Here is a 72,089-nt window from a genome sequence, read left to right as displayed (position 1 = left end):
ACTCCGTTTAAAATCCTCTTCTGAAAAGGGTCAAAAATCACGGAAAAAACAGGAACTGGCACTTGGCACTGAGTTAATAGGTTAGTCCCAAAAAATATATAAAAGGCATACAAAACATCCAAAGTTTGACAAGATAATAGCATGAAACAATAAAAAATTATAGATACATTGGAGACGTATCAACGCTCGATACCTTTAAGGACTGTGCATCCTCCAGACAGTTAATCATCATGTTCTAGAGCATACAACAGTCAATTGTGGATCGCCGGGTGAGTGAGTTTGTGAGGATTTGGAAGTCTGCGTTGAAGACTTATCACGAGTGTTGGGCGAGGTCTGTGTCTCCTTAGCTCAATGAGAATACAGTAAGGACTGTGTCTCCTGGGACTGTGTGTCCTTTGGTTTAAATACCAAGCCACTCCAAACGAGACGTACAACTGTCACATCAGTTGGAACTGGGTCATCAAACCATTGTCTTCATCGAGCACCTGGTTCTATTTCCTTAACCTTTTCATTTCTTCAGCAGTATGTTGATGAAATTGATTGTTATTGTTTGAGGAATTTGACTAAAGACTTTCACAATTCCTCACCCCAAATTCTTCACTTCATCTGTTCTTCACATGCATATCCTGAACACGCTACTTGTGCAAACCGAATGTTTTGTTTCACTCTGAAGACTATGATATTGCTGTTTTGCACACTTGCCTGAGTACTTAATCTGATGTTAGCCATTCGTGATTGAGGAATTTCCTCCCAAGGAATTTCCTCAGTGACGAACTCATAAAAAAGCCTATCCCCCTCTAATCGATATAACACACTTTGAACTTCTCAAACTCTTTGTTGGCGTTGGTATCGGTTTTGGCAAGCTCAACAAGGCCCTCATTGTGGTAATCCCCAAGCGCCCGGATGCGGAAGCCATCCCGGAGTTCCGACCGATCAGCCTACCCCATAGCTTCAGCAAACTTTTTGCCAAGATTCTCGCAAACAGAGCTAGACCACGAATGATAGACATCATGAGTGTGAATCAATCTACGTTCATAGCAGGGAGGAACCTTCACGACAACTTCTTATTGGTCAGACAAATGGCAAGAAAGATCCATCAGGGAAAAACCCTAGGTGTGTTCCTAAACCTCGACATTCAACGCACATTTGATTCCCTCTCCCAGCATTTCCTGATTCAAGTCCGAAGAGCAAAGGGATTCAGAGAAGTTTGGATTAGATGGATCCAAATCCTTATAAGCTCCTCGACCACCCGCGTCATCGTCAATGGCATCCATGGTCACAGCTTCGCTCACACTCAAGAACAGAGATAAGGTGACCCGATCTCTCCAATTCTATTCGTGATCATCCTAGAGGCCCTGACTGTGATGTTCCAATGTGTAGTAAGGGATGGGGTGTTGGGTTCGTTGGTCGGCATCTCTGCTATTCACAAAATTTCTATCTTTGTGGGCCATGTTGCTATCTTGATTAGGCCAACTACACATGATCTCAATCTCGTAAGTATTGTTCTAGATATCTTTGACATGGCGTCCGGTCTCAAGCTGAACTATAGGAAAACCAGCGCGGTCCTTATCTGGGGTACACACCAAGATGGCGAGTGTGTGGTAAATACGCTTAACTGTAATCTGGGCAGTTTTACTTCCAAGTACATGGGCCTCCCCCTCGTGATCAACCAACTATGCAGAGGCGACTGTCAGCCTTTCTTAGACAAGGCTAAAAACTTTCTCCCTTCCTAGCAGAGGGGTTTCATCTAGAGACCGGGGCCTCTAGTCCTGGTCCAATTTATGCTGGCTCCGAGACTAGTCCACCATCTTATGTTGTTGGGTGCACCCGATTGGTTCTTTGATGAACTGAAATCCTTGATGTGGGCATTCTTTTGGAAGGATGAAGATAAAGTAAATGGAACATCATTTGTCGCCTCAAAATTTACGATGTATCAAAAACATCAAACTCCAGGCCCTAGCTCTGCAAGCACGCTGGGAATGGCTTTGTTGTATGGATCCCTCAAGACCATGGCAAGGAATATCTTTCACGACACACAAGGAAGCCGGGGAGGTGTTTAATATCCTGGTTAGCATCACAGCGGGCGATAACAGAGCAGTCTACTTCTGGAAGGACCGGCGGATCCAAGGAAATTCAGTCGCACATATCGCTCCGGCCATCCTGGCCCTTGTCCCGATGAGGATCCGAAACCTTCGTACAGTGTTGTGACATCCTCAGCTTTTGCTATAGTGATCTCTGTAATTAAACTACAGTAATCTTAAGCTAATGATTCCATGTCACCGTGATTACTGTTGTTAAACTCACGTTGGTTCAAACCCCGTTCAAATTCAAATTTAAAATAAAGTCAAATGAATAAAGTTTTCAAATGTCAAAACAAAAATGATCAAAGTGTGGCAATTATTCTCTCGATATTGTCATGTTGAAAACCACATTTTTATAAAGTGTATTAGGTGCCCTATAATAATTAAAACATGAGGAAAATGATTAAACAAATGTCTTTTATATTTTATAAAATACTAGACTATTTTTATTTGGGGTTAAACCTTTTTGTGGCAGTAACATAAATATTAAAACTAAATTAGGAACTTGTTACATATTTTATAAAACAAAATTTATAAGGAACTAAAACAAAACAGAAAATAAATAGTTAGAACAAAAGTTAAAATAAAACAAAATACGAAAGAAAAAGAAAAAAGAAAAAAGGCCCCGGCCCAGCTGGTCGGCCCAACCGGCCGAGCCGGCAGACCCACCCCGCCCCCAGGAGTATTTAACCCCATCCCAAACCCTAGATAACCCTAATCCTCCCTCACTCCCTCCCGCAGCCCCCACGAGCCCCTCTCTCTCGCTCAACCTCCCTCTCCCACTCGATCCAGGAGGGAACGAGCTGGAGAGGCTGAGCCCGCCGTCGATCGCCTCACCCCCGTGCACCACCACCACCATAGGCCGAGCCCCACCGGCCCTCCTCCGACCACCTCGCCGCTGGCTTCCCCCGGTGTTGCCCCCATCTGCCTCCGGCCACTGCACCGCCGCACCACCGCATTGCCTCTCCCCACCGGTTGACGCCCCCGGCCTCCTCGCCTACCTCGTCGGCCTCCTCACCACCGGCTCCCCTCCACCGCCGGCCTCCACGCTGCTCGCCATCATTGTTTCACCCCATCGAGCCCCCCTTGAGCCCACTTTGCATGACTACAGGGCTCGCTGTGAGGCTCCTCCCCTTCTCTCCCCTCCTCCCCCAACTCCGACGACCCCCGAACCACAGCCCCCGCAACTCTGGCAGCCGCTCGCGCCCCCTGCGCCCCCTCGCACATCTTGCGCCTTCCCCCAAACGTGGCCGCACCCATCACCACCGCCCAGGCCGCCGACAGGGCCGGACGCCCCCCTGGTGCCCCCCTGTCTGATCTGTGATGGGGTGGGGATGAGCCCCCTCCCCCACTGACATGTGGGGCCAACCCCCAAAAAACGTTTAGAAAGTTTAAAAAATGAAATGAATAAAAATAATAATATATAATTATTTAATTAATTAACTAGTTAATTAAATCAATTAGTGTAATTAGATAGTTTTAATACCCTCTTAAGTTGATAGGAAAATGACATGTGGGTCCAGCCCAATTAACCATTAATTAAAACTATTAATTTAATTCTATTAATTAATTAACCTAATCAGTATATGACAGATGGGTCCCATGCCACTAATTAACTTGATTAAATAACTATTTAAACCCTAAAGGTAAATGTGCCTATGACACATGGGACCCACTCGTCATAGTTGACCAGTCAAAGTTACTGTTGACTGTTGATGTCACCATGACATCATGCTGATGTCATAATTGAAATATTTGAATTATTTAAATCTGTTTAATTCCTAATATTGTATAAAACTTTAAAAAATAATATTAAATAAACCGTAAGTCAGATGAAAATATTTTGAACATGAAAGTTGATCATGAGAACGAGACGAACCCGGGTACGCTGTCCATTCGTCTCTCGCGCGCCCCTACCATAGCGAACGTGGAACTTTTCCACTATTTTTGTTTGACCGGTAGTAGCCAGAGACCCGGGAAATATCATTTGATATTTTCCTGATCCGTCTATGACGGATGATACTATGTTAGCTCATGCTTAGCACACCATATTGCCATGTCATGCTTAGTGATTGCATGTGTGTTTATATTTATTGTTTCTTCCCCCCTCTTCTTACCGGTAGACCCCGAGACTGACGTTGCTGCCAGGTAAGACTACCCTCCTGACGACCAGCCCTTTGTCGCGGAGCAACAAGGCAAGCAAACACCCTTGATCATTCCTATATCGCCCATTTCTTTCTCCCTCATGCTTGCACTAGAATTTTGCTACTGTTGTAGTTAGCTCCTATATCTGATGGATAGCCTAGTTTTATGAACTGCTACTTTCCAGTACCGTACTTTAAGGTGCTTAGTATAGGTGGCTCAGTCATCCCATTTGCCCCCTTAGTCCAGTTTCCCCCGCTTTATCATCAAGTCTCGACCCCTCACCGACGAGCCAAGACCCTACACAGCACTTACACCCCCTTACTTGTACGACGATGCAGAGTTACCATTGGGTAACGAGGATGACACCTCGCGAAGTACTGATAACCCACAAGTGTAGGTGATCACAACAGTCTTTGCGGGTAAGATAACCCAATTTATTGATTCGACACAAGGGGAGCCAAATAATATTTATAAGCTTTAACAGTTGAGTTGTCAATTCAACCGCACCTGAAAGATACTTGCCCGACAATGAAATATTAGTAGCAACGGTGATATGGAAGTGATGGTGGCAACGGAGATAATAGTGGCAAAGCGACGAAAGTAAAACAACAAAAGTAAAGCAACTTGTGACCAACGGGATTAAAATGGCTAGGGAGATGGATGGTTGGTCATGGATGAGAGATATCATGTATTTACCTTGGGGCAAGGCACACAGAAAAGTAATGATCATCTAGGCAAATATCAAACATTAGGAATGTATCCCAAGGTAGTCGTGCGTGCTTGCAATAAGAACTTGCACGACATCTTTTGTCCTACCATCCCGCTACCAACGGGGCCAAAAGGAACTTATGGAGATTAAGGTGCTCCTGTCAAAGAGCACCAGAACAAAGCATTAACAATCAATGGATACATGGAATCCTCAAACTATAGTCTATCCCCTTTGGTATCCCAAGCTGTCACTATTGGGATCGCTGGTTCCCGTAGAATGCACGTATGGTGAACCGCTATGTTAGGAAGTCGGAGCATAATTGATCTATTGATTGTCATCCATTGTGTTGAGGTCGGGATCGCGCGATGGTTAACACCTAACAACCCTTCCCCTCACAGTATGCGTTTAGCACTTTGTTCCGATTACTAATAAAAAAAATCGCAACAAGTATGTGAGTTCTTCATGACTAATGTGAGTCCATGGTATAGATGCACTTTCACCTTCCACCATTGCTAGCCTCTCTAGTGCCGCGCAATTCTCGCCGGTGCACAAACCCACCATATGCCTTTCCTCGAAACATCCACCATACCTACCTACTATGGCATTTTCATAGCCATTCCGAGATATATTGCCATGCAACTCCCATCGTTTCGTCTCATGACTTGTGCCATCACTCTCATATTGCCATTGCATAATCGTAAGATAGCTAGCGAGATGTTTTAACGTCATACACCATGCTAGATCGTTGCACAGCCCGGTACACTGTCGGAGGCATTTCCTATAGAGTCATAATTATTTTGAGCTGTGAATATATAAAAGTGTGATGATCATCATTATTAGAGCATTGTCCCATGTGAGGAAATAAAAAAAATGGCGAAAGAGCCCAAAAACAAAAAAAGGAGAAAATAAAAGAAAAGAAAAAAAGACGTCTAAGAGCCCAAATAAAAAAAAGAGAAAAAGAGAGAAGGTACAATGCTACTATCTTTTTCCACACTTGTGCTTCATGATAGCACCATGTTCTTCATGATTGAGAGCTTCTTGCTTTGTCACTACCATATGCTAGTGGGAATTTTAATTATATAACTTGGCTTGTATATTCCAATGATGGGCTTCCTCAAAATTGCCCTAGGTCTTCATGAGCAAGAAAGTTGGATGCACACCCACTAGTTCTACTTTTGAGCTTTCACATACTTATAGCTCTATTGCATCTCTTGTATGGCAATCCCTACTCATTCACATTGATATCTATTAATGGGCATCTCCATAGCATTTTTGATACGCCTAGTCAATGTGACCATCTCCTCCTTTTTTGTCTCACAACCACCACCACACTCTATTCCACCTATAGTCCTATATCCATGGCTCGCGCTCATGTATTGTGTGATAGTTATAAAAAGTTTGAGAAAGTAAGAGTGCGAAAACAATTACTTGGCCAATACCGGGGTTATGCATGATTTACATTAGTTGTGTGAGGATGATGGAGCATAGCCAGACTATATGATTTTGTAGGGATAACTTTCTTTGGCCTTGTTATTTTTAAAGTTCATGATTACCTTGCTAGTTTGCTTGAAGTATTATTGTTTTCATGTCAATAGCAAACTATTGTTTCGAATCTTACGGATCTGAACATTCATGTGACGTGAAAGAAGTTGCAAAGGACAACTATGCTAGGTAGCATTCCACATCAAAAATTCATTCTTTATCACTTCCCTACTCGAGGACGAGCAGGAGTTAAGCTTGGGGATGCTTGATACGTCTCCAACGTATCTGTAATTTTTTATGGTTTCATGCTATTATCTTGTCAAACTTTGGATGCTATGCATACCTTTTATATATTTTTTGGGACTAACTTATTAACTCAGTGCCAAGTGCCAGTTCCTGTTTTTTCCATGTTTTTCACCCCTTACAGAGGAGATTTTGAAACAAAGTCCAAACGGAAGAAAATCCCTGAAAAGATTTTTTCTGGAAAATATCAAAAATACCGGAAGAAAAAGATACCGGAGAAGAGTCCCGAGAAAGCCACAAGCCTGTGGGACGCCCCCATCCCCCCTAGCCGCGCCCCAAGGGCTTGTGACTGATGACCCACAAGTATAGGGGATCAATCGTAGTCCTTTCGATAAGTAAGAGTGTCGAACCCAACGAGGAGCAGAAGGCTCTGATAAACGGATTTCAGCAAGGTAATAACTGCAAGCACTGAAAGTAGCGGTAACTGGTGATTGTGTAGCGAGGTGAAACGTGGCAAGCAAAGAGTAACAAGTAATAAGTAATAGCAACGGTGCAGCAAGTGGCCCAATCCCTTTTGTACTAAGGGACAACCCTGAACAAAGTCTTATAGGAGGAAAAACGCTCCCGAGGACACACGGGAATTTTTGTCATGCTAGTTTCATCATGTTCATATGATTCGCGTTCGTTACTTTGATAGTTTGATATGTGGGTTGACCGGCGCTTGGGTACTGCCCTTACTTGGACAAGCATCCCACTTATGATTAACCTCTCTCGCAAGCATCCGCAACTACAAAAGAAGAATTAAGACAAAGTCTAACCATAGCATTAAACTAGTGGATCCAAATCAGCCCCTCACGAAGCAACCCATAGACTGGGGTTTAAGCTTCTGTCACTCCAGCAACCCATCATCTACTTACTACTTCCCAATGCCTTCCTCTAGGCCCAAATATGGTGAAGTGTTATGTAGTCAACGTTCACATAACACCACTAGAGGAAAAACAACATACAACATATCAAAATACCGAACGAATATCAAATGCACAAGTCCAGAATTCCAGCTGCCTGAATTCTCCCTCTTCAAATAATCCTTGCAAAATAAGAGAGAAAAGGCATAAATATGGTACCACAAGTAATATAACAGCCCGAAAAGCAATAAATATCAACATGAAAGCATGATGCAAAATGGACGTATCAACTCCCCCAAGCTTAGACCTCGCTTGTCCTCAAGCGAAAACCAAGTTCCATAAACATGTCCACATGTTGAGGGACGAAGGTGTCGATAAAACATAATACGGACATGAGGGCATCATGATCACACATAGAACAGCAGTACATCATAAAGATTCTTATGGGAAAGTAACAATTCCTTCACAAAGGAAAGCATGAAGCAAAAACCTTACCGAGAAGTAACCAACAATAGCCCATAGTCATTGAAGCAATTGCAATTTATCACAACATCAGAAAGAGTCAAATAAGAGCTTGTAAGGCAAACCCACATACTCAATCATCTCTTTCGTTTTCCACAATTGTTACAACTCACGTGGTACTCATGGTGTCAAAGTTTCAGCTGGACACAGAGGAAGATAGGGGCTTATAGTTTTGCCTCCCAACCATTTACCTCAAGGGTAAAGTCAACAATAATAAAGCATGAGTACTCAACTCCAAGTTGATACATGAATATAGTTCTTTCCCAAGCATGTGACGGTAGCCAAGACAAAGGCAAAAAGGGAATTGGTGATGATCACCATGACTCTTACAAGGGTAAAAAGTAAAGGTACAAGATAGGCCCTTCGCAGAGGGAAGCAGAGGTTGTCATGCGCTTTTGAGGTTTGAATGCGTGTCCTCTTAGTGCGGAGGAACGTCACTTTATATTGCCTCAAGTGATAAAGAACTTTATTATGCAGTCTGTCGCTTTTATGTCTTCCTCGTCACAGGTTCATACAAAGCTTATTTTCCACACACTAATAGATCATACATATTAGAGAGCAATTTTTATTGCTTGCACCGATGACAACTTACTTGAAGGATCTTATTCAATCCATTGGTAGGTATGGTGGACTCTCATGGCAAAACTGGTTGGAGGTTTATGGATGCACAAGTATTATCTCTACTTGGTGCGGGAGTTTTGGCTAATATGAGGTGGAAGCAATCGTCACATGCTAAGGGATCTCTAATCATATAACATTGTTTGGAACCAAGCAAACACAATTTATTATTTTGTCTTCCTTGTCCAACATCTACTCCTAGGCATGTAATAGTTTGGTGAGTGCTCACAATTGTAAAAAGTGTCTAAGATGATATATTTATATGTGAACCTCTCTTTCCTTATTACTTCTTCTTAATTGCAACAATGACTAATGTCTATGTTGATTTATTATCAACAAGTTTCAATCATCATACGTGTCATAAGTGAAGTTATCACTTTCCATAAGATCGTCTCATGATATTTCATGCTATCGTTCTTTTCATACTTTTTGATCATGGCACAAAGCAAAGCACTTGACTAAGACACTCTTTATTATATAGCTCGTAAGCTCGAATACAATGGGGGAGAGACAAAAGCAAAAGACTCAAACTAAAAACTAAAGACTTATTCCTCTAAAAGAAGAAATAAAAACTGAAAAGGAAAGAACTAAAACAAAGGTAAAAGCAAAAGATATAAAGGTGATACGATACCAGGGAAACTCCCCCAAGCTTGGCAAAAGCCAAGGGGATTGCCCATACCAATGCTTAGTTGTCTTCCATTGGTGGTGATGGTGGTGTTGTTGTCGGAGTAGTCCGATCCTCCATCTTCCAAGGCATAGGTGCTCCATCATGGCAGGATGAATGAGTCGCCGGAATCCTCAAATATGCAGCCAACCTTATTGATTTAAATCTGTACTCATACTCACAGTTTTGATTCTGCAGGTCATAGATCTGGCCCTGAAGTTGGTCAACCCTATCGTAGAGCCTGGAGAGGTGTTTCCCAATATCAATGGCATCCATCTTGTGATTGCTAGTGAACTCCGTGATCATCGTGTGGTTGGCGTTGAGTCCACGCTCCACCATCCCTTGGCACTTGAAGACTTGTTGCTCCATTGCTTTGAGCCTCGTCTCCACGCTTCCGGTCTTCTTAGGACCCTCAACATCATGGATGTGCAACATCCCCTCACTCATCTTGATAGATTGAGGGTGTTTCAAAACTTCCGTGAGGTAGGGATTGATGACCTTCTCGAAGATCTTGTCCTTAGGAGCGTTTGGGGAAGCCATGATGATCTAGATCTGCTGCAGAAACAAGCTCGAAACGAAAATAGAGGAAAACTGCACGATACGGAGATCAAAACCTTCGGGCGACTATATATTGATTTTTTCTAGGCCAGAAGGAGTCCTCCGCAAGAAAATGGAGTCCGGGAGGCACACGAGGTGCCCACAAGCTTGCCCACCGCCACCAGGGGGTAGGGGCGGTGGCAGGTCTTGTGGCCCCCTCGTTCGCTCTCCGGACTGCTTTTCATTTTTCTAATTTTCCAAAAAATCCAAAATTGAGGAAATTTCCTATTGGAAAAGCATTGGAGTCCAATTCCTTGCCGAAACAGATACATCTTCGTTTTCAAGGTCTGAAACAGGCTGATAAACATCCCTTATGTACTCCTCTGGAGTTATGACATTGATGATATTGGTCTCAACATTTATGGGAGTACCGGAGATGTAATGCTTGATTCTTTGCCCATTTACCACTCTAGGAAAATTTCCTTCCGTGTTATTGATTTCGATGGCACCGGAACGATATACTTCCTCGACAACATAGGGACCTTCCCATTTAGAGAGAAGCTTGCTTGCAAAGAATCTCAAACGAGAATTGTATAGCAAGACATAATCACCTACATTGAACTCTCGTTTCTCTATTCGTTTTTCGTGCCATCTCTTAACCTTTTCCTTGAACAACTTGGCATTCTCATATGTTTGGGCTCTCCATTCATCTAACGAGCTGATATCAAACAACCGCTTCTCACCGGCAAGTTTGAAATCAAAGTTGATCTCTTTGATTGCCCAATAAGCTTTGTGTTCCAGCTCAAGAGGTAAATGACAGGCCTTACCGTAAACCATTTTATATGGTGACATGCCCATGGGATTCTTATAAGCAGTCCTATAAGCCCATAGTGCATCGTCAAGTTTGCTAGACCAGTTCTTTCGAGATCTATTGACGGTCTTTTGTAAGATCAACTTGATCTCCCTATTAGTCAACTCAACTTGACCACTAGACTGAGGATGATAAGGAGATACAACTCTATGGTTGACATCATACTTATCTAGCATCTTGCGAAAAACACCATGAATGAAGTGTGAACCGCCATCAGTCATCAAGTATCTAGGGACTCCAAATCTTTTGAATATGACTTCTTTAAGCATCTTAATAGAGGTGTGGTGATCAGCATTTTTAGTGGGGATAGCTTCTACCCACTTAGTAACGTAATCCACAGCAACTAAGCTGTGAGTGTACCCATTGGAACTCGGGAAGGGTCCCATATAATCAAAGCCCCAGACATCAAATGGTTCAGTGACAAGTGAATAGTTCATATGCATTTCCTGACGCTTACTGATGTTCCCTATCCTTCGGCATTCGTCACAATACAAGACAAACTTACGGGCATCCTTGAAGAGAGTGGGCCAATAGAAACCTGATTGTAATACCTTATGGGCAGTTCTATCTCCAGCATGGTGTCCTCCGTACGCTTCGGAATGACACTTCTGCAGGATTTGTCCCTATTCATGTTCAGGCACACAAGGTATAATAACACCATCTACTCCTTCCTTATAAAGGTGAGGATCATCCCAAATGTAGTGTCTCAAATCAAAGAAGAATTTCTTCTTTTTGTTGATAGGTGAAACTGGGTTGTATGTATTTGGCTACGATATAGTTTGCATAATCGGCATACCACGGTGCACTAAGTGAAGTGCGGATGACATTTAATTGCTCATCAGGAAAGCTATCATCAATAGGTAGTGGGTCATCAAGGACATTCTCTAGCCTAGACAAGTTATCTGCTACAGGGTCATCAGCACCCTTTCGGTCAACGACGTGCAAATCAAATTCCTGTAGCAGGAGAACCCATCTGATCAGCCTAGGCTTAGCGTCCTTCTTCTGCATGAGGTACTTAATAGCAGCATGATCAGAGTGAATAGTGACTTTGGAGTCAACTATGTAAGATATGAACTTTTCACATGCAAACACGACTGCTAAAAATTCCTTCTCCGTGGTGGCATGGTTTCTTTGGGCACTGTCTAGAGTTTTACTAGCGTAGTGAATGACATTCAACTTCTTGTCAAGTCTTTGTCCTAGAACAGCACCAACATCATAATCACTAGCGTCACACATGATTTCAAAGGACAAGTTCTAGTCTGGTGGTTGAACGATAGGTGCGGTTATCAAAGCCTTCTTAAGTATTTCAAAGGCTTCCTCACAATCCTCATCAAAAACAAAAGGAACATCCTTCTGCAAGAGGTTGGTAAGAGGCCTAGAAATCTTAGAGAAGTCTTCAATGAACCTTCTATAGAAACCAGCATGACCTAAGAAACTTCGTATACCTCTGATATCTGTGGGGCAAGGCATTTTCTCAATTGCATCAACCTTACCCTTATCAACTTCAATGCCTCTCTCAGAGATTTTGTGTCCTAAGACGATACCTTCATTAACCACAAACTGGCACTTCTCCTAATTCAAGATGAGGTTGGTTTCTTCGCATCTCTGTAAGACTCAATCAAGGTTGCTGAGGCAATCATCAAAGGAAGACCTGTAAACGGAGAAGTCATCCATGAAAACCTCGACAATCTTTTCACAAAAGTTAGAGAATATAGCCATCATAGATCTTTGGAAGGTGGCAGGTGCATTACATAAGCCAAAAGGCATACGTCTATAGGCAAAGGTACCGAAAGGGCAGGTGAAAGTGGTTTTCTCTTGATCAGATTGTGCAACAGGTATCTGCGAGAAACATGAATAACCGTCTAGAAAGCAGAAGTGTGTGTGCTTTGATAGCCTTTCTAGCATTTGTTCGATGAACGACAAAGGATAATGATCTTTCCTCGTTGCCTTGTTTAGTTTCCGGAAGTCTATCACCATTCTATAGCCGGTAATAATCCTTTGTGGGATTAGTTCATCCTTATCATTAGGAACGACGGTGATACCTCCCTTCTTAGGTACGCAATGTACTGGACTTACCCAATCACTATGAGCAACAGGATAAATGATTCCTGCTTCCAGAAGCTTTAATATTTCTTTTCTAACAACCTCTTTCATCTTAGGATTTAATCACCTTTGATGATCAGCAACTGGTTTAAAGTCAGGATTGGTTTTAATCTTGTGCTGACATAGAGTAGGACTAATACCCTTAAGATCATCAAGAGTATATCCAATAGCAGCGTGGTGCTTCCTCAGAGTTTTTAGTAACTTCTTCTCTTCGCGCTCTGAGAGGAGAGCACTAATAATGATAGGATATATATCCTTCTCATCAAGATAGGCATACTTAAGAGTATGAGGCAACTGTTTAAGATCGAACACAGGATCACCCTTTGGTGGAGGAGGATTCCCAAGCAGTTCAACAACCAGATTATTCTTGAGAATAGGATATTGTTCTAAGACAATTTTATCTATCTCATCTCTCTCCTCCATATGCATATCATTTTCATGCTCAAGCAGATATTGCTCTAAAGGATCCGTAGGAGGTACGGCAATAGAAGCAAGAGCAATGATTTCATCTCTACCAGACGACTCTCTTTCATGGGTTTGTCTTCCAAACTTGGAGAAGTTAAATTCATGAGACACACCCTCGAAACTAACTGTGACAGTCTTCTTAATGCAATCAATGTGAGCATTGACAGTGTTGAGAAAGGGTCTACCAAATATGATGGGACAAAAGCTATCTTGTGCAGTACCAAGGACGAGGAAATCAGTAGGATACTTCGTCTTACCACACAGGACTTCTACGTCTCTCACAATTCCCAGAGGGAAGATAGTGTCTCTATTAGCTAGCGTAATGGTGACATCAATGGGTTCTAACTCAGCAGGTGCAATCTCATCTTTGATTTCATCATATAGAGAACGGGGTATTGCACTAACACTAGCTCCCATATCACATAAACCATGGTAACAGTGATCTCCTACCTTAACAGAAACAACGGGCAGGCCAACTACAGGTCCATGTTTGTCTTTCGCGTGAGGTTTAGCAATTCTAGCGGAGTCCTCACAGAATTTGATAACATGCACGTCTATGTCTTCGGCTAAGAGATCTTTGATAATAGCAACACTAGGTTCAACTCTAATCTCCTCAGGGGGGTGCAAGTGATCTAATGTAACCCCTACTTATCAGCGTTGGAGCTTTAGAATAATCCTTTATCCTAGCAGGGTATGGTGGTTTCTCAGTGTAAGCACAAGGAATAACAGGATCACTAAAAGCTATGATTTTCTCCTCAACTAGATTGGTTTTGGCTATGTTGCTTTCTACAGGAGGATGATATTTAAACCACTTCTCTTTGGGAAGATCAACATGAGCAGCAAAAGATTCACATACAGAAGCTACTATCTCAGAGTCAAGTCCATACTTAGCGCTAAAATCTCTAGAAGTGTTTGTCTCAACAAAAGATTTAACGCAATCAAACTAGAAATTCATACCTGACTCCTTACCTTCCTCCGGCTCCCAATCTTCAGAGTTGTGTTTGATTCTCACCAATAAATTCCACTTGTGATCAATATCCTTCTTCATACAAGAACCGGCACAAGAACTGTCAAGCATGGTACGATATTCATGAGAAAGCCGAGCATAAAAGTTTTGAGTGATGATTTCTCTTGAGAGCTCATGATTGGGGCATGAATATAGCATGGTACGATATTCATGAGATTTTTTCTGGAAAATATCAAAAATACCGGAAGAAAAAGATACCGGAGAAGAGTCCCGAGAAAGCCACAAGCCTGTGGGACGCCCCCATCCCCCCTAGCCGCGCCCCAAGGGCTTGTGACTGATGACCCACAAGTATAGGGGATCAATCGTAGTCCTTTCGATAAGTAAGAGTGTCGAACCCAACGAGGAGCAGAAGGCTCTGATAAACGGATTTCAGCAAGGTAATAACTGCAAGCACTGAAAGTAGCGGTAACTGGTGATTGTGTAGCGAGGTGAAACGTGGCAAGCAAAGAGTAACAAGTAACAAGTAATAGCAACGGTGCAGCAAGTGTCCCAATCCCTTTTGTACTAAGGGACAACCCTGAACAAAGTCTTATAGGAGGAAAAACGCTCCCGAGGACACACGGGAATTTTTGTCATGCTAGTTTCATCATGTTCATATGATCCGCGTTCGTTACTTTGATAGTTTGATATGTGGGTTGACCGGCGCTTGGGTATTGCCCTTACTTGGACAAGCATCCCACTTATGATTAACCTCTCTCGCAAGCATCCGCAACTACAAAAGAAGAATTAAGACAAAGTCTAACCATAGCATTAAACTAGTGGATCCAAATCAGCCCCTCACGAAGCAACCCATAGACTGGGGTTTAAGCTTCTGTCACTCCAGCAACCCATCATCTACTTACTACTTCCCAATGCCTTCCTCTAGGCCCAAATATGGTGAAGTGTTATGTAGTCGACGTTCACATAACACCACTAGAGGAAAAACAACATACAACATATCAAAATACCGAACGAATATCAAATTCACATGACTATTATTAACATGACTTATCCCATGTCCTCAGGAACAAAAGTAACTACTCACAAGACATAACCATAATCATGATTAGAGGTGTAATGAATAGCATCAAGGATCTGAACATAAACTCTTCCACCAAGTAATCCAACTAGCATCAACTACAAAGAGTAATCAACACTACTAGCAACCTTACAAGTACCAATCGGAGTCGCGAGACGAAGATTGGTTACAAGAGATGAACTAGGGATTGGAGAGGAGATGGTGCTGATGAACATGCCTCCCCTCCGACGATAGGAGTGTTGGTGATGACGATGGCGATGATTCCCCCCTCTCGGAGGGAAGTTTCCCTGGCAGGATCGTCCTGCCGGACCTCTAGATTGGATCTGCTCAAGTTCTGGCTCGTGACGGCGGCGAAACCACGAAAAAGCTCCCGATTGATTTTTTTTTCCAGACCAGGACGCTTCATATAGCAAAAGAGGGCGGCTAGTGGGCCTTCAGGCAGCCCACAAGCTTGCCCACTGCCACCAGGGGGGTGGTGGCGGAGTGGGGGCTTGTGGGGCCCTGGTGGCCCCCTCCGGTAGTTCTTTCTGTTGGGGAACGTCGCATGGGAAACAAAAAATTTCCTACGCGCACGAAGACCTATCATGGTGATGTCCATCTACGAGAGGGGATGAGTGATCTACGCACCCTTGTAGATCGTACAGCAGAAGCTTAGTGAACGCGGTTGATGTAGTGGAACGTCCTCACGTCCCTCGATCCGCCCCGCGAACAATCCCGCGATCAGTCCCACGATCTAGTACCGAACGGACGGCACCTCCGCGTTCAGCACACGTACAGCTCGACGATGATCTCGGCCTTCTTGAGCCAGCAAGAGAGACGGAGAGGTAGAAGAGTTCTCCGGCAGCGTGACGGCGCTCCGGAGGTTGGTGATGACCTTGTCTCAGCAGGGCTCCGCCCGAGCTCCGCAGAAACGCGATCTAGAGGAAAAACTGTGGAGGTATGTGGTCGGGCTGCCGTGGAAAAGTCGTCTCAAATCAGCCCTAAAACCTCCGTATATATAGGTGGGAGGGAGGGGACCTTGCCTTGGGGCGCAAGGAGCCCCAAGGGGGTCGGCCGAGTCCAAGGGGGGAGGACTCCCCCCCCCCCCAAACTGAGTTGGACTTGGTTTGGTGGGAGGGAGTCCCCCTTCCTTCCACCACCTCCTTTTTTTTCTCTTGATTTTTTCTTCTTGGCGCATAGGGCCCTTTTGGGCTGTCCCACCAGCCCACTAAGGGCTGGTGTGCCACCCTCAAGGCCTATGGGCTTCCCCGGGGTGGGTTGCCCCCCCCCCCCCGGTGAACTCCCGGAACCCATTCGTCATTCCCGGTACATTCCCGGTAACTCCGAAAACCTTCCGGTAATCAAATGAGGTCATCCTATATATCAATCTTCGTTTCCGGACCATTCCGGAAACCCTCGTGACGTCCGTGATCTCATCTGGGACTCCGAACAACATTCGGTAACCAACCATATAACTCAAATACGCATAAAACAACGTCGAACCTTAAGTGTGCAGACCCTGCGGGTTAGAGAACTATGTAGACATGACCCGAGAGACTGCTCGGTCAATATCCAATAGCGGGACCTGGATGCCCATATTGGATCCTACATATTCTACGAAGATCTTATCATTTGAACCTCAGTGCCAAGGATTCATATAATCCCGTATGTCATTCCCTTTGTCCTTCGGTATGTTACTTACCCGAGATTCGATCGTCGGTATCCGTATACCTATTTCAATCTCGTTTACCGGCAAGTCTCTTTACTCGTTCTGTAATACAAGATCCCGCAACTTACACTAAGTTACATTGCTTGCAAGGCTTGTGTGTGATGTTGTATTACCGAGTGGGCCCCGAGATACCTCTCCGTCACACGGAGTGACAAATCCCAGTCTCGATCCATACTAACTCAACTAACACCTTCGGAGATACCTGTAGAGCATCTTTATAGTCACCCAGTTACGTTGCGACGTTTGATACACACAAAGCATTCCTCCGGTGTCAGTGAGTTATATGATCTCATGGTCATAGGAATAAATACTTGACACGCAGAAAATAGTAGCAACAAAATGACACGATCAACATGCTACGTCTATTAGTTTGGGTCTAGTCCATCACGTGATTCTCCTAATGACGTGATCCAGTTATCAAGAAACAACACCTTGTTCATAATCAGAAGACACTGACTATCTTTGATCAACTGGCTAGCCAACTAGAGGCTTGCTAGGGACGGTGTTTTGTCTATGTATCCACACATGTAAATGAGTCTTCATTCAATACAATTATAGCATGGATAATAAACGATTATCTTGATACAGGAATTATAATAATAACTATATTTATTATTGCCTCTAGTGCATAATTCCAACAGTCTCCCACTTGCACTAGAGTCAATAATCTAGCCCTCACATCACCATGTGAATTACATTGTAATAAATCTAACTCCCATACAGTTCTGGTGTTGATCATGTTTTGGCCGTGGAAGAGGTTTAGTCAGCGGGTCTGCTACATTCAGATCCTTGTGCACTTTGCATATATTCACGTCCTCTCCCTCGACGTAGTCGCGGATGAGGTTGAAGCGTCGTTTGATGTGTCTGGTCTTCTTGTGAAACCGTGGTTCCTTTGCTAAGGCAATGGCACCAGTGTTGTCACAGAACAAGGTTATTGGATTCAGTGTGCTTGGCACCACTCCAAGATCCGTCATGAACTGCTTCATCCAGACACCCTCCTTAGCCGCCTCCGAGGCAGCCATTTACTCCGCTTCACATGTAGAATCTGCTACGACGCTTTGCTTGGAACTGCACCAGCTTACCGCACCCCCATTAAGAATTAATACGTATCCGGTTTGCGACTTAGAGTCGTCCGGATCAGTGTCAAAGCTTGCATCGACATAACCTTTTACGGCGAGCTCTTCGTCACCTCCATACACGAGAAACATCTCCTTAGTCCTTTTCAGGTACTTCAAGATATTCTTGACCGCTGTCCAGTGATCCACTCCTGGATTACTCTGGAACCTACCTGCCATACTTATGGCCAGGCTAACATCCGGTCTAGTGCACAGCATCGCATACATGATAGAACCTATGGCTGAAGCATAGGAGACGGAGCGCATATGCTCTTTATCTTCATCAGTTGCTGGGCACTGAGTCTTACTCAATCTCGTACCTTGTAGAACTGGCAAGAACCCTTTCTTGGACTGTTCCATTTTGAACCTCTTCAAAACTTTATCAAGGTATGTGCTTTGTGAAAGTCCTATCAGGCGTTTTGATCTATCCCTATAGATCTTAATGCCTAGAATGTAAGCAGCTTCTCCTAGGTCCTTCATAGAGAAACTTTTATTCAAGTAATCCTTTATGCTCTCTAAAAACTCTACGTTGTTTCCAATCAGTAATATGTCATCCACATATAATATTAGAAACGCCACAGAGCTCCCACTCACTTTCTTGTAAATACAAGATTCTCCAACCACTTGTATAAACCCAAATGCTTTGATCACCTCATCAAAGCATTTGTTCCAACTCCGAGATGCTTGCACCAGTCCATAAATGGATCGCTGGAGCTTGCACACCTTGTTAGCATTCTTAGGATCGACAAAACCTTCGGGTTGTATCATATACAACTCTTCCTTAAGGAAACCGTTAAGGAACGCCGTTTTGACATCCATTTGCCAGATTTGATAATCGAAAAATGCAGCTATTGCTAACATGATTCTGACGGACTTAAGCATCGCTATGGGTGAGAAAGTCTCATCGTAGTCAACTCCTTGAACTTGTGAAAAACCCTTTGCCACAAGTCGAGCTTTATAAACGGTCACATTACCGTCAGCGTCCGTCTTCCTCTTAAAGATCCATTTGTTCTGAATGGCCTTGCGGCCCTCAGGCAGTACTTCCAAAGTCCACACTTTGTTCTCATACATGGATCCTATCTCGGACTTCATGGCTTCCAGCCATTTGTTGGAATCTGGGCCCACCATTGCTTCTTCATAATTCGCAGGTTCATTGTTGTCTAACAACATGATTGATAAGACGGGATTACCGTACCACTCTGGAGCAGCACGTGGTCTCGTCGACCTGCGTGGTTCGACAGAAACTTGAACTGAAGTTTCATGATCATCATCATTAACTTCCTCCTCAACCGGCGTTGCAATGACAGAGGTTTCCCCTTGCCCTGCACCACCATCCAGAGGGATGAGAGGTACGACAACCTCGTCAAGTTCTATCTTCCTCCCACTCAATTCTCTCGAGAGAAACTCCTTCTCGAGAAAAGCTCCGTTTTTAGCAACAAACACTTTGCCCTCGGATTTGAGATAGAAGGTGTACCCAACTGTCTCTTTTGGGTAACCTATGAAGACGCACTTTTCCGCTTTGGGTTCCAGCTTTTCAGGCTGAAGCTTTTTGACATAAGCATCACATCCCCAAACTTTAAGAAACGACAACTTTGGTCTTTTGCCATACCACAGTTCGTATGGTGTCGTCTCAACAGATTTTGATGGTGCCCTATTTAAAGTGAATGCAGCTGTTTCTAATGCATAGCCCCAAAATGATAACGGCAAATCAGTAAGAGACATCATAGATCGCACCATCTCTAATAGAGTACGATTACGACGTTCGGACACACCATTACGCTGTGGTGTTCCAGGCGGTGTTAACTGTGAAACAATTCCACATTGTCTTAAGTGAGCACCAAACTCGAAACTCAGATATTCACCCCCACGATCAGACCGCAGGAACTTGATCTTCTTATTACGATGAATTTCCACTTCACTCTGAAATTGCTTGAACTTTTCAAATGCTTCAGACTTGTGCTTCATCAAGTAGACATAACCATATCTACTTAAATCGTCAGTGAAGGTGAGAAAATAACGATATCCGTCGCGTGCCTCCACGCTCATCGGACCACACACATCGGTATGTATGATTTCCAACAAGTCACTTGCACGCTCCATTGTTCCTGAGAACGGAGTCTTAGTCATCTTGCCCATGAGGCATGGTTCGCACGTGTCAAGTGAATCAAAGTCAAGTGACTCCAAAAGTCCATCAGCATAGAGTTTCTTCATGCGCTTTACACCAATATGACCTAAGCGGCAGTGCCACAAAAATATGGCGCTATCATTGTTAACTCTAACTCTTTTGGTCTCAATGTTATGTATATGCGTATCGCTATCAAGATTCAATATGAACAATCCTCTCACATTCGGTGCTTGACCATAAAAGATGTTACTCATAGAAATAGAACAACCATTATTCTCTGACTTAAAAGAGTAACCGTCTCGCAATAAACAAGATCCAGATATAATGTTCATGCTCAACGCAGGCACTAAATAACAATGATTTAAGTTCATCACTAATCCTGACTGAAGTGACACTGTGCCGACGGCGATTGCATCAACCTTGGAACCATTTCCCACGCGCATCGTCACTTCATCTTTCGCCAGCCTTCGCCTATTCCGCAGTTCCTGTTTCGAGTTGCAAATATGAGCAAAAGAACTGGTATCGAATACCCAGGAACTACTACGAGAGCCGGTTAAGTACACATCAATAACATGTATATCAAATATACCTGATTTTTCTTTGCCCGCCTTCTTATCTGCCAGATACTTGGGGCAATTGCGCTTCCAGTGACCCATACCCTTGCAATAGTAACACTCCGTTTCCGGCTTAGGTCCAGCTTTGGGTTTCTTCGTCGGATTGGCAACAGGCTTGCCGCTCTTCTTCGAATTGCCCTTCTTGCTTTGCCGTTTCTCTTGAAACTAGTGGTCTTATTCACCATCAACACTTGATGCTCTTTACGGAGTTCAGACTCTGCGACTTTCAGCATCGCAAACAACTCGCCGGGAGACTTGTTCATCCCTTGCATGTTGTAGTTCAACACAAAGCCTTTATAGCTTGGCGGCAGTGATTGAAGGATTCTGTCAGTGATAGCTTCTTGCGGGAGTTCAATCCCCAGCTCAGCTAGACGGTTTGAGTACCCAGACATTTTGAGCACATGTTCACTGACAGATGAGTTTTCCTCCATCTTGCAAGCATAGAATTTATCGGAGGTCACATACCTCTCGATCCGGGCGTTCTTCTGAAAGATAAACTCCAACTCCTGGAACATCTCAAATGCTCCATGACGCTCAAAGCGACGTTGAAGTCCCGGTTCTAAGCCATACAAGACTGCACATTGAACTATTGAGTAGTCCTCCTTACGTGCTAACCAAGCGTTCTTAACATCCTGATCAGCCGTAGCGGGTGGTTCATCTCCTAACGCAGCATTAAGGACATAATCCTTCTTCCCAGCTTGTAAGATTAGCTTAAGATTACGTGCCCGGTCTACAAAGTTGCTTCTATCATCTTTCAACTTAGCTTTCTCTAGGAACGTATTAAAATTCAGGATGACTGTCGCGTGAGCCATGATCTACAACACAAATATATTCAAAGTGGACTTAGACTATGTTCAAGATAATTAGAGTTTAACTTAATCAAATTATTCACTAAACTCCCACTCAAAAAGTACATCTCTCTAGTCATTTGAGTGGTTCATGATCCACTTACACTAGCTCAAGTCCGATCATCACGTGAGTTGAGTATAGTTTTAGTGGTAAGCATCCCTATGCTAATCATATCATCTATATGATTCATGATCGACCTTTCGGTCTCATGTGTTCCGAGGCCATGTCTGCACATGCTAGGCTCGTCAAGCTTAACCCGAGTGTTCCGCGTGCGCTACTGTTTTGCACCCGTTGTATGTGAACGTTGAGTCTATCACACCCGATCATCACGTGGTGTCTCGAAACGACGAACTGTAGCAACGGTGCACAGTCGGGGAGAACACAATTTCGTCTTGAAATTTTAGTGAGAGATCACCTCATAATGCTACCGTCGTTCTAAGCAAAATAAGGTGCATAAAAGGATTAACATCACATGCAATTCATAAGTGACATGATATGGCCATCATCACGTGCTTCTTGATCTCCATCACTAAAGCACCGGCACGATCTTCTTGTCACCGGCGCCACACCATGATCTCCATCAACGTGTTGCCATCGGGGTTGTCGTGCTACTCATGCTATTACTACTAAAGCTACATCCTAGCAAAATAGTAAACGCATCTGCAAGCACACACGTTAGTATAAAGACAACCCTATGGCTCCTGCCGGTTGTCGTACCATCGACGTGCAAGTCGATATTTCTATTACAACATGATCATCTCATACATCCAATATATACCATCACATCATTGGCCATATCACATCACAAGCATACCCTGCAAAAACAAGTTAGACGTCCTCTAATTTTGTTGTTGCATGTTTTACGTGGTGACCATGGGTATCTAGTAGGATCGCATCTTACTTATGCAAACACCACAACGGAGATATATGAGTTTCTATTTAACCTCATCCAAGGACCTCCTTGGTCAAATCCGATTCAACTAAAGTTGGAGAAACCGACACTTGCCAGTCATCTTTGAGCAACGGAGTTACTCGTAACGATGAAACCAGTCTCTCGTAAGCGTACGAGTAATGTCGGTCCAAGCCGCTTCAATCCAACAATACCGCGGAATCAAGAAAAGACTAAGGAGGGCAGCAAAACGCACATCACCGCCCACAAAAACTTTTGTGTTCTACTCGAGAAGACATCTACGCATGAACCTATCTCATGATGCCACTGTTGGGGAACGTCGCATGGGAAACAAAAATTTTCCTACGCGCACGAAGACCTATCATGGTGATGTCCATCTACGAGAGTGGATGAGTGATCTACGTACCCTTGTAGATCGTACAGCAGAAGCGTTAGTGAACGCGGTTGATGTAGTGGAACGTCCTCACGTCCCTCGATCCGCCCCGCGAACAATCCCGCGATCAGTCCCACGATCTAGTACCGAACGGACGGCACCTCCGCGTTCAGCACACGTACAGCTCGACGATGATCTCGGCCTTCTTGATCCAGCAAGAGAGACGGAGAGGTAGAGGAGTTCTCCAGCAGCATGACGGCGCTCCGGAGGTTGGTGATGACCTTGTCTCAGCAGGGCTCCGCCCGAGCTCCGCAGAAACGCGATCTAGAGGAAAAACTGTGGAGGTATGTGGTCGGGCTGCCGTGGAAAAGTCGTCTCAAATCAGCCCTAAAACCTCCGTATATATAGGTGGGAGGGAGGGGACCTTGCCTTGGGGCTCAAGGAGCCCCAAGGGGGTCGGCCGAGTCCAAGGGGGGAGGACTCCCCCCCCAAACCGAGTTGGACTTGGTTTGGTGGGAGGGAGTCCCCCTTCCTTCCCACCTCCTCCTTTTTTTTCTTTTCTCTTGATTTTTTCTTCTTGGCGCATAGGGCCCTTTTGGGCTGTCCCACCAGCCCACTAAGGGCTGGTGTGCCACCCTCAAGGCCTATGGGCTTCCCCGGGGTGGGTTGCCCCCCCCCCCCGGTGAACTCCCGGAACCCATTCGTCATTCCCGGTACATTCCCGGTAACTCCGAAAACCTTCCGGTAATCAAATGAGGTCATCCTATATATCAATCTTCGTTTCCGGACCATTCCGGAAACCCTCGTGACGTCCGTGATCTCATCCGGGACTCCGAACAACATTCGGTAACCAACCATATAACTCAAATACGCATAAAACAACGTCGAACCTTAAGTGTGCAGACCCTGCGGGTTCGAGAACTATGTAGACATGACCCGAGAGACTCCTCGGTCAATATCCAATAGCGGGACCTGGATGCCCATATTGGATCCTACATATTCTACGAAGATCTTATCGTTTGAACCTCAGTGCCAAGGATTCATATAATCCCGTATGTCATTCCCTTTGTCCTTCGGTATGTTACTTGCCCGAGATTCGATCGTCGGTATCCGTATACCTATTTCAATCTCGTTTACCGGCAAGTCTCTTTACTCGTTCCGTAATACAAGATCCCGCAACTTACACTAAGTTACATTGCTTGCAAGGCTTGTGTGTGATGTTGTATTACCGAGTGGGCCCCGAGATACCTCTCCGTCACACGGAGTGACAAATCCCAGTCTCGATCCATACTAACTCAACTAACACCTTCGGAGATACCTGTAGAGCATCTTTATAGTCACCCAGTTACGTTGCGACGTTTGATACACACAAAGCATTCCTCCGGTGTCAGTGAGTTATATGATCTCATGGTCATAGGAATAAATACTTGACACGCAGAAAACAGTAGCAACAAAAATGACACGATCAACATGCTACGTCTATTAGTTTGGGTCTAGTCCATCACGTGATTCTCCTAATGACGTGATCAAGTTATCAAGCAACAACACCTTGTTCATAATCAGAAGACACTGGCTATCTTTGATCAACTGGCTAGCCAACTAGAGGCTTGCTAGGGACGGTGTTTTGTCTATGTATCCACACATGTAAATGAGTCTTCATTCAATACAATTATAGCATGGATAATAAACGATTATCTTGATACAGGAATTATAATAATAACTATATTTATTATTCCCTCTAGTGCATAATTCCAACACTTTCGCCCAGTATTTTTAATATATTCCAGAAAAAATCCACGTAAATTTTCACGGCATTTGGAGATGTGCGGAATAGTGGACTAGGATTTGCTCCTTTTTCACTCCAGAATTCCAGCTGCCTGAATTCTCCCTCTTCAAATAATCCTTGCAAAATAAGAGAGAAAAGGCATAAATATGGTACCACAAGTAATATAACAGCCCAAAAAGCAATAAATATCAACATGAAAGCATGATGCAAAGTATCAGTGACTCCCTCGTGGGTCCCCCTGACTTGTTCTCGACGCCATCTGGTCTTATAAATACGGAAACTTCCAGAAAGAAACCTAGATCAGGAGTTCCACCATCGTAAGCCTGTGTAGCCACCAAAAACCAATCTGGAGCCCATTCCAGCACCCTGCCGGGGGGGAATCCATCTCCGGTGGCCATCTTCATCATCCCGACAATCTCCATGACGAGGAGGGAGTAGTTCTCCCTCGGGGCTGAGGGTATGTACCAGTAGCTATGTGTTTGATCTCTCTCTCTCTCGTGTTCTTGAGATATCTTGATCTCGATGTACCGTGGGCTTTGCTACTATAGTTGGATCTTATGATGTTCTTCCCCCTCTGCCTTCTTGTAATGAATTGAATTTCCCCTTTGAAGTTATCTTATCGGATTGAGTCTTTGAGAACACTTGATGTATGTCCTGCACGTGTCTATCTGCTGTGATCAACTTGCGGGTTTGTGACAATTGGGAACCTATGCATATGGGTTGGCACACGTGGATTCATGTGAGTACTCGATGTATGTTTTGGTGATCAACTTGCAGGTTCGTAACATTGGGAACCTGTGCATAGGGGTTGGCACATGTTTTGACTCTCCGGTAGAAACTTTGGGGCACTCTTTGAAGTTCTATGTGTTGGTTGAATAGATGATTCTGAGATTATGTGATGCATATCGTATAATCATGCCCACGGATACTTGACGTGACAATGGAGTATCTCGGTGACATTAGGGTCTTGGTTGATATGTATCTTAAGGTGTTATTCTAGTACGAACTCTTGAATAGATCGATCAGAAAGAATAACTTTGTGGTGGTTTCGTACCCGACAATAGTCTCTTCGTTTGTTCTCCGCTATTAGTGACTTCGGAGTGACTCTTTGTTGCATGTTGAGGGCTAGTTATATGATCCAATTATGTTATCATTGTTGAGAGAACTTCACTAGTGAAAGTATGAACCCTAGGCCTTGTTTCCACGCATTGCAATACTGTTCGTGCTCACTTTTACCATTTTTTACCTTGCTGTTTTTGTAATTTCAGATTACAAAAACGTATATCTACCATCCATATTGCACTTGTTTCACCATCTCTTCGCCGAACTAGTGAACCTATACAACTTACCATTGTATTGGGTGTGTTGGGGACACAAGAGACTCTTTGTTATTTGGTTGCAGGGTTGCTTGAGAGAGACCATCTTCATCCTACGCCTCCCGCGGATTGATAAACCTTAGGTCACCCACTAGAGGGAAAATTGCTACTGTCCCACAAACCTCTGCACTTGGAGGCCCAACAACGTGTACAAGGAGAAGGTTGCGTAGTATACATCAGTGCCCTCATCACTCGCCGGAGGAGAAGGAGGAGGAGGCGTCCAGTTTGGAAGCTTGATGAACTCCTTCTGCCATAGACATGTAATCCTCAGAGCACGAACCAGCTGATTATCCCCTTCATCTGTAGGGTGGTCAAGCTCGAGCTCCTCAAATCTCTCCATTACTTGATCCACCATCACAACAGCATAGCCATGTGGATTAGAAGGCGGTGAAAAGTTCCGTTAGGTTCAGGAGGTGCAACAGAACAGGCAGTCGCCTTGAAAGTGAGGTTCAGACATTTCATCATAAGCTCGCAATGTTGAGCCTCCGTGATAGTATCCACGGCGTAGCTAGGAGCCGTGAAGTCATGCTGAATGGGCTCAGTGGAAGCCACACTGCTTCCCCGCTGAGATAGCGGGGTGCCTTCTCGGGTAGCTTCATGACGCTGTGATGGTTGGCCGGCAGCTGGCTGGCTCTCAAGTTCATCAAGCTTTTGTAGTCTTGCTTGGATCCGTTGCATGTAGCTCAGCTCCCTTTCCTCTTTCTCTCCCGGCTTTTGTAACCACCTGCATCGGGAAACCCGACCTTCCACGGAACGGAGCCTGGTGTGCCTCGTGTTCGTCCAGGGTACTCAGCATTCCCTAAGGCCTCAGTCAGCTCGTCCTTTTCTCTGTCGGGAATGAACGTCCCTTCCTGCGCTGCGGTGATATACTTCTGAAGCTTGTTGATGGGTATTGCAAGTTGCTCGTCTATCCAACGACACTTCCCTGTTTCAGGGTCCAAAGTTCCCCCAACCCCGAAGAACCAAGTCCTTCAACAGTCTGGCCAGTTCAATGTCTGTGGTTCGGCCCCTATAGCAATCAGGTCATTCTCAGCTTTGTCCCAGAACGGTCGGGCTTTGAGGTAGCCACCTGACCCCGTGTGATGGTGATACTGCTTCTTTACGGCATTGTTCTTGTTTGTCTCTGACATTTTCTTACTCTTGTCTGATGTCTTGTAGGCCACAAATGCGGGCTAGTGATCTCTTATCTTCTCAAATCGGCCGACGAATTCTGGAGTCTTCCCTTTGTCGACAAACATTGATTTCAAATCATTCTTCCACTTCCTGAATAGATGTGCCATCTTCTTAAGAGCACACGCCTTGACGAGTGGCTCTATAACTGGCTTATTCGGATCCTCCTCTGCCGGTAGGGTGAAATTTGCCTTCAACACGGTCTAAAGATCATCTTTCTGCATATCGGTGACATAATCACCTTCAGGGACGTCGTCGCCCTTAGGCTTATTCCATTGCTTGATGCTGATCGGAATGTTGTCCCTAACAATAGCTCTGCACTGAGCAGAAAATGCGTCCTTGGTCCGCTTGGGTTCAATCGGTAGGCCATCGTCCGCGAGTGTTGTGATCGTGAACTTTTCATCCATGCGCAACCTTCTCTTCGGGCATCATCTCTTTACAGAAGTTTGTCTCGATCCGGAGGGCTATAAAAGAAGAAAGAAGAGTTAATATATGTACATACCTTCGGGCTTAATTAATATATATACCTCGCCAGACTTTGCAACAGCTCCATCCTCCGTTCGGTCACTGGAGTGGTCATCCTTGTCTCCTTCTTCCTCTGGCATTCGGTAACCGGAGCCATCATGATCATGTCCTTCCTCCTCCATTTTTCGATCACCCGAGCCGTCATCCTCTCCTTCCAGAAATATTTCATTGTTGAGATATGACAAGATATCACCTCCGCCAAGGATTATCTCCCCCAACAACTGGTATTGTTCCAAGTCTCTTTGATCCGTAGTTTCTGCAAATATTTCAGCTCCTTGTATGAATAACCGAATTACACGAACTTCTATGTTTTAAACATGCACAAACTTTTTTATATTTCATTTCCAAATGTTGAATAGTTCATAGACGTACGTTATGATATATAACGCAATAGATCTCAAGAGGCAAAAATGTTTTCTTTCAGTTACAACCAATAATCAACTTAATACATCTCGAATTTTATCGAATATAATCTCGAATACAAGGAGCAACTGATCATCCACGGAGCTGTCGTTGTACTGAGGCACGGGCGATGGAAACCCATAGAGAAGGAACCATAACAGGATCATAGCTCGGGTGAGATCCCTCGAGAACCTCCCAGGTATTGGAGAACCTGGCATCCAACGCAACCAAGTAGCGATGGATATGCTCGTCCTCCTCCCTCACACGGCGAAGTACCTCCTCCTCGGGGGTCGGCTGCCTCCGCACCGAAAGTGGCCCACGCGACAGTCACCAAAGAAGCTCCGAGACTACGACGGGATCCTGATTCCTCGCCAAGATGCGCACCCCAGAAGGTAGCACCTCCCAGTGCCAGCCCGTCGGAGCCCACTCCCGCACATGTTGGCACCTATCAAGCAGGTGGTCGCCATCGAGTCGACAACGAGGATGCGGGATGGGCATCGTCGACGTCGAGAACAATTTCTACAACTATTTAAAGACCTACTATTTAAAGAATAAATCTTGAATTAATATATTTAAAGCCCCCATCTTTTACCGAGGAAAAAAGAAATTTAAAACTAAACCTAAAATACATCTAAAACTAAATTTGCAAAAGCTTTGACTCATCCAATTTAATATGAAATCTAAAACTAAAATACATCTAAAATTCATCTTTGACTCACCGAGGTCGATGGGCTCGGGGCGGCGACGACGACGGGCTCGGGAGGTGGCAACGACGACGACGGGCTCAAGGCGACGACGACGGGCTCGGGAGGTGGCAACGACGACGACGGGCTCAAGGCGACGACGACGGGCTCAAGGCGACGGCGACGGGCTTGGGGCGACGTCGACAGGCTCGGGGGCGACGATGATGGGCTCGGGGCGACGACGATGGGCTTGGGGCGGCGACGACGACGTGCTCGGGGGTGGCGACGACGATGGGCTCAGGGACGGCGGCGACGACGAGGAGGGCTAGATCGGGGGCAGTGATGACGACGGGCTTGGGGGCGATGACTACGGGCTCGGGGGCGGCGACGGCGACGTGCTCGGGGGCGGCGACGGCGACGTGCTCGGGGGCGGCGACGACGACGGGCTCAGGGACGGCGGCAACGACGAGGAGGACTGGATCGAGGGCGGCGATGGCGACGGCTCGGGGGCGGCGGCGACGACGAGGAGGTGGGTGGGCTCGGGGAGGCGACGACGACAAGGAGGACGACGGGCTCGGGACGGCGGCGACGGCGAGGAGGACGGGCTCAGGGGGAAAATGGGAGAGTTTGCGGGAAATTTCGACAACTCCCGCCTATATGCGAAAACCCGTGGTCCCGGTTCGAGGCACAAACCTGGACCAATGCACCCCTTTCATCCCGGTTGGTTCCTCAAACCGGGACTAAATGCCAATTTCCAGCAGGCCAAAGGGCGGGAAGAAGATACATTTAGTCCCGGTTGGTACCAATAACTAACACGAAAGGGCGTATTTCCTGTCGGTTGATGGCACAATCCGGGACTAAAGGCCTGTGCCTGCCACACCTGCGGTGCGGTTGGATGTTTAGTCCCACCTCGCTAACAGAGAGAGCCCGAGAGTGGTTTATAAGCGCTCGTACGCAGACCCTGTTGAGCTCCTCTCAACGGTAGGCTTCCAGGCCTAATTTGTCACTGCCTGCGGGCCTACTCGGCGTGAATCCTGGCCCTACTCTCTCGTTGGGTTTCTAGTCGTATTCAGGCAGTGGTGGCCGAGTAGGTGGTATTTTTTAAAAATATATTTTTTTTTCATTTTTTACTTTATTTATTTTATTTTTTGAATAAATTTACTAAAAAAAGATTTTTGAGTGATTCTTTTTCCTGCTATTTAATAGTATTGTGTTTTTTCATTATATTCAATTTGGTAGGTTTTAGGTTATTTTAAATGACTGTTTTAATCAAAAACAGATCTGTTACAAAAGGGATTTCATTTTTTTAACTTATTTGAACTCAAGACTTTTTTGTGTTCAAAATGCACCATTCAAGTCCAAATCATCAATTTTCACCACTTTCTGAGTTCATTTGGTATTTTTCATGCATTTACTGATTTGTTTGAGCTAAATGACCCAGAAATAGAAAAGCACTACAAGTGAACTCTGAATAGGTTGAAAGTTGGTATGGTATCATCATTTCACCCACATAGCTTGTGCTAATAAGTTGTGAGGGTTGTGGCAAAAACTGGATGCACTTCATGTACAAATCGGACAATCTCTTTCGAAGTATAACGGTTTCTTACGAAAACTCATCTGTTACAAAAGGGATTTCATTTTTTTGAAGTTATTTGAACTCAAGACTTTTTGTGTGTTCAAAATGCACCATTCAAGGGCACATCATCAAATTTCAACACTTTCTGAGTTCATTTGGTATTTTTCATGCATTTACTGATTTTTATGAGCTAAATGGCCCAGAAATTGAAAAGCACTACAAATGAACTCTGAATAGGTTGAAAGTTGGCATGGTATCATCATTTCACCCACATAGCATGTGCTAAAAAGTTGAGAGGGTTGCAGCAAAAACTGGATGCACTTCATGTACAAATCGGACAATCTCTTTCGAATCACGATTTCTTACGAAAACTCATGTGTTACAAAAGGGATTTCATTTTTTTGACTTATTTGAACTCAAGACTTTTTGTGTGTTCAAAATGCACCATTCAAGGGCACATCATCAATTTTCAACACTTTCTGAGTTCATTTGGTATTTTTCATGCATTTACTTTTTTTAGCTAAATGGCCGAGAAATTGAAAAGCACTACAAATAAACTTTGAATAGGTTGAAAGTTGGCATGTTATCATCATTTCACCCACATAGCATGTGCTAAAAAGTTGAGAGGGTTCCTGCAAAAATTGGATCTACTTCGTGTACAAATCGAACAATTTCTTTCGAAGTATCAGGGTTTCTTACGAAAACTCATCTGTTACAAAAGCGATTTCATTTTTTGAACTTATTTGAACTCAAGACTTTTTGTGTGTTCAAAATGCACCATTCAAGGCCACATCATCAATTTTCAATACTTTCTGAGTTCATTTGGTATTTTTCATGCATCTACTGATTTGTTTTGAGCTAAATGACCCAGAAATTGAAATTTACCTTTCGTCCCGGTTGGTGCCTCGAACCGGGACTAAAGGACGTATTTCGTGTCTTGTTTTTAGGGCAGGAAGAAGAGACCTTTACTCCCGGTTGGTACCACCAACCGGCACGAAAGGTCATATTTCGTGTCGGTTGGTGGCACAAACCAGGAATAAAGGCATGTGCCTGCCACAGCCGCGGTGTGGTTGAATGTTTAGTCCCACCTCACTAGCCGAGAGAGCTCGAGAGTTGTTTATAAGCGCTGGTGCGCTAAACCTCTCGAGCTCCTCTCAACTGCAGGCTTCCGGGCCTAATTTTTCACTTCCTGTGGGCCTATTGGGGCCTTCTACGGGTCTGTATCATGGCCCAACTCTTTGGTTGGGTTTCTAGTCGTATTCACGCAGTGGTGGCCCGGTAGGTGGCATTTAAAAAAAACTATTTTTTTGTTTCGTTTTTCACTTTATTTATTTTATTTTATGAATAACTTTACTTAAAAAATAGTTGTTTGAGTGATTATTTTTCCTGCTATTTAATATTACTGTGTTTTTATCATTATATTCAATTTGGTAGGTTTTAGGTTATTTTCAATGACTGTTTTAATCAACAAAATATCTGTTACAGAAGGGATTTCATTTTTGTGAACTTATTTGAACTCAAAACTGTTTGTATATATATGTGGTCGAAATGCATGATACCATGAAGTTACAAAGGGCTAAACCATTCAAAAGTAGCAAATGAAGTTAGAAAGGGCCAAACCTTTCAAATTTGGAAACTATAATGGCACAAATAGAAACTAGACATATATAAATTGGTCCAAACAGTACATAATAATACTAGTACAAACAATACATAATAATATCTAGCATAGATATATATACAAGTGTTCGCCGTTGTGAACCCTACTCGTCTGAATCGTTTGAATCAGAATGTCCACCTGGTCTAAGGTGACGCTAGCCATAGTTGACGACTCGAATCTTGCGGTACAACTCGTATGAAACGTATGCATCTTTTGCTGCATACTCAATGTTGATAGGGTCAATTGGGGTCCTCTCCCAATGTCTATGCTGAGACCTTGGGAATTTTGTCTTCATATCACCATACTCCTCGTCGATCAAGGCAACTGCCATATGAGTCATCGAAGTCCTGTCATGTCGAAGCTTGAATTTCTGTTCGAGATCAATGAGGCAATCAGCTAGTATCTCAATACCGAAGTTGTGCCTCATCTTCAGCTTGTCGTTCCTTATGTCAACGATAGCAAAACTTATGCCGCTGCGAAGGAAGTCCATGAGTTCTGGACAATTCTTGTCACTACTGCAACAGCAACAATTAAAATGGAATGAATGTTACTTACTGCTGCAACAAGGAAAATATTTCACTACAACTAAAGAGAAAATTATCTTTAGGATTCAAATGGAACATATTGCTATCCTATGCAATTTTCATATCCTATGGTCAATTGATCAATAAACCGTAAATTAACTATGACATATATATATATATATATATATATTCTCCCACGATTTTGCAAATATGCAACAAGCTAGACATATTGCTATCCAATGGAACCTAGAGAGATCACTAGCTATCCAATGGAACCTAGAGAGATCACTAGCTATATGCAATTTTCATAACTATGACATATCATATTGCTATCCAATGGAACCTAGAGAGATCACTAGCTATATGCAATTTTCATAACCTTGGATCAAATAACGCCGCATAAAATTGTTTCACTACAACTAAAGAGAAATTGATCTTTATAGGATTCCAAAATGGAACATGTTGCTATCGATCCTATGCAATTTTCATATCCTATGAATTGATCAAGAAACCCTCAATTAACTATCCAATGGAACATATATAGAAACTGCATATTGCTATCCAATGGAACCTAAAGAAATCACTATATATATATATGTGCAATTTTCGTAACCTTGGATCAAAGAAAGCCTCAAAACATACCTCCCCCCATTGGAAGATCAAGACATGGAGTTTGAAACATAGTTGGATGACGGCAACACCTCGTTGATCGTCCGTGTACTCCAAATCAAGCCCCGAGAACTTCTCATGAGCCACCGCGGCGTCAAGACATCCCTTCAATTGTCTAAGAAAGTGTGGCATGTCCCTGTTGTTGTTTGCGTACACGACATCGAGCTTGGTCTTGTCATGTGCGAGCACCTCTACGTAGCGAGTTGGCATGGTGGAAGAAGAGAAGGCAAGAAGAGAGGGGAAGAAGAGAGGAGAGCGAGAGAGGATAAAAACAGAGAAATGGCGACAGACTCTGCTTCGGTTGTGCTTTTGCGAAGCGGGAGGTCAACCGTTTGGGACATTAGTCCCGGTTTGAGCTACCAACCGGGACTAAAGGGTGATACGAACGGTTGCCACCACCACTTCGTCCCGGTTTGATATACTAATCGGGACTAAAGGGGGGATACGAACGGTCCACCTGGTCCCGATTTGACCCACCAACCGGGACTAAAGGTGGATACGAACGGTTTCGGCCTATTGGTCCCGGTGCGGGTCCGGAACCGGGACCAAAGGGTTGACACGAACCGGGACCAATGGCCCATGATGCCCGACTAACGCCCTGGCCTCATGAACCGGGACCAACGACACCATAGGTCCCGGTTCGTGGGTGAACCGGGACTAATGGGATTGCATGCCCTGGACCAAAGACCTCTTTTCTACTAGTGGTTCGACCACCTCTAACGATCCCCCTCGTCACCACTAAAAACAGAAACGGCGAAAAAAAATTGTTGCCATATACGCACACATGACCCATCGGCCCCCAACCTCCTCACTCCGATCAAATCTCCCTCCCCAAAAAACGCCGCCGCATGTGCTCGCTGCCCCAACTCCACGACACACCGCCCCTCGTGATCCACCGCACAGACTCAACGACATGCCGGCCCTCTCGATTCGTCGCCCCTCACGATCGGTTGCACGCCCCTTGTGTATCTAGAGGAGGGATTGCATCCCGCCTTCTCGCTTGCATCGGCCGTGGAAAAGAGATGTATATGAGAAGACCCAGCACCACGACGGGGGGGCCTTCTCCCAGGGGGAGAGCATGCACTCCGGTGCCATCGCATCGGCGATGGATGGGAGGTTGAAGTCATGTTGTGAGCTGTGTGGAAGGAGCGGGGAGACCGCAATGGGGGCGGCACGACATGGCGATGGAGGAGGAGCACCACAACAAGGTACATGCATAGAGAGGTCACCTCACCAGATCCGTGAGTTATTCACAATTGCTCCCTCTAGCTTCATATGCTCCACCATTGATGGCTTCCACTTCTCCCCGGCTGCCTGGTTCACACCAGAAATCAAGGTTTGCTTGCAATCAAGAGCAATATAAAATAATTGATGGTTGTAACTCGCCACAAATGTTGTACGTTACTGTTATGTTTAATTATCTTATTATGTGTTGGGTTTATTGTTTATCTTGCAGACACAAGAAAAATATTTTGTAAGGATTTCTGTTACTCGCACGGATGCCTTTTTGCGAGTAACAGGAACCCTACCAATTCGAAGTCTAGCACTACAGTTTCATTGAATAATTTTTTATACTAACATAAATACTGAATTTGATGTTACAAATTAGAAACCTATTTAGTTCGCCATATATTATCTGCCTTTGGTTTGTCAAGGAAAAAAAATATTATATTCCTTTTTTTGGTATTCTTCTGTATTGTTCTGATCAACATCAACGTTGATATTTAATTGCAAGAGTTGGCTGCTACTTGAGATTAGATGAGCTAGCAAGATGTGTTGCTCTTCTTGGTGGTGGTTGTGATTTTAGATATATTTAGGTACCTTGTACCATAATTTTGTTTTTTATTTCCTAATCTAACTTTTCTCATGTGTGGCATGTCATTGCAGATATATTGTCGTTGAATTTTTCTTCTATCTGGAGAGGAACATGTCTGAAGTACATCTGCTTTATAGAAGAAACAGATCTCTAAGGTATGTAGGTTAACCTGCTGTTGGCAGGTACCATTGTATTCAATTGCTGGCCTTTACCAAATAATAAAATGCACATATTCAGAAGTATTTTTATATCCTTTGTGCATTTGGGGATGGGGGTAACGATAGAAGAATGTTATACATATGGTTGCTCACAGGGAGGGGTCAACAGAAATACGTCCACATTTATTGCTACGAGTGGTGAAGACGTTGACAAGAAATAAAATAAGTGGTGCACACATACTATGCTTGTTTATATTTTTCCAGAATAGTATGAAGGAATGGCGTGTGTCTTCTATAACATGCCCCATTTGTTTGAATGTCCAACTAGGAACAATTCTATCTCATTTGGCAACAAGCATTGCAATAATATATGCTACATCTTAGAAACTACTAATATTTTTGTAATATACATGTAGATTTTTGCTTTTCCAAACTCTTTTTGTGCATTAAATTCAGAAACACTTTGAAAATTGGACCAGTTTCAGAATTCATGCAAATGAATGCTATATTGAGTGGAATCGGCGTTGTATTTTTTTAGTAATGTCGCTTTTGACAATATAAAAATACGATCCACAAACCCTGATTTTAGTATATTTTTTACTAAATCAATGACACTTATTTTTGAACGAAAAGAGTACAAAAGAACGACTGATGTTGTTGTCATGATGAGGCGTACATCCATCACATGGGTTTTGGAGACCGCCAGCAACCACGTGGGTGGCTCGGCCACTGCCGCTTGGAAAGGGGCTCTGGGGCTCTAGATTTGGGGTATTGTAGGCATGTAGGATTTTGTTGGTGAAAATGGTGAGGATATAAATGTGGAGAGAGAGATGATCAGTGGTTGGGATGACTACATTTATATCATGTGTGCATAGTGATTATGAGAGAGGGAGGGCATAGACACGAGTGTTTTGTACCATATAAACATCCGTCTATGTTGCACTTAACTAATGAGCACACAAAGCAAACGCACCGGCAATCATGGAATCGAGATGGAGGGAGTAGTCACCATTTGATTTGTACTTGAGTTTGGTAAAACATCACGGATGTAACATAGTTAGAGGAGCATACAAAAATATGGAGATGCGGGGAATCGAACCCCGTGCCTCTCACATGCGAAGCGAGCGCTCTATATGAGCTACATCCCCTACATGTAAGCAATCAATTTGTCCTTTAATAATTGTCTATAAAGGATGCAAGTAGCATCACATCTTTTCTGTGAACTGGTTGCTTCACGTGCTTCACTTGTCCTAGTCTGAGAAGATGACCCCGTGAATCAGGCCTTTCCTTTTTTTTTGCTGGTCATTTGAATTAACACTAGCTAAACCACCTGGGTTTGCTAGTTCGACAAACTTCACGGTACTGCTCCCTCCGTTCTTAAATATAAATTTTTTTAAAAAAATCACTACGGACTACATACGGATGTATATAGACATATTTTAGAACGTAGATTCACTCATTTTGCTTCATATGTAGTCCGCAAAAAAATCTCTTAAAAGACTTATGTTTAGGAACGGAGGAAATAGTATTTCGAGATTGACGAAATGTAGAGTGCCATGCTCCTTCCGTCCAGAAATATGTGATGCACACAACTCTCAAAATCCGTAATATATCCAATTAAATGTCAATTATCTCTCATACAAAGTCGATGGCATTGAGATGTGACCTTCTCTAATACTATATCTGTATCGCACAATCCTAACATGGTTAGAGCAACTCTAGTAGACCCCTTATATCGCGCTAACCCGTAGAATAACCAACATTTTATAGTTCCGCGCTGGAAAAACGTCCCGAACAAACCCATGTCGGTTGCGAAGTCGTAAAAGAAATACGGGGCGCGGTAAAAGTTCACCCTCAACCTCTAGATTCACGGGGTTGGAAGGGCGACCCAAGCTTGACCCCTATCGGCAGCGAGTTTTGGCGGGAGGGACATTTCTGCGCGGCCGTTCCTGCTTCTACTTCTGTCCGCCTCCATTGATCTCCCTATGGCCGCTCCGGACCACCATCCGTGTCCGCCCGTCGTCGTCATGGAAGCCTTCGAGTCGTCACCCATCACCATCGAGGTCAGCCACACACCAAACCCTCCGCCAGATCTCGTCACCGGCCATGTCGCGCCCATCGTCATTCAACCCTCGTCCGCGCCACCCCGCAAGCGGCAGGGCAGCGTCGTCGTCCAGGGCGGTGCATCTGCAGCCCACGCCGGGAAGGCACGCACGCCCGCCGCCGCCGTTGCCGGCGGTACTACGATTCCGTGAAGACCGGCATCGGCCCGAAAAGGCGAGGTCACGGGTGTGAAACGCAAGACGGTGGGTGCAAGAGCAACCCCGCCAACGCCTCCTCTGATTGCACCAGAGAGAGCAACCCCGAGGATGCCTGCAGACAACTATACTACCGTTGCGTCCAACGTCTTCGACGAAATGGGCGCAAGGTATGGAATTTTCATTTCTTAACTTGTTTCTTTGTTCACCATTACGTTTGTTCGTGAATTATTGATCGTAATTGTAGGGACGGCTTGCACATGCGACTGTCGAATTTGTGCACTTGTTGGATGACAACATCGTCGACATCGATCAGGCCCCATCGGTGATTATGGTTACAATGAAGTTGGATGGTGACGTGCACGATCACGGTGAGGAAGAAGATGGGGTGGAGGAGGTTGACAAGGCGGCGTTCGACAAGAGCAAGCAAAAAACCGTGAAGATCAAAGAACTACACGCATTTGGAAGATCAAATCTTGATCAAGGCGTGGGAAGCTATGTCTCTAGATGCGTCGACCGACACGGAAAAAAAACGCCAAGTGGTATTTGCAAAGGATAGATGATCAATTCTTCCGCATGATGGCGAATTATCCCAATAGAACACCACACACCTTTAGGTCTCTTCAAGGTCGTTGGGACGTCTTCAAGCCGGTTTGTAGCTGTTGGTTTGTTTGCTTGGAGCAAGTCTACAATGCACCACCAAGCTATTTGAGTTCATTTTCAGATTGTATTTAAAATGTTTTCAAGCATGTTTCATATGTTGTCATTGTTTTTGTTTTGTATGAGAAATTTGCGCAAAAAAGGTACAAGGACATGGAAGCTTCATGTGGTGGGTCATTCAACCTAGAGCATTGTTGGAAATTGCTTCAACGTAGCAAAAAGTGTTCCTCGCAAAAAAATATATCAAAAAATGGGAGTTGATTGATAAAGAATCCCCACCGAAGAGAGGCTCGCTCACCGAGATGGATGATGATGATGGCCCAAGAAACAAGAACAAGCCGGATGGAAACAAGAAGGCCAAGGACAAGATCAAGAGGGAATCGGAGGCATCAAGCTTGCGTGATAAGATAGATATCATGGTGCAATCAAATGAGGTGTTGGTGCTTAAGACATTGGAGGTGGGGGAGTTGGCCGAGAAGAAAGCGCAAGAGAAGCAAGAAAAGTGGCTCTTACTCATGGAAGAGGGTTGCGCAAGGCCGCCATTGAGGAGAGGAAAGCCCTTGCCGAGGAGAACAAGACCTTGGTCAAGCTTCTTGCGGAGGAAAACAAGATCATGACTATGAACCGCAATTAAATGGATGACATCACCAAAGAATGGCATGATATGACAAGGAGAAAAATCTCGAAGAGAAGGATGATGGCCGCAAGGTCTGATGGCTTCGGTGCCGGTGGGGAAATGGGTGGCGGTGGTGGAGATTGATGATGTTGACAATGATGGTCACGAAGATGAGGGTGGCTTTTATCTGATGTTCTTTTACGGTTGTGGAAAGCAAGAACGATGGCGAAGATGGTGATTGCTTTTGCATGACGTTCTTTATAAACTATGGTTTAATTTCTGCGTAAACTATGTTTGATTGTTCAAGTTAAGAACTATGGTTTAATTTCTGCGTAAACTATGTTTGATTGTTCAAGTTCATCATCAATCATCGGAATTGATGTCAAATTGTTAAATTTGATTTTTTACAATTTACAGGCCGACACATGCGCAAGTATTTTGTTTTACAGTGCGGGGTCTGTTCTGTCGCGGCCCGCGCCAGTCGCAAATACCCTTTTTCGTGACCTGTAAACACGCGATACAGGTGCACGATATAAAGGGGTATGCTAGAGCTGCTCTTATACACATTGTTGGACAAATAATGCACGATATAAAGGGCTATGCTAGAGCTGCTCTTATACACATTGTTGGCCAAATAAATAAATCAAGAAGTGCTTCTACCATAAATTAATTATGGACAGAAGAAAACAAATGACCGAACCATATATTGAAACAAACAGAGCAAATGATATTTCAGTTAGTTTACATATCACACATCAATGTATGATGATCACATAATTTCAACATTATTTTATAAACCATACAAGTGAGCAACATGAAGAAAAAGTGACAAAAACATCCAAACAAAATAACGGGCAAACATTACATTTTTCACATCGTACAGGCCTAAGACGTACAGCACGGAGTAGCAAGTGCTGATACAGATTTGGCTTCTGAAACTAAAATTGAGTGAAATGCCACTTCAGGAAATCAAATCCAGACCAACAACAGAGCTGAGCTAGTCTATTTGCCAAGATATGAATAACAGGATGCCACACAACTAGGTCATTTGAAGCAACTGGGAGAGTTGCATTCTTCCAATTGGTGGGTGGTTACCTTGCACAACAGTCTACAAATGCAATTGCTGCTATTGTAAATGACTATGATCTGCAGGTACCAGGCCCTAAATCATTTTCCAAAGCTTGTCGCAGATCTTAACTGATGACATTGTCTTCTCAAATTCAAAATTATCTAGCTTCTTTATGTTCTTGTCAACAGTATCTGATAAAAGCTAAGGATTTCACGCAAGTTTTGTTTGCTGCAAGATAAAAGTAATAGTGAAGTCCAAAGAAAAAAAAATACAGAATAGTACTCCCTCCGTCCCATAATATAAGAACGTTTTTGACAGTACACTAGTGTCAAAAACGTTCTTATATTATGGGACGGAGGGAGTAGTTAATTTTGATGTCCATTGGTAGAAACTGATGTCCTTGAATACAAAAAAGAAGAAGTCAGAACAGTAGCATATTAAAGGATACATCCAGAAATCTTCTCCTGATCTTCGAAATTTGGAATTGTTTTTGTAACCGTCACAAACATGGAAAGCATACTTCTGCACAAAAATATAGTCGGTCAATTTAACTGAGAAACAGGATAACCAATAACCCAATATAAGCAACAGTCCTGAAAATCATCTCATGTTGAATTAGGAGGAAACATTCATCTAAATTTCAAACGGTGTTTAGAAAAATCACCAAACTTTGCTCGAGAATCTTCAAGAGTTGTGAAATGAAATGCAATGGCAAAATATCATAGGAAAGATAAGGCAGCAGTAGCATTATCCAAATTCATAATTTAGTAATGAACTAGAAAATATCAATTTCAACTTGAATCCTAGTTCTAATATAATGATGAATATCAAACAGACCACTACATGGAACTTACTATTGGGACGGAGAACATAATAGTGCTGCTAGTTATACAGCCCAGATGAGATTTTCTAGCCAGTCCCATCACTTAAATAGTTTCCCGCTGATGGCATGTGTGCAGTTACGAAAGCAAAATGTACATACAAATCCGAACTTACTGTGCCTTCAGCATGTCTTTCTCCTTCTTCTTCACAGCATCCTTCCTTTCTTCTATAGAAGTCCTTTGATGGTCTAGGTCATCAACTTCATCACTCACCGCTGTGTTGACAACATAAGCTGTATCAGTAATCCAACTTAAGATAGCAACTCAGATGATAATGATACAGATGTTGAAATAAGAAGTTATCTTAAGTCTTGGCGAAGGTGTTGCTTTCCCTGCAGTTTCTCCTCCATCTCATTTTGTACCATATTCAGTTCTTCATCAGTAACTGTTTCAGCTTTTACCTTGTCTAACTTTTCCTTGCAGGAGTTTATTTTTTCCTGATACTCTGTTGCACAAAAGAAGCATGCCACTTTTATTGTCAAACACTCAAAATCAGCACTTCTCTGATTATTTTAAAGGTAACCCACTGTTATTATTTTGTTCTCATAACAGGTGCTTGAATTAATAATGGATGTAAAGTGTTTGTTGAATCCTTTGGTATGCAAGTGTTGGAATGGTAAGTAAATTAGGTATGCTGTTTTTTGCTTCAAAAAATCAGGCCCTTTTAAGCAGGATTTTCAACAACAGGTACTCGAAAATTGCCAGTGGGGTCGGATACATTACTCTACATTTCCCACACTGAACTTGAGCACTCAAATCGACTTCACCACACGAGGAGTTCTAAACACGACATGAATCCAAGTCTCAACAGGGCCGGAGAGAACGGACCTTTGACTTGGCGCTCGAGGTTCTCCGACTTGGAGTGGCTGGCGGAGCGCAGCATCCGTGCAAAGTTGGAGGCCTGCGCGAGGGATTCGACGTCCTTTCTGCCCCGGAGCACCCCGACGAGGTCCTTGCTGAGGGAAAGGAGGTTGGCTATGTCAATCCGGCTACCAGCATCTTCCGCCATCGGAGAGGCGCCGGCAAAACCCTAACGGCCTCTTTCGCTTTCAACGGACCGCGAACAGGCGAAGAGAGATGGATTGGGCTCCGTGGGACACCGGCGTTTAGGCGCCGCCGGTGGCTTCCGGGAGGACGGTGCCGGGGATTTTTGATCGATTTGGGCGGACTACTCTGGGGTACACCTTCACCTTCCCCTGCAGCAGGTAGCACGTCTCCTTGGCCGAGTAGGTCCACGGGAACTTGCTCTTCTCGCACCCCCACCTGCAGCCAGGCGCCATCGCATCACCGTCGATGCCCATGCCCCGACAGGAAAGAAAGAAAGATCTACTAAGCGGAAGAGATCGGGCGGGGCTTACTTGGGCCACTGGCGGACGCCGAGCTCCGAGAGGCGGGACTCGGCCGGGTTGCGCTCCAGCCTCACGCCGAGCTTCTCCGACGCCCTCACCCTCGCCGCCACGAACCGTCCTCTGGGTGCTGGGGAAGGAGGGGCGTATCTGAGGCTGTTGATGCGGATTGGAGCCGCCACCATTGGGCTCGCCATACCTTTGAGATGAGTCCTCTGGGCCGGTGTACTCTAGTGTAGTGCAGATCTTAGGCGGCGAAGGGAAGGTTCTCGGTTCTATAGCCGATCAGTGGCCCAGGTTTTTCTCTACTGATAGAAAAATCCAGGCCCACTCATCTCTTATCTTCTCCACACGCCGGCGCGTACTCCTGAAAAAAGAAATTAGTGAAGGATTTGAGTGTGTTGTCCTTCTTTTTTTTTTTTGAACTGGGAACATTTCATTCCATTAATCAGCACGTCAGCCAGAGTCGGCGGCAACGAGACCTTGGGCAAAGGTAGGAGCAAGACCCGGCCATACGGCTTGGGGTTCAAGCACCATCTTCGACCCATGCATCGCGAGAGCGTCTGCAACCTTATTACAAGCCCGTGGGCAAGGAACTATGTCGAAAAAAATAAAGTTTAAAGAAACAAAAGCTTTAATCTCTTGGAACAAACTGCCATTTGTAGCCAGATCATATCTTGATGTCTTGATCGCCGAGACCAACGTGGAAGCATCTGTTTCCAGCACCACATTGCCGATGCCTAACTCCTGCGCCTTGTAGACAGCACGGATACATGCCTCCGCTTCAGCTTGTAGTGCATCGTAGACATTGTTTAGCCGCCCCGCTGCCGAGACCACGACATCGCCTTCATGGTCCCTGATAATAAACCCCCACCCTCCTGTCGAGGTGTCCCTATTGTAGCTCTCGTCAGAGTTTATTTTCAGAATACCTTCTGCTGGTTTGGTCCATCTAGTGATCCCTCGTTCCTGGCTCTGCTTACTCCCGCCAAATAACTCCATATACTCCTCAGTTGTACGTCGTGTCTGCCAGCCCAGCATTTGTATGTTGATCCGAGTCTGATCCACTCTGAATTTGTTGCGGGCATTCCACCAGCTCCAAAGCAGTGCTATGACGGTTGTCGTCTGTGCAATAGATCCAGCTAGCATCACCCGTATCACCTCCTTCGGATCATGAAGTAATATGCATGCACGCCTCACCTCCTCTACCCCCAGGTTCCGCCACAGCTGTTTTGCGCCCTTGCACTGGAAGAAAAGGTGGCTCCCGTCTTCGTCGCGTCTTTGGCAGACCGGGCATCGGGTATCTACCTCGATGCCCCTTCGCTGTAGGTTGACTCTTACCGGCAGGCTATTAGTGGCGATTCTCCAGAGAAATTGTTGTATCTTCAACGGGCAAGGTGCTCGCCAAATTGCTGTCCAGTTGAAACTGTCATCGCCCATCTCCGCGCTGCCCACCTCTCCTGCAGCAACATCTAGCAATTTCTTGCAGAGTTTGTATGCCGATTTGACCGAGAAGGCGCCTCGGTGGTCAGGGTGCCAAGCCCAGAAGTCCTGCATGTCCTCCTTCACCGGGATCGTCATGATCAGTTGTGCATCGGGGCCCCAGAAGATGGAGGTAACGAGCTGCTCGTCCCATGTGGCTGTGTATGGGTCTATTAGTTCTACTGCAGTTGAGATGATCGTCTGGCCTCGAGGGGTGAAAGGCCGCCTATCCCAGTTGCGTGGGATCCAAGGATCCTCCCATATTTTGACGTTAGTTCCATCGCCAACTCGTTTGATCAGACCTTTCTTGAGCACCTCCACTCCTTTGAGTATACTACGCCATGCATATGATATCCCGTCTTTGGCTTCGGCGTAGAGTATGTCCGTAGCTGGGTAGTACCTTGCTTTCATTACGCGTGCACATAGCGATTCGAGGTTATCTAGCAAGTGCCATGCTTGCTTAGCTAGCATTGCTAAGTTGAAAGCGTGCACGTCCTTAAAGCCCAAGCCTCCCTCTTTCTTCGATCGAGTCAGTTTTTTCGCAGAAATCCAATGGATCTTCTGGTCATCCTCCTGCTGTGCCCAAAAGAACCGACAAATAATTGATGTCATTTGCTCGCATAGACCCTTTGTGAGATCGAAGACCGACATTGCAAAAACCGCGATAGCTTGGGCACAAGCTTTAATCAGGATCTCCTTCCCTGCTTTTGTCAGAAGTTTTTCTAGCCATCCCTGAATACAGTGCCACATTCGGTCCTTGAGATATGCAAACGCTTTGGTCCTCGACTGGCCAACAAACACCGGCAGCCCCAAATATTTTTTCATTCCAAGTTTCTCGTGTTAATCCCAGCATAGCTAGCAGCTTCGTCCGTGTATCCCGCTTGGTATTCTTACTGAACATGATGGCCGACTTATCAACATTTATAGTTTGTCCCGAGCATTCCTCATACAATTTCAGGATGTTTTGCAGATGAAGTATAGCATCTTCTGTAGCCTTCAGAAGAATCAATGAGTCATCTGCAAACAGTAGATGATTAAAGCTCGGGGCATTGCGGCAAATTTTAACTCCCTCCAGTCTTCCTTCTTGTTCGGCGTTGTTGAGCAGAGATGAGAAAGCTTCCGCACAGAACAGAAAATAAGTAAGGTGATATTGGGTCCCCTTGCCTGAGTCCCCTCCCCGGCTCAAGGATGTCCGTAATAGTACGATTGAATTTGAAGGAATACCTTACTGTGGTGCAGCACTTCATAACTAGGCGTACCCATGCATTTGCAAAGCCCATCTTGTGCATCATCGCCTCCAGGAAAGCCCATTCAACTCTATCATATGCCTTGCTCATATCTAGTTTTAGCGCCGCATATCCTCCCACTCCGGATCTTTTATTCTGCATAAAGTGGGTGACCTCATAGGCTAGCAAGATATTATCCGTGATCAAACGCCCTGGGATAAAAGCACTCTGATTTGGAGCTATCACCTCCGGCAGGATTTGTTTTAGCTTGTTTGCAACAACCTTTGAGATCAACTTGTAGATCACGTTACACAAACTGATGGGTCTTAGATCCTTAATCCTCTCAGGATTGGGTACTTTAGGGATCAGCACTACACATGTATCATTCCATTCTTCCGGCATCTCTCCCCCATGCAGCACATTAAGAACTTCCTCCATGACTTTCTGTCCAATTGTCTCCCGGTACTTTTTATAAAAGATCGCCGGCATACCATCAAGGCCAAGTGCTTTTAGATCACCTATGCTCTGTAGTGCAACCCAGACTTCTTCAGCGGTGTAGGGTTTTGTGAGCATCTCGTTCATATCCTGAGTGATTCTTGGCATCACATGCACCAGGAGTTCATCCATCCTGGTAGTGGTCGTCGGGGTGAACAGCTTCTCAAAGTATTCCTTGATCATCACCTCCTTTTCTTCCTCCTCTTCCGCACACCCTCCATCCTCTCTTCTCAGCTTCTTAATTCTGTTCTTCTTTCTCCGAGCCGAAGCTAACCTTTGGAAGTATGCCGTGTTGCGATCACCTTTCTGTAGCCATGTGACATGCGCACGTTGCTTGTAATACATCTCCCTCTGGTTCTCAAGTAGTTCCAATTTGTATCTCAGAATCCTCTCCTTGCTCACAGTGTCCTGTGTGAGAGTACGTTTCCTGCAACTCTCCACCTCTTTTTTCAGCTTTGCAATCCTTCTCTCCATGTCCCCAAGTGATGTGCGACTCCAGTGTTGCAGGTCACCTGCCACCCCTCGTAGTGCCTGAACCACTGTGCCTCCTCTGGCTGTCGTTTCTCTCTTCCAGGCATTCTCAATAACAGCACCGCAGGCCTCCTCCGTCATCCAGCTCACTTCAAATTTAAAGTTAGCCCCTTCCCGCCGGTTCCTTGTCCTATGGCGAAAGGACTCATGATCCATATGCACAATGATCGGCCGGTGATCGGAGTGTCTGGGGTCGCCGTGCACTACCCTGTACTCAGAGAACCGGCTGCACCATTTGGGAGTCGCCACTCTCGGTCCAGCCTCTCACGAATGTAGTGCTGTGCATCATGGCTATTATTACGCCAGGTAAAAGGGTCCCCAACAAACCCAAGGTCATGGAGTTGACAATCTTCTAGGGCCTGTTTAAAACGGTCCATGTAGATTTGAGGTCGTGTCACCCCTCCTTCCTTTTCACGCTGCATTAGAATCTCATTGAAATCACCCACACAGATCCATGGTTTGTCACTGTGATGCTTTATCGTACGCAGTAGACGCCAGGTAGTTTCCCTATCTTCCATTTTGGGTTCTCCATAGATTCCTGTGAAGCGCCAGATGAATCCGTCCTCTTCTGTGATCTCAGTATCAATATGGTATCGTGATTTCATGCCCGGGCTAACCTTCAGTGAGCTTTTCCAGAACATCGCTAAACCCCCTCCCTTCCCTTCACAATCCTTCACCATCATTCCAGTCATTCCCAGCTTCCACTTCCACCACTCAATCCTCCTGACATCCAGCTTTGTCTCCGATAAAAATAGCATGTCGGGGTCCTCCTTCTTCTGGATATCCAGAAGACTACGAATTGCCGGGCCGTTCCCCAACCCCCGGCAGTTCCAGGCAATCAGCTTCATTGGGGGTTGCAGGACTGCTCCGGCAGCCCCGCATACAGTTGGTTGTTTTGGTTCATCTCCATACCCCCCGTAGCCTCCAATATTCTACCCTGCTTCTGCTCTTGTTGCGATCCCGTCTCTATCTCCCCCCAGCTCGCTTCCCAATCATGCTGCCGATTTGATCCTGGACTTCCTTGCTTTGTTCACGTGTTCTTCTTTTAAACTTTCTGCCACTCTTCCCTCCTACAGCAGTCTCAACTTGCATGCCGTCCTTTTCCTTCGTGTCCCTTCCCCTAGGGCATGGCTGTTAGTTCTGCAGCTTATTGTGTTCCTCACAGGGGGGCACAGGTACGGCTTCTTCTACAACCTCCTGTCTGATTTCCCCCTTCTCTTCATCAACAAAGCTTAACTGTTTCGATTTCCCCCTGGATCCACCACCATCATCCTTGGTTGAAACCTTGAGTGGACTAGTAACCTCCCTCTCCCCCTCCTGGCTATACCGCCCGCTACTATGTGAGGTTGTACCATCTTTACGCCATGAGAGGGCTGCACTCCCTTTTCCCACTCCTCCACGTCCCAGCTGATAAGATCGCCTCTCTGGACCACTTTGTTTATATCCCACCGCCCCCATACTGTCTTCACTCGATCTGCTGCTCCCCCCTTTCCTCTACCCCCTCCATATATTTCTTGTTTTCCTCCTCAGCTCTCATCCATGGACCGAATTGCGGTGCTTCATTCTTTGCCGGCTTGAGTTTACACTCCTTCTCCCTGTGTCCAATGATCCCACAGGTATAGCAAAAATCCGGCAGGTGTTCATACTCAAACCGACACCATCTCAGCTTCCTTTTCCTTGCACTATCCTGCTGATTCTCCTCCTCCCCCATCTGTTCATTGTTGCTCTCGCGTTCCAGTACAAAACCCCTCATCAGAGGGGTGTTGATGTTTAGCTTCACCTTAATACGAAGGAATTTTCCTATTGCTTTGCCGTCATATCCCACATCCACATCCAGTGTTTCTATGAAATCTTTGCCGATCCTCTCCCCCATAGATCTGTTCATTGATCCCAGTGGAAGGCCATACACCCTGATCCACATTGGGATGATGCTGAATTCATATTCGTCCATCGTTTTGTCAGGGTCAAAGTCCTCCATCACGAGCAGCTCCTTATCAAACCACCATGGGCCATTCTCCAGTGCACGTCGCCATCCCGAGGCTTGTTTAAACGTGAACAGGAATATGTTCTCTTCCAGCTCGCTACATCGGAGTCCCTTGATTGGACACCAGATCCTCCCCATCGTGTGTCCAATGACACCTGCATGAACTAGTTTCTCGGAGAATAGTTTCCCCACTGCATGCGGATCATCCTGCTCCCACCTCGCGTCTTTCCGTGTCTCCTCCTCTCCTACCTTCAGACCCTTCCTCTCCATCGCCGTCAGCTTCAGCCCCCTTAGCATCCCTTCGACGTCCTCCATGGCCCTTGCCACAGGGAACCCAGAACGGGATCAAGAGGGCCAGACCCGAAAGAAACCTAGGGTGAGAGTGTTTTACGACCGTATGCCCTAGAATCACACGGAAGGCTTTTGTGGAAGGGTTTAGATGGGCAGGGGCAAGACTGTTGTCGTGGACGAGGAGGACTCTCTGGACCAGGGCGGATTGGGATCCGCCGGCGGCAGACTTGGCTCCGGCGAGACAGGCACGAGATCCGATCGCCTCGGGAGTCGCCCCGACAATCACGCTAACCGCCACGTACGAGGCGGACCTAGTACTGTAGTAGTTGGTGTGTTGTCCTTTTTTTGGTGAAAGAGTAATGTTGAAATATTCTTATGACAACAAAAATAATTTTTTTTGAATATATTAGATAACTAGTAAATATGTCTGTGCGTTGCAACGGAAAAAATGTAAAATAAAACTATAAAATCATGTATCAAACCCTAATGAACAAACGTGGAAGATTATTTTTTGCCTATTTAAAATCCTGCATTTTTCTGCTTCTTTTAAATTTAATTACGTCCTATGTCTCGCCTGCCTCGCAAAAAGGGGAGACCTGATGGGCCCGCCCAGCCGTGCGGGATACCGCAGCCTTTTTTCAGTTCTTATTTTTTGCTTTATTTTTGTACTTTTATTTATACTTTTAAATATTCTATATGTTTATGCGAAAAACACTCTTCAAATACACATTTAAAAAAATTTGAAATGTCTTTAAAAATAAATAAGCTTTAAAAATGTTAAATTAGTATTTAGAAAATGGTGAACAAGTTTTTTTTTTGAATAAGTAATAAAAATGTTGAACAAGTATTTGAATTTTTTTGACCTAGTTTCTGAAAAATGTTGATCAAGTATTCAAAATGTTGAAGAACTATTTCAAAATGTTGAACATGTATTTGAAAAATGTTGAACATGTATTTGAAAAATGTTGAATAAGTATAAAAACATTGAAAAAGTATGTGAAATAACTGTTAAAATGTTGAACAAGTATTTAAATATGTTTAAATAGCGTTGGAAAACGTTAAATGTGTATACAAAACATGTTGATCACTTGCTACAAAAAATGTTTTTGGCATGTACGAAAATGTAGAGTGAAAAGGAGGAAAAACATTAGAAAACACAAAATAAAAAAATGGAGAAGAAAAAAGAAACCAAACAACAAATGGAGAAAAAAAGGAAAAATAATCAAACAAATCCAAGAAGTAAGGAAAAAAGGAATGAAAAAGAGAAGACGAAAAACTAAATGAGACAAAAGCAATTAAAAAATGGAGAAGATCGACTCGACCGTCTCTCAAGTTGGGTTTACAGTTCCCCTGATGGGTTCCTCGGTCTATTCAAAATTTGGGATTAGTTAAGCGATGACTATGTCCATCAAAATTCTGGTTCGGTTGTCGGCTCTACCGAACAACACGGAGCTATATACTAAATAACAAATGGAACCACTACCTTCATTATGAATGCACAATAGTAGAGATACTAGAAACATGAGACTCTATACTACTTTATTCGGATGCACGGTGCTTGTAGCTCTTCCAATGCAAAGGTGTTTAGATAAGGTGTGAAGCGTATAAAATAGCTTAGCAACTCAAGTCCTCAATGCGTAGGTGCTTAGCTTGTTGCTGAGCTCATTTTATTTAACGATTTAGCATCTAAACTCTTTCATGCATTGGTCAACTTCTCTCATTTATGTGGTTTTTCTAGGTTCACGTGCTTGGAATTGGTTTTTTCTGGAGTCACCAAAGTGCTCTCTTTCCGTCTTAATTCCTGTGTCATGTCATGTTTTTGCTTATGTGGCATGCTTAACATCTGTCCATGGTGAAGCACTCGGAAGGGCCTAAAGCTACTAGCCTACTACTCCTATTGATTCTCCCGAGCAAAAAATTACTGTGTAATATTAGCGGTGGCAGTGAAAGTATCCTTACGCCCCGAACTCAAATGAGCTCATGTGAACAATAATTTCAGAAAAATTGAAAACAAATCATAAAATTACATTTTCTTGTAATAAACTTTAACAAATGTTCTAATATCCTGTAAATTTTGAAGCATCAGTTTTTTTTTGATAAATTATTTTTGAAGCATCGATCTTGTTTCTTTTGCTGCGACTTCCACAAATGTATTTTCATGATGAAATTTTATAAGCACTTACAAAATTTGTCAATGTTTCTTAAAAAAATTCATTCTTTAAAGAAATATGATTTTACTATTCAAGTGGGCTCATTTGAGCTCGGGCTCAAAATAGTTTCGTACCCAATGGCAGCTCCTTTAGTACTACTACTACATGCGAGAAGTACTACTAGTACTTTGTCTTCTACACAAACTTGAGTACTACTTACTACTCTGGTTGACCTCTACCCGATGCGCCGTATAACTTGTGCACTTAGTGGAAAGAGCATTTGAGTAGTACAACAAGTGGTCGGATCATTGTGTCTACTCAGTTTTCGGTTCATTCACGTACCCGAGGAATTGTAACACCCCAAAAATTTAATCATAATTTTATTAATTAAATTTTTATTAGAAATAGAACTTTTAAATTATATTTGGATCTTTTTTATTTCAGAACCCTCTTTGTCCTCTAGTTTCAAAAATTCTTTCCTTCAAGTAGGAACTTTTGAAAAAAATATTATGGGCTTTGAATGTTTTCTTAAATCATTGCATCTCATTTTTCAAATTCAGTAGTAAATAATTTTTATAATAAAACTTGCCCAATTAAATTCTTTTAATAGGAATTTCAGCTTTTGAAACGTCTGTGTTACACTAGAACCATTTTAAATAAATATTTTAAAATTCCATAAACATTACGAGTGGTCATGTGATGCCTATAGGTCACTTTTATGCAAAAAAAAAACCATCATGATCATTTGGAAATTTTGAGCAAATCGTCTAATTTTCATTTCTTGTCCAGTTGGAGCACTTAACTGTAACCCTAATTTTCTTTACTCAAATAATTCTGAAATTCTTGCACCTTGTATTCCTTCCAAGGGAACACTTAACTCCAGGAAATCAACCTAACTATCATATTTTATGTCCACCAAACAACACTCTGAATTTTGGTGTCAGATTTGAATTCTCGCAAAGCTTACACTCTCAACTTTTCACTCTTCTCAAACCAAATCCACCATCATCTATATCATCTAAAGATACATCATCCTGGAAATTTTGGTCATCAACAAAACTCCCCAGGTGATACGTCCATTTTCCATCATGCTTTTATATCAATATTTATTTCATTATGGGCTGTTAATACACATTATGGTGCAATACTTATGCCTTTTCTCTCTTATTTTACAAGGTTTATGTCGGGACCCCGATCCTAAGCCATAGGAATCCAGCCTGTAACACATCACATCTCTTTGCGGTCTCACGTACGGTTATCCCCACGGCTGCAGCATTACCTTAGCCGGGACCGTTTGCGCCTTTTGACTCGCGTATGTAATCATGTCGTTAGCATTCCTATGTCAAAGAACCCGGATCGACATGTCTAGTTATAAACCCAAGTGGCAGTTCCGTACAGGGACATGCATACATGACCCAGCAAAGCAGGTGTCGGTCAACAACGAGTGTAGACGAGTCATAGCAAGCAACAAGGACGCCATTACATCACGTGACATTTCCCCAAAGGGACAGACACAACAGCTAAGAAGGACACATGCCGGTCAACCAATGTGTCCAGAGCAGTAGCGAACTACCATGGCTCGGTGGAATCACAGAGGGGCATTTCCCCGTAAGGAGTGCTACTAAGGCATACGACTAGATATTCGAACCCCATACATATCAAGTACAACACACGTACGCATGGCATACCGATATGCATAGATACATCGATGGCATCACAACATCACCATAAACATACAAACTTTATTTAGAAGGCTCGGAAGAGCCTCACACATAATATTACACAGATAGGGGTCTCACGACCCATCATCACAAGTCATTCAAACAAGTCTTACAAGCCAGCGGAAGATTAAAACTGTCTAGGTACAAACAGATGGAAAGATAAAGGCACATGGCCTGACTAACTACAGACCCAACCTAGGGCTAGATCATAGCTGGGACATCAGCTACTCGTCGTCGTCAACGTCTAGATAGAACCCTCCATTAGGGTCATTAACAATCTCTGCAAAAATTTATTAAGCAAACGTGAGTACAAAAGTACTCAGCAAGACTTTAGGATAATCTATCTACTCATGCAATGTATCAACAAGGAGTTGTGGGGTTTCATGCAGAAAGCCAGCATTTGACTCTTGGCTAGACAAACTTACATTTACAAATAGCTTTGACAACTTTGTTTTCTCGCACACGAGTCCACTAACACCACAACAATACTCCATCGTGGAATCATTCCGTCTCCCTACGGAAATGCCATCCACGACACTCACACTTATCTTGACATTTTTATGAGTAGCCATTATAGTTGTCTATGAACAACATATGTTTCCAAGTAGTCCATATCCGCGGACGCGGCTATTCGAATAGATCATAACCCTGCAGGGGTGTACTTCTTCACACACGCTCTCGCCACTTATCGCCATGTGCACGTCATGCACCTCGCAACCTTCAAGCGGAGGCCTAGCGAGGGAGTCGGCCACGACCGTTAACCACTCGAATACCTAGTCCAGGTTCATCGCCTATCTGAGGGTAACCCGCACGGAAGTCCGTCCGAGGTTTCCGCCACGGCCCCAAACGATGTGCGCAGGGTTCCCAAGCCCACCATCCGGGTGCCACTTGGTACACCGTGCCACTGCCTACCGCATCATAGCCCACCTCTAAGGTCAGCGCTATGCACGGCCTCCAACATGACTATAAACACCAGAAACTACTTGCAACTCCTGGACCGAATACTAAGCGATTAATAAGTCGAGCGGGGTCATATTTTAGGGCCCATGATGTGGTAGTATCTTGTCTTGGATTACATACACGGAACTCAGTTCCTAAGCACGGTTCCAATGAAACAACCCGCCATGTACTCCTACATAGCCTTTCACCGGTACCTTTACCAAATCAGGTTCAACACACAACCTTTATTAGCTGAACACATTCTCACAATCCCGTTCATCACCCAGATGGCAGACATTACACAACTCTAAGCATAGCATGCATAGAAGGATAAGACACATCATGGCTCAAGCATCTACCAGGTATGCTAGGTTGCAAGGTTTAGCTATTTACTGTGACAAAGACAGGTCATGCAAAGGAATGGGTTCAACTAACGTGGTAAAAGCATTGAAATCATTTTGACCTAATGCAATAAATAAGACCAGGAGTGAGAACATGGGATTTATCGGGATGATCAAAATGGTTGCTTGCCTTGTTGCTCAGCAGAGGGGTGATATCCATCAATCGGATATTCAGTCGAATCCGTAGGGGCGGAGCCTACCGGAATAACAACAACAATCAATAACACTCATATGCAACAATATGATGCATGAACATGGCATGAAAATTAATGTAGCATGATCTAATGTGATTGCCAAATCTTTGGTTTGGTGTTGGTTTGAATTCAAATTCAAATTCCAATTGAAATGATTTATTTATTAACTTCCTTTAATTGATTTGACCTGTTTCCGTTTTATAACTTTGTTTTTCATGCATGAAAGTAGCACCATTGTGTTCATTGAATTTTTCTGATCAATTTACATATATTATTTGTCTGATTTGGAGTTATATTCAATTTTCTATGAATTTCCAAAGTTTTGAACCTATTCTGAATTATATTAAATCCAGAATTAGATTTATTGCATCAGCATGACATCAGCAGGTCAGCTAGCCGTTGAAAGTCAAACCTGACTAGTGGGACCCACTGGTTAGTGACTCTGGCCAGTTTTAATTAAATTTTAACTTAATTAGCTAATTAACAGAGTAGGACCCACCTATCAGTGTTTGTTTAGGTTAATTAAATAAGTTATTTTTATTTTTTATTAAACTTAATCTGTTTGAAGGTGGCCCCACATGTCAGTGACTCAGGGAGGCTCAGATCCACCGGCGGCGAGGTGGAACTCGCCGGCGGTGAGCTCCGGCGACCACAAAGACGGCGGAGGGGCTCGGGTTTTCTATTCCGGTGACCAAACGTCACGCGGAGGGCACCAGAGGAACGAGCACTCAGCCATGGTTCCATTTATGCATAGAACGGGGGCTAAGGTGGCCGGAGTGTTGGGGAACGTCGCATGGGAAACAAAAATTTTCCTACGCGCACGAAGACCTATTATGGTGATGTCCATCTACGAGAGGGGATGAGTGATCTACGTACCCTCGTAGACCATACATCAGAAGCGTTAGAGAACGCGGTTGATGTAGTGGAACGTCCTCACGTCCCTCGATCCACCCTGCGAACAATCCCGCGATCAGTCCCACGATCTAGTACCGAAACGGACGGCACCTCCGCGTTCAGCACACGTACAGCTCGACGATGATCTCGGCCTTCTTGATCCAGCAAGAGAGACGGAGAGGTAGAAGAGTTCTCCGGCAGCGTGATGGCGCTCCGGAGGTTGGTGATGATCTTGTCTCAGCAGGGCTCCGCCCGAGCTCCGCAGAAACGCGATCTAGGGGAAAAACTATGGAGATATGTGGTCGGGCAACCGTGAGAAAGTCGTCTCAAATCTGCCCTAAAAGCTCCATATATATAGGAGGAGGGAGGGGGACCTTGCCTTGGGGTCCAAGGGACCCTCAAGGGGTCGTCCGAGCCAAGGGGGGGAGGACTCCCCCCCCAAACCGAGTTGGACTTGGTTTGGTGGGAGGAGTCCCCCTCCCTTCCCACTTCCTCCCTCTTTTTTTTTCTTTTCCTTTGATTTCCTTTTCTTGGCGCATAGGCCCCCTTGGGGCTGTCCCACCAGCCCACTAAGGGCTGGTGTGTCTCCCCAAAGCCTATGGGCTTCCCCGGGGTGGGTTGCCCCCCCGGTGAACTCCCGGAACCCATTCGTCATTCCCGGTACATTCCCGGTAACTCCGAAAACCTTCCGGTAATCAAATGAGGTCATCCTATATATCAATCTTCGTTTTCGGACCATTCCGGAAACCCTCGTGACGTCCGTGATCTCATCCGGGACTCCGAACAACATTCGGTAACCAACCATATAACTCAAATACACATAAAACAACGTCGAACCTTAAGTGTGCAGACCCTGCGGGTTCGAGAACTATGTAGACATGACCCGAGAGACTCCTCGGTCAATATCCAATAGCGGAACCTGGATGCCCATATTGGATCCTACATATTCTACGAAGATCTTATCGTTTGAACCTCAGTGCCAAGGATTCGTATGATCCCGTATGTCATTCCCTTTGTCCTTCGGCATGTTACTTGCCCGAGATTCGATCGTCGGTATCCGCATACCTATTTCAATCTCGTTTACCGACAAGTCTCTTTACTCGTTCCGTAATACAAGATCCCGCAACTTACACTAAGTTACATTGCTTGCAAGGCTTGTGTGTGATGTTGTATTACCGAGTGGGCCCCGAGATACCTCTCCGTCACACAGAGTGACAAATCCCAGTCTTGATCCATACTAAATCAACTAACACCTTCGGAGATACCTGTAGAGCATCTTTATAGTCACCCAGTTACGTTGCGACGTTTGATACACACAAAGCATTCCTCCGGTGTCAGTGAGTTATATGATCTCATGGTCATAGGAATAAATACTTGACACGTAGAAAACAGTAGCAACAAAATGACACGATCAACATGCTACGTCTATTAGTTTGGGTCTAGTCCATCACGTGATTCTCCCAATGACGTGATCCAGTTATCAAACAACAACACCTTGTTCATAATCAGAAGACACTGACTATCATTGATCAACTGGCTAGCCAACTAGAGGCATGCTAGGGACGGTGTTTTGTCTATGTATCCACACATGTAAATGAGTCTTCATTCAATACAATTATAGCATGGATAATAAACTATTATCTTGATACAGGAATTATAATAATAACTGTACATTTACTATTGCCTCTAGGGCATAATTCCAACAGTCTCCCACTTGCACTAGAGTCGATAATCTAGCCCTCACATCGCCATGTGAATTACATTGTAATAAATCTAACACCCATACAGTTCTGGTGTCGATCATGTTTTGGCCGTGGAAGAGGTTTAGTCAGCGGGTCTGCTACATTCAGATCCGTGTGCACCTTGCATATATTTACGTCCTCCTCCTCGACGTAGTCGCGGATGAGGTTGAAGCGTCGTTTGATGTGTCTGGTCTTCTTGTGAAACCTTGGTTCCTTTGCTAAGGCAATGGCACCAGTGTTGTGACAGAACAAGGTTATTGGAACCAGTGCACTTGGCACCGCTCCAAGATCCGTCATGAACTGCTTCATCCAGACACCCTCCTTAGCCGCCTCCGAGGCAGCCATGTACTCCGCTTCACATGTAGAATCTGCTACGACGCTTTGCTTGGAACTGCACCAGCTTACTGCACCCCCATTAAGAATAAATACGTATCCGGTTTGCGACATGGAGTCGTCCGGATCTGTGTCAAAGCTTGCATCGACGTAACCTTTTACGGCGAGCTCTTCGTCACCTCCATATATGAGAAACATCTCCTTAGTCCTTTTCAGGTACTTCAGGATATTCTTGACCGCTGTCCAGTGATCCACTCCTGGATTACTCTGGAACCTTCCTGCCATACTTATGGCCAGGCTAACATCCGGTCTAGTGCACAGCATTGCATACATGATAGAACCTATGGCTGAAGCATAGGGGACGGAGCGCATATGCTCTCTATCTTCATCAGTTGCTGGGCACTGAGTCTTACTCAATCTCGTACCTTGTAAAACTGGCAAGAACCCTTTCTTGGACTGTTCCATTTTGAACCTCTTCAAAACTTTATCAAGGTATGTGCTTTGTTAAAGTCCTATCAGGCGTTTTGATCTATCCCTATAGATCTTAATGCCTAGAATGTAAGCAGCTTCTCCTAGGTCCTTCATAGAGAAACTTTTATTCAAGTAACCTTTTATGCTCTCCAAAAGCTCTATGTTGTTTCCAATCAGTAATATGTCATCCACATATAATATTAGAAACGCCACAGAGCTCCCACTCACTTTATTGTAAATACAAGATTCTCCAACCACTTGTATAAACCCAAATGCTTTGATCACCTCATCAAAGCGTTTGTTCCAACTCCGAGATGCTTGCACCAGTCCATAAATGGATCGCTGGAGCTTGCACACCTTGTCAGCATTTTTAGGATCGACAAAACCTTCGGGTTGCATCATATACAACTCTTCCTTAAGGAAACCGTTAAGGAACGCCGTTTTGACATCCATTTGCCAGATTTGATAATCGAAAAATGCAGCTATTGCTAACATGATTCTGACGGACTTAAGCATCGCTACGGGTGAGAAAGTCTCATCGTAGTCAACTCCTTGAACTTGTGAAAAACCCTTTGCCACAAGTCGAGCTTTATAAACGGTCACATTACCGTCAGCGTCCGTCTTCCTCTTAAAGATCCATTTGTTCTGAATGGCCTTGCGGCCCTCAGGCAGTACTTCCAAAGTCCACACTTTGTTCTCATACATGGATCCTATCTCGGACTTCATGGCTTCCAGCCATTTGTTGGAATCTGGGCCCACCATTGCTTCTTCATAATTCGCAGGTTCATTGTTGTCTAACAACATGATTGATAAGACGGGATTACCGTACCACTCTGGAGCAGCACGTGGTCTCGTCGACCTGCGTGGTTCGACAGAAACTTGAACTGAAGTTTCATGATCATCATCATTAACTTCCTCCTCAACCGGCGTTGCAATGACAGAGGTTTCCCCTTGCCCTGCACCACCATCCAGAGGGATGAGAGGTACGACAACCTCGTCAAGTTCTATCTTCCTCCCACTCAATTCTCTCGAGAGAAACTCCTTCTCGAGAAAAGCTCCGTTTTTAGCAACAAACACTTTGCCCTCGGATTTGAGATAGAAGGTGTACCCAACTGTCTCTTTTGGGTAACCTATGAAGACGCACTTTTCCGCTTTGGGTTCCAGCTTTTCAGGCTGAAGCTTTTTGACATAAGCATCACATCCCCAAACTTTAAGAAACGACAACTTTGGCCTTTTGCCATACCACAGTTCGTATGGTGTCGTCTCAACAGATTTTGATGGTGCCCTATTTAAAGTGAATGTAGCTGTTTCTAATGCATAGCCCCAAAATGATAACGGCAAATCAGTAAGAGACATCATAGATCGCACCATCTCTAACAAAGTACGATTACGACGTTCGGACACACCATTACGCTGTGGTGTTCCAGGCGGTGTTAACTGTGAAACAATTCCACATTGTCTTAAGTGAGCACCAAACTCGAAACTCAGATATTCACCCCCACGATCAGACCGTAGGAACTTGATCTTCTTGTTACGATGATTTTCCACTTCACTCTGAAATTGCTTGAACTTTTCAAATGTTTCAGACTTGTGCTTCATCAAGTAGACATAACCATATCTACTTAAATCGTCAGTGAAGGTGAGAAAATAACGATATCCGCCGCGTGCCTCTACGCTCATTGGACCACACACATCGGTATGTATGATTTCCAACAAGTCACTTGCACGATCCATTGTTCCGGAGAACGGAGTCTTAGTCATCTTGCCCATGAGGCATGGTTCGCACGTGTCAAGTGACTCCAAAAGTCCATCAGCATGGAGTTTCTTCATGCGCTTTACACCAATATGACCCAAACGGCAGTGCCACAAAAATATGGCGCTATCATTGTTTACTCTAACTCTTTTGGTCTCAATGTTATGTATATGCGTATCGCTATCAAGATTCAATATGAACAATCCTCTCACATTCGGTGCATGACCATAAAAGATGTTACTCATAGAAATAGAACAACCATTATTCTCAGACTTAAAAGAGTAACCGTCTCGCAATAAACAAGATCCAGATATAATGTTCATGCTCAACGCAGGCACTAAATAACAATGATTTAAGTTCATCACTAATCCCGATGGTAGCTGAAGTGACACTGTGCCGACGGCGATTGCATCAACCTTGGAACCATTTCCTACGCGCATCGTCACTTCGTCTTTCGCCAGCCTTCGTCTATTCCGCAGTTCCTGTTTCGAGTTGCAAATGTAAGCAACAGAACCGGTATCAAATACCCAGGCACTACTACGAGAGCCGGTTAAGTACACATCAATAACATGTATATCAAATATACCTGATTTTTCTTTGCCCGCCTTCTTATCTGCCAGATACTTGGGGCAATTGCGCTTCCAGTGACCCATACCCTTGCAATAGAAGCACTCTATTTCAGGCTTAGGTCCAGCTTTGGGTTTCTTCGGCGGATTGGCAACAGGCTTGCCGCTCTTCTTCGAATTGCCCTTCTTGCCTTTGCCGTTTCTCTTGAAACTAGTGGTCTTGCTCACCATCAACACTTGATGTTCTTTACGGAGTTCACACTCTGCGACTTTCAGCATCGCAAACAACTCGCCGGGAGACTTGTTCATCCCTTGCATGTTGTAGTTCAACACAAAGCCTTTATAGCTTGGCGGCAGTGATTGAAGGATTCTGTCAGTGATAGCTTCTTGCGGGAGTTCAATCCCCAGTTCAGCTAGACGGTTTGAGTACCCAGACATTTTGAGCACATGTTCACTGACAGACGAGTTTTCCTCCATCTTGCAAGCATAGAATTTATCGGAGGTCTCATACCTCTCGATCCGGGCGTTCTTCTGAAAGATAAACTTCAACTCCTGGAACATCTCAAATGCTCCATGACGCTCAAAGCGACGTTGAAGTCCCGGTTCTAAGCCATACAAGACTGCACATTGAACTATTGAGGAGTCCTCCTTACGCGCTAACCAAGCGTTCTTAACATCCTGATCAGCCGTAGCGGGTGGTTCATCTCCTAGCGCAGCATTAAGGACATAATCCTTCTTCCCAGCTTGTAAGATTAGCTTAAGATTACGAGCCCAGTCTACAAAGTTGCTTCCATCATCTTTCAACTTAGCTTTCTCTAGGAACGTATTAAAATTCAGGATGACACTTGCGTGAGCCATGATCTACAACACAAATATTTTCAAAGTGGACTTAGACTATGTTCAAGATAATTAGAGTTGTTTAATCAAATTATATGCTAAACTCCCACTCAAAAAGTACATCTCTCTAGTCATTTGAGTGGTTCATGATCCACTTACACTATCCCAAGTCCGATCATCACGTGAGTTGAGAGTAGTTTCAGTGGTAAGCATCCCTATGCTAATCATATCAACTATATGATTCATGATCGACCTTTCGGTCTCATGTGTTCCGAGGCCATGTCTGCACATGCTAGGCTCGTCAAGCTTAACCCGAGTGTTCCGCGTGCGCAACTGTTTTGCACCCGTTGCATGTGAACGTTGAGTCTATCACACCCGATCATCACGTGGTGTCTCGAAACGACGAACTGTAGCAACGGTGCACAGTCGGGGAGAACACAATTTCGTCTTGAAATTTTAGTGAGAGATCACCTCACAATGCTACCGTCGTTCTAAGCAAAATAAGGTGCAAAAAGGATTAACATCACATGCAATTCATAAGTGACATGATATGGCCATCATCACGTGCTTCTTGATCTCCATCACCAAAGCACCGACACGATCTTCTTGTCACCGGCGCCACACCATGATCATCCATCAACGTGTTGCCATCGGGGTTGTCGTGCTACTTATGCTATTACTACTAAAGCTACATCCTAGCAAAATAGTAAACGCATCTGCAAGCACAAACGTTAGTATAAAGACAACCCTATGGCTCCTGCCGGCTGCCGTACCATCGACGTGCAAGTCGATATTTCTATTACAACATGATCATCTCATACATCCAATATATCACATCACATCGTTGGCCATATCACATCACAATCATACCCTGCAAAAACAAGTTAGACGTCCTCTAATTTTGTTGTTGCATGTTTGACGTGGTGACCAAGGGTATCTAGTAGGATCGCATCTTACTTACGCAAACACCACAACGGAGATATATGAGTTGCTATTTAACCTCATCCAAGGACCTCCTCGGTCAAATCCGATTCAACTAAAGTTGGAGAAACCGTCACTTGCCAGTCATCTTTGAGCAAAGGGGGTTACTCGTAACGATGAAACCAGTCTCTCGTAAGCGTACGAGTAATGTCGGTCCAAGCCGCTTCAATCCAACAATACCGCGGAATCAAGAAAAGACTAAGGAGGGCAGCAAAACACACATCACCGCCCACAAAACCTTTTGTGTTCTACTCGAGAAGACATCTACGCATGAACCTAGCTCATGATGCCACTGTTGGGGAACGTCGCATGGGAAACAAAAATTTTCCTACGCGCACGAAGACCTATCATGGTGATGTCCATCTACGAGAGAGGATGAGTGATCTACGTACCCTCGTAGACCATACAGCAGAAGCGTTAGAGAACGCGGTTGATGTAGTGGAACGTCCTCACGTTCCTCGATCCGCCCCGCGAACAATCCCGCGATCAGTCCCACGATCTAGTACCGAAACGGACGGCACCTCCGCGTTCAGCACACGTACAGCTCGACGATGATCTCGGCCTTCTTGATCCAGCAAGAGAGATGGAGAGGTAGAAGAGTTCTCCGGCAGCGTGACGGCGCTCCAGAGGTTGGTGATGATCTTGTCTCAGCAGGGCTCCGCCCAAGCTCCGCAGAAACGCGATCTAGAGGAAAAACTATGGAGATATGTGGTCGGGCAACCGTGAGAAAGTCGTCTCAAATCTGCCCTAAAAGCTCCATATATATAGGAGGAGGGAGGGGGACCTTGCCTTGGGGTCCAAGGGACCCTCAAGGGGTCGGCCGAGCCAAGGGGGGGAGGACTCCCCCCCCAAACCGAGTTGGACTTGGTTTGGTGGGAGGAGTCCCCCTCCCTTCCCACTTCCTCCCTCTTTTTTTTTCTTTTCCTTTGATTTCCTTTTCTTGGCGCATAGGCCCCCTTGGGGCTGTCCCACCAGCCCACTAAGGGCTGGTGTGTCTCCCCAAAGCCTATGGGCTTCCCCGGGGTGGGTTGCCTCCCCGGTGAACTCCCGGAACCCATTCGTCATTCCCGGTACATTCCCGGTAACTCCGAAAACCTTCCGGTAATCAAATGAGGTCATCCTATATATCAATCTTCGTTTCCGGACCATTCCGGAAACCCTCGTGACGTCCGTGATCTCATCCGGGACTCCGAACAACATTCGGTAACCAACCATATAACTCAAATACACATAAAACAACGTCGAACCTTAAGTGTGCAGACCCTGCGGGTTCGAGAACTATGTAGACATGACCCGAGAGACTCCTCGGTCAATATCCAATAGCAGGACCTGGATGCCCATATTGGATCCTACATATTCTACGAAGATCTTATCGTTTGAACCTTAGTGCCAAGGATTCGTATAATCCCGTATGTCATTCCCTTTGTCCTTCGGCATGTTACTTGCCCGAGATTCGATCGTCGGTATCCGCATACCTATTTCAATCTCGTTTACCGGCAAGTCTCTTTACTCGTTCCGTAATACAAGATCCCGCAACTTACACTAAGTTACATTGCTTGCAAGGCTTGTGTGTGATGTTGTATTACCGAGTGGGCCCCGAGATACCTCTCCGTCACACGGAGTGACAAATCCCAGTCTTGATCCATACTAACTCAACTAACACCTTCGGAGATACCTGTAGAGCATCTTTATAGTCACCCAGTTACGTTGCGACGTTTGATACACACAAAGCATTCCTCCGGTGTCAGTGAGTTATATGATCTCATGGTCATAGGAATAAATACTTGACACGCAGAAAACAGTAGCAATAAAATGACACGATCAACATGCTACGTCTATTAGTTTGGGTCTAGTCCATCACGTGATTCTCCCAATGATGTGATCCAGTTATCAAACAACAACACCTTGTTCATAATCAGAAGACACTGACTATCATTGATCAACTGGCTAGCCAACTAGAGGCATGCTAGGGACGGTGTTTTGTCTATGTATCCACACATGTAAATGAGTCTTCATTCAATACAATTATAGCATGGATAATAAACTATTATCTTGATACAGGAATTATAATAATAACTATACATTTATTATCGCCTCTAGGGCATAATTCCAACACGGAGATGACGCCGGCGACGAGCTCGGCGGCTGCCGGAGATCGGGCAACGACGAGGTCATCGAAACCGAAGCCAATTCATGGGGGGGTTTAGCTCCTACAACATCTACGCAGCGCGCTGAAGCTGTTGGTGGCGTTAGAATGATCTGCGTTCACCGGAGAGCTACCGGTGACGAGCTCCCGCGGCGGATCTCGTCGGGCTCCGGTGGATTCGGGCTAAAGAGGAAGGAATCGAGGGGGAAAATGTGGGGGAAAGCATCCTGGGCTCACGGGGAGTGTGGAGGCGACGAGAGTGGGCTCAGGGACGGTCGGAGAAGGGAGAACGACGGCGGCGAGCTCCGGGGATCCGAGGTTGAAGACGATGGAGATCCGGCGATGCAGGGCTCGGGGGCTTCTTTCTTTTGGCACAGATGACCAGCTCAACGAGGCGGAGCGAACGACACACTCAGGGGCGGGGGAGGATGGCCGGAGCGATGGCTAGCTCGAGCTAGAGCTCGCGGTCATGGTGGCCGAGGAAGAGAGAGAGGAGAGAGCGTGAATGAGGAGGGGAAGAGGTGGGAATGGATCCCGGGAGACTTATCCTCCCTCTCCAGCGCATCGGGGGTGAAGTAGGCACGCACGTAGGTGCGTGGGCGCGCCGGGAGGAGCGGTGGCCACCTCCTACTCCGACTGGCAAAGGAGGAAGACGACAGGCGTGGAGGTGGGCTCGGCCTCAGGTAAGCGTTAGATAGTTTTCTTTCTTTATTTTTTTCTTCTTTCCAGTTTCTGTTTATTCTTCTGACATTTGTTTCTATTTATTTTGGTTCCGAAACTAAATCAAAAATAGTTTTAAAAATACCGGGGTGTTAGTTGAAATATTTCCAACTACACATAGAGTTTTCAACATTTTTTGAAACTTTAAAATATTTGAAGTCAACTATATAATTGATTTCAGTGACTTTCAAAACTATAATAAAATGCCAAAAGTAGTTTGAAAATATGTTTCTCCCCTGATATCTTGTTTTCAACATTTATCAGAAAAGATGAACTTTTCTAATGGCCATTTTGGATTCATTGATTTTGGCAATAGTTCAATTGTTTTTGAATAAGGGGTGGCTAGGGTTTTGCTTTGGTTTTCTTTGCTTTGCTTTTGGATTTCATTTCATTTTCTTGGATGCAAAGAAAGAAGACATGAGCACAACTTGCTAAACCCTAATAGGGATCAGGGATGTGACAACTCACCCCCACTCAAAAGAATCTCGTCCCGAGATTTGGAAGTCGTCGGAAATAGCGCGGGATACTCAAGTCGAAGACGATCCTCTCCTTCCCATGTTGCCTCTTTTTCAGAATGATTTGACCACTGAACTTTAAGAAACTTGAGATTTCGACGTTGAGTGGTACGCTCAGCTTGATTAAGAATACGCACAGGGTATTCTCGGTATGAAAGGTTATCTTGGAGATCAAGCTTTCGTGGTCCACTTCACGGATAGGATCCGAAAAGCAACGCCTGAGTTGCGAGACGTGGAATACATCATGAACCTTGGAAAGATACAGGGGAAGTTCCAATTGGTAGGCATCTTCTCCTTGTTTGGCAAAAATGCGAAAAGGACCGATATAACGAGGAGCCAACTTGCCCTTGATACCAAAACGATGGGTACCCGAAGGTAAGCCTTCTCGTCAACTTCAAAGGTCACAGCCTTATGATGACGATTATATTGGCTCTTTTGACGAGACTGGGCTGTTTTCAACTTTTCACGAATAATGCGAACTTGCTCTTCTGCATCCTAGATCATATCCGTACCAAAGAGTTGCCTCTCTCCGGTTTCTGACCAATTAAGAGGTGTTCGACATCTTCCTCCATAGAGAACTTCAAAATGGGTTTTTGTCACGCCCAAGGTGCGACCCTATCCTCAATTTGGCACGAGGGCCTCGCCAGGGATAGAAGCGCATCTCGTCGTATCGCAAGAATGGATATCGTTACAAGTACATGTACTGAAAAGAAGAGATATATATACAGAATTGGCTTACACTCGCCACAAGCTACATCAGAGTCACAACAGTACAATACATAATCATCATGAAGAAGAGCAGGGTCTGACTACGGACGAAAACAAATGAGAAAAGAAGAATGACGTCCATCCTTGCTATCCCAGGCTGCCAGCCTGGAACCCATCCTAGATCGATGAAGAAGAAGAAGAAGAAGCAACTCCAAATGAACAATCAACGCGCTCGCGTCAATAACCTTTACATGTACCTGCAACTGGTGTTGTAGTAATCTGTGAGCCACAGGGGACTCAACAATCTCATTTCCAAAGATCAAGACTAGCAAAGCTTATTAGGTGAGGCAAGGTTAAGTGGTGAGGTTGCAGCAGCGGTTAAGCATATATTTGGTGGCTAAACTTACGAGTACAAGAAATAAGAGGGGGGAAGATCTACGCATAACGGACGTGAACTACTGATGATCAAATGAATGACCCTAAACACCTACCTACGTTAGACATAACCCCACCGTGTCCTCGATCGGAGAAGGAACTCAGGAAAGAGATAGTCACGGTTACGCACACAGTTGGCCTATTTTAATTAAGTTAACTTCAAGTTATCTAGAACCAGCGTTAAACAAAGTTTCCACGTTGCCACATAGCCGCGGGCACGACTTTCCAAAAAGATTTAACCCTGCAGGGGTGCTCCAACTAGTCCATCACAAATTACCACAAGCCGCATAGAAATCCTCAATCACGACACTCGCGATCTCGTCGGATTCCTTAGTGGAAAACATCAACTCTGAGATTATCCAAAGCATCACCGGAATCCCGATGCACAAGATATCTCGTCAAAGGTAAAACTAATCCAGCAAGGCCACCCGACGTGTCGACGATCCCGATAGGAGTCGCGTATCTCGTTCTCAGGACACGACAGATAAGCACATCGTACGGTGGCCTGATAGAAATCTCCCGAGTTTCCTCGGGTTGGCCCCGCAAACGGCTCTAGTGTTGGACCAGCACCATCAACACTAGCCCCCTGTATTATGTAAAATTACTCCTCGGGTTCATGACACCCTATGCTTTCAGTATTAACAAAATTATTATGTTGGGCAAATAGTACCAATGTTGGGCCTTGCCAGACCAGCTTTTATCTAAAACGAATTATCAAGGGGGTCCCCATAACAACCCCGATCGTGTTAGGAGCGCTCAATTATGGAACATAACCGGTAGCCGGAACTAAGGGGGCAAAGGTGGAACAAAACACCAGGCTAGAAAAGCCGAGCCTTCCACCTTTTACCAAGTATATAGGTGCATTAAATTAAATAGCATTAATATGGTGATATGACAAGGAACCCATGTTATCACATGGAAGCAACTACACCTGCAACTAGCAACGCTAACAACAGGGTTAAGCAAGCAGTAACATAGCCAATCAGTGGTTTGCTAGGTAGAACAGTTGAAGGTTTCATGGCATTGTTGAGAGGCTGATATTTAACATGTGGTAGGCAACGAGACATAAACGATAGAAGCGATAAAACTAGCATGGCAATGATAGTAATGATATCTGGGGAAATGGTCATCTTGCCTGAGATCCCGCTTGGAAGAAGAACAACTCCGTGAAGTCGGCGAACTAACGTAGTCGAACGGGTCCTCACATTCCGACACGCTTGCGGAACTCTATCGAGACGGAGCCAACCGGAAACAAACATCAACACAAATATTCATCACACGATGCACAACATGATGCACAACCTACTATGATGCATGATCAGATAAAAAATGCAAGGGATGGCATGGCAATTCACCTCACACAAACACTACACATTAAGTGAAGCTCGATATGCAACGAGTTGCATATCGACGAAACTCCACATTTAATTATTAGTTCACTCCCGTTTATTTACACGGCAATATTAAATGTGGTTAACATGGCAAGGGGTGAAGCGGTGATTCTACAAGTCATCCTAGTCGGTTAACACGCGGAGCATAGATCGGGGATACGGCACAAGAAACATGCAACACAAGATATATATGCCATGAATGTGACATGCATGCAAGTTACAACAACACGAGTAAGAAGAGAAAGAAGCATGTGCCGCCACGGCGAGCGAAAGGGAACCATGGCGGCAAGACGGAAACGAAGCCACGACAACGTTCCTATCCCGATAACTCGATGAGATATCGGCGCCAACGAATAGGGAGCGCGTGCGGGAACGCTGAATAAAGATGGGGTGATCCCGCTACCGGGTTCCCATGTGTCAAGGGCACGACGAAAAGGAAGACAACGTGCAGCGGGCAAACATAGGGCGCAAACATACGATACATCTCATACATCATAAGCACATGGTCACGACACGTTCCAACGGTATACCTTTGAAGCGTGCGAATCGGAGGGGTTCGGATCGTAGCGGTGAAGGCGAACAAAGATCGTCGTGGTCGTCATGGAAGTAGTGGAACTCGCGATCTCGTCGACGGTAGTCGTACTCTTGTCGTTGATACACGGGTCTTCTCGTCGGTAGTCGAACACGTTTTCGAAGATGTCCGGGGGTCGTCGAGGACGTCGTGGTACTCAGCGAACTTGTCGATTCCACGACGGCGGGGTTGATCTAAGCGGCGACGGCAGGCGACACAACAGCAACATCTAGCAGCTTACGCGATAAGCTACAACAGCTAGCAATTACTCTGAGGCACAACAGCTAGCAACCTAGCAGCAAACTACGACAACTAGCAATGCAACTAGCAAAAGCAACTACTAGCAACAGCAACTACTAGCAAGAACAACTAGCAAGGCAAGCAAGCAAGCAACACCATCTAGCTGGCAGGCAAGCAACATCAACAGGCAAGCAGCAGCTATAACTAGCAAGCTAGCAACAACAGCTAGCTACAGCAAGCAGCTTCCGCTCGCAGTAGCTACAGGCAGCAGCAAGAGCATCGGCGGCAGGTAAGCTACAACGGTAGCAATAACATCACAACAACCGACATAGTAGGCAAACACAGCAACAGCAACAGGCAGGATCAGCAAGTAACGGCAGCAGGCAAGCGACAACAGCGGCAGCATCGGCGAGCACCCGGCGGCAGGCAGCAACGGCGAGCATGGCGGGGCCAGGGCGACGAGCGGGAGACGGCCACGGCGGGGCGACTAGGACCGGACGAGGCGGGCACCGGCGCAGGAGCTTGGCAGCGCGGCGGCATGGGGAACGGCGAGCTTGAGGCCTAGGAGGCGAGGTTGGGGCCATGGAGGCGAGGTCGGGCACCGGCGAGGGCAACGGGGGCGAGCCGGGCTCGACGGCTGCGTGGACGCAGGGGGCTGCGGCGCTGGCCGAGGGCGCAGGCGGCATCGCGGGGCTGGCGAGCGGCTGCTGCGAGGCCTGGAGGTGGCAACCACGATGGGCGGCACGGGGCAGAGCAGCTCGGGCAGGGGAGGCCGGCGAGCAGGGAAGGAGAGGGAGGACGCGCGGGGAAGATGACGGCGCGGGGGCGACAGAGGGATCGAGCGAGGGAAGGCTAGGGTTGGGGCCTGGTTGGCCTTGGGCCGGCTGGGCTCCTCTCCCCCTACTCTCTTCTAGCTTTTTAAAAAAAACACAAACACACACAAAAGGAAAAGATTAAACAAAAAAAATAAAATAAAAAAAATATACTTTTGGCTCTTTAAAAACATACCCCATCTAAAAGAAATAGATTGGGCATTTTTTTAAAGAAATAAATTGAAACCCTTTTTGAAGAATAAAATAAAACCCTTTCTTTATAAATAAAATGGGACTCTATTTTGAAATAAAACAAAGAAGAAATAAAGGAAAACCAGAGGGGTTGCCACCACCTTCAATAAAATGATTTTTAAAAGAAGATGATTTTTTTAAAGGGGGTTAAAACTGAAACTTTAACGCAGCCACAAAATAAATAAAAGAGGAGAGAAGGGGAGTTCCTACTGCACCAAGACTTGGAGAGCACTTGAAGCACACACACTCAAAACACCACACACAACATATGATGCAAGATGCCATGATGCAAACTACATGACGATGCAACAAATAAAATTAATCACACGACGGAAACGGAAATAAAGGGGAATCTTCTGGGGCGTCGGCACCGGGCTATCACAGCTTTGCCCAAGCTTGATTGATAACTATTATTATAAGCAAATTCGGCGAATTGAAGGCACTTCTCCCAATTCATACCGAACGATATAACACAAGCTCGGAGCATATCTTCTAGGACTTGATTCACTCTTTCTACCTAACCACTTGATTGAGGATGGAAAGCAGTGCTAAAAGATAAGTGAGTCCCCATGGCATTCTGAAAACTCTCCCAGAAGCGAGAAGTAAAGATACTTCCACGGTCTGAGTTAATCTCCAGAGGAACACCATGAAGAGACACTATTTGAGAGATATATAACTCTGCTAGCTGGCTAGTTGTTATACTCTCACGAACTGGAAGAAAACGAACTACTTTGGAAAGACGGTCAATGACCACAAAGATAACATTATTTCCTTTCTTGGTCTTGGGAAATCCAGTGATGAAATCCATACTGACTTTATCCCATTTCCATTCAGGAATAGCTAAAGGTTGAAGGGTGCCAGCACGCCTTTGATGTTCTGCCTTAACTCGACGACAAATGTCGCAGTTAGCAACGAACTCAGAATTTTCTCTCTTCATCCTAGTCCACCAAAACCTATGGCGTAGGTCCTGATACATCTTAGTACTACCAGGATGATGGTGAGAGGAGAATCATGAGCCTCCTTAAGGATTAAATGGCTTAGATGTGGATTCTTAGGAACCACTAGACGATTCTTGAAGAACACAACATCTTGATCATTCATGGAGAATTTCTTAGCGTTTCCGCTAATAATATTCTCCTTGATCCGTGATATACCCTTATCACGCTTCTGGCCAACTATGATTTGACCCTTAAGAGTAGGCTTCGCCACCAGGTTAAAAAGGAATCCTTGAGGGACAATGTGAAGATTTAACTTCCGAAATTCCTCATAGAGATGTGGTTGACCTCGTTGTAGCATGAGGTTGTTACAATAATATTTACGACTTAGTGCATCAGCCATAACATTGGCCTTCCCCGGGATGTAAGTCATCCCTAAGCCGTAATCTGTGATCAACTCAACCCACCGTCTTTGCCTGAGATTCAAATCCGGCTGGGTGAAGATATATTTCAGACTTTGGTGATCAGTGAATATTTCGCAACGATTACCAAGAAGGTAATGTCGCCAGGTTTTAAGTGCATGGACTACAGCTGCAAGCTGAAGATCATGTGTGGGATAATTATCCTCATGTGGATGCAACTGTCGAGATACGTATGCAATCACATGACGATCCTGCATGAGAATTCAACCTAATCATTGTCGCGAGGCGTCGCAATAGATAATAAAGTCCTTAGAGAAATCTGGTGGTAGCAACACAGGTGCAGAAGTCAGGCGTCTTTTCAGTTCGTGAAAACTATGCTCACACTATGGTGTCCACTCGAACTTTTTATCTTTCTTGAGGAGTTCAGTTAAAGGCTTTGCAACCTTGTAGAAATTCTCGACAAAGCGACGACAATAGCTCGCTAGACCAAGAAAACTCCTAACTTGCTTAACCGATTCAGGTTGAGTCCAATCAAGGACGGCTTGAACTCTCACGGGATTGACAGCAATACCCTTACCACAAATTACGTGGCCTAGATAGGTCACTTCTGGTAACGAAAATTCACATTTCGAAAACTTGGCATAAATGCGGTGCTCTCGAAGCTTCATCAATACAGCCTTAGATGCTCGACATGTTTTGTTCGTTCTTTGAGTAGATGAGAATATCATCGAGGTATACCACGACGAATTTATCCAAATACTCCATGAAGTTTGAATTCATCAAGCGAGAGAAGGTGGCTGGGGCATTGGTTAACCCAAAGGACATGACGGTGTACTCGTATTGGCCATAACGAGTGACAAAAGCCGTTTTTGGAATGTCCCCGTTTTTGATCTTGATATATTGGTAACCCAACCTCAAATCCATTTTGGAGAAGATTGAGGATCCAGCGAGTTGATCATACAGGTCGTTGATCCTAGGGAGCGGATACTTGTTCTTTATGGTGACCAGTTTAACTCGTCGATAATCTACAACCATCCGATCCGTTCTGTCTTTCTTCTTGATGAAGAGGACGGGACAAGCCCAAGGAGAAGAGCTAGGACGAATGAAACCTTTATTCAGGGCCTCATCTAGTTGCTTCTTAAGTTCAGCTAGCTCCAGGGGTGCCATCTTATAAGGTCTTCTGGCTATTGGGACAGTTCCCGGAACAAGGTCTATCACAAACTCTACATCCCTGTCAGGTGGAATTCCTCGCAGTTCTTCTGGAAAAACATCCGGAAAGTCACGGACTACCGGAATGTCTTCTATTTCTGGAAGAGGGTTGGCATTGAGGGAATAGAGTTTGCATTTGGCAACTCGAGAAGAGACATTGACTATCTCACTTGAGGGATGGGTAAGCTGAACATTTCTAGAGTGAGTATCAATCTTGGCATAATGAGCTGACATCCAGTCCATACCCAAGATGATATTGATATCCGAAGATTTCAGGGATATCAAAGATGCTAGGAAAACTAGCTTGTCTACTAGAATTTCATTGTCATAGGATATCCTCGAGGTTTGCCACTTACTACCAGGGGTTTGGACAACCAATGGGATTGGCATATCACAGAAATACATGTTATGCAACTGTGCACAACTTTCTGAAATGAAGGAATGAGATGACCCAGTGTCAAAAAGAACAGACGCTGGGTGATGATT

The 72,089-nt window shown here is 44.8% G+C and overlaps 2 protein-coding genes across 2 annotated transcripts; both read right to left on the bottom strand.

The window, feature by feature from the left end:
- Positions 1–39,646: 39,646 nt before the first annotated feature.
- On the bottom strand, positions 39,647–41,922 carry LOC123426822 (kinetochore protein SPC24 homolog). The gene is made up of 5 exons (XM_045110720.1): positions 41,742–41,922; positions 41,217–41,358; positions 41,029–41,130; positions 40,481–40,554; positions 39,647–40,223 (listed from the first exon to the last, which is right to left on the bottom strand). Exons 1-5 carry the CDS (start codon positions 41,920–41,922, stop codon positions 40,126–40,128), a joined length of 597 nt encoding a protein of 198 aa, XP_044966655.1. The 3' UTR covers positions 39,647–40,125.
- On the bottom strand, positions 41,751–42,544 carry LOC123426823. The gene is made up of 2 exons (XM_045110721.1): positions 42,272–42,544; positions 41,751–42,176 (listed from the first exon to the last, which is right to left on the bottom strand). Exons 1-2 carry the CDS (start codon positions 42,454–42,456, stop codon positions 42,020–42,022), a joined length of 342 nt encoding a protein of 113 aa, XP_044966656.1. The 5' UTR covers positions 42,457–42,544; the 3' UTR covers positions 41,751–42,019.
- Between the last annotated feature and the right edge of the window lie 29,545 nt (positions 42,545–72,089).

This window comes from Hordeum vulgare, chromosome 2H (genome assembly GCF_904849725.1).
Source record: "Hordeum vulgare subsp. vulgare chromosome 2H, MorexV3_pseudomolecules_assembly, whole genome shotgun sequence".
In the NCBI taxonomy this organism is placed as follows: Eukaryota; Viridiplantae; Streptophyta; class Magnoliopsida; order Poales; family Poaceae; genus Hordeum; species Hordeum vulgare.
The sequence above is the reverse complement of the archived record's forward strand: the minus strand, read 5'-3'. Positions and strand labels throughout refer to the sequence as shown.

Bases quoted from the DNA above. Each gene is read 5' to 3' on its own strand.
- LOC123426822 (XM_045110720.1), bottom strand. From the start codon at position 41,922: ATGGCGGAAGATGCTGGTAGCCGGATTGACATAGCCAACCTCCTTTCC. The intron at 41,359-41,741 runs GTCCGTTCTCTC...TTTGTGCAACAG, and splicing joins CCTCGAGCGCCAAGTCAAAG to AGTATCAGGAAAAAATAAAC. The intron at 40,555-41,028 runs GTAAGTTCGGAT...ATTTTTGTGCAG, and splicing joins AAAGACATGCTGAAGGCACA to AAGTATGCTTTCCATGTTTG.
- LOC123426823 (XM_045110721.1), bottom strand. From the start codon at position 42,456: ATGGCGAGCCCAATGGTGGCGGCTCCAATCCGCATCAACAGCCTCAGA. The intron at 42,177-42,271 runs GTAAGCCCCGCC...GCCTGGCTGCAG, and splicing joins GGCGTCCGCCAGTGGCCCAA to GTGGGGGTGCGAGAAGAGCA.